At 44.6% G+C, this 71,096-nt stretch overlaps 3 protein-coding genes across 4 annotated transcripts; 2 read left to right on the forward strand and 1 right to left on the reverse strand.

Annotated features, from left to right (window-relative positions):
* Positions 1-451: 451 nt before the first annotated feature.
* On the reverse strand, positions 452-3,627 carry DUSP23 (dual specificity phosphatase 23). The gene is made up of 3 exons (XM_037504472.2): positions 3,509-3,627; positions 2,998-3,266; positions 452-2,246 (listed from the first exon to the last, which is right to left on the reverse strand). The coding sequence occupies exons 2-3, from the start codon at positions 3,262-3,264 to the stop codon at positions 2,061-2,063; spliced, it is 453 nt and encodes a 150-aa protein (XP_037360369.1). The 5' UTR covers positions 3,265-3,266; positions 3,509-3,627; the 3' UTR covers positions 452-2,060.
* A 361-nt stretch (positions 3,628-3,988) lies between these two features.
* LOC119240110 (C-reactive protein-like) lies at positions 3,989-43,866 on the forward strand. Of its 2 annotated transcripts, XM_054693942.1 has the most exons (3): positions 3,989-4,305; positions 42,699-42,803; positions 43,058-43,866. In XM_054693942.1, the coding sequence occupies exons 1-3, from the start codon at positions 4,206-4,208 to the stop codon at positions 43,675-43,677; spliced, it is 825 nt and encodes a 274-aa protein (XP_054549917.1). In that variant the 5' UTR covers positions 3,989-4,205; the 3' UTR covers positions 43,678-43,866. The 2 variants fall into 2 exon arrangements, with proteins under 2 accessions (XP_054549917.1, XP_037360370.2); XM_037504473.2 differs by lacking the exon at positions 3,989-4,305 and having other exon boundaries at positions 42,697-42,803.
* LOC119242301 (C-reactive protein-like) lies at positions 28,723-52,487 on the forward strand. Its single transcript, XM_054693546.1, has 2 exons — positions 28,723-28,732; positions 51,781-52,487. Exon 2 carries the CDS (start codon positions 51,783-51,785, stop codon positions 52,278-52,280), a length of 498 nt encoding a protein of 165 aa, XP_054549521.1. The 5' UTR covers positions 28,723-28,732; positions 51,781-51,782; the 3' UTR covers positions 52,281-52,487.
* The last annotated feature ends 18,609 nt before the right edge of the window (positions 52,488-71,096 follow it).

A 71,096-nucleotide genomic window follows, 5' to 3' on the forward strand; every position in this document is an offset into this window, starting at 1 on the left:
CCACCGCACCACCTCCACTCCCATGGGCGGCCAAAGCCGAGGCTGCACGGAGGTCTGCTGGTCTGATGCAGTGGTTCTCCCAGGGGCTAATTAGAAAAGTCTGGAGACATTTTTGGCATTCACAGGTTTTGGGGGTGTGCCTCTGGTGTCTAGTAGATGGAGGTCAGGGATGCCGCTTAACACCCTATAACAGCCCCACAACAGAGAATGGTATGCCCCAAAGGCCAATCTGATGTGATGCGATGCAAAGGCCCTGGGCGGGTGGAGTGGCTTGTTGCTCACAAGTGTCAACCTATGCAGGGCCAGTGGGAGGGGCCCTGGGGGCCTGGCACCCTTCCCTGGCAGCCACGTACAGAGGGGGGCAGGGAGAAGGCAGAGCATTTGGGGTGGGAGCAAGCCCAAAGGAGTTCAGGAATAACCTTCTGAGGTAGATGGAGGATAAGGGCAGAGTTTTCATCTCAAGTCAACTCTTACTTATTTAAAAACCGATTTCCTTAAGCACATAATTACATGTTTATTTCCCTAAGGAACTCTTGAGGCAGAGGAGACCTGTTTAAATTATGGGATGGAGGCTGCACACAGGGCTTTAATGGGGCTAGAAAAATTTTCTGTCTCCTTGGAAGGAGGGAAGACTCCTCTCCTGCAGGGCAGAGGATGTGTGGGGGGGGGTTGGGGGGAGAGAGGAAGAGAGAAGGGCCGAGATGCAAGGGTTGGTTGTTCCATCTATTGGAGCAGAGGCATGAACCTGGGGTGCAGCTCCCAGACTCCCACCTCTTTCCCCATCCTGGCAGTGGAGGGAAGGGGCCCAGGAGGTAGGCCATGCATTCACAGCTTTCCTGCCCCACGCCTTACCGTGTACACACACACACACACACACACCCATGCACACACATGTTCATACATCCCTTTGGGAGAGGCTCTAGTTCGCATGGAGAAAAAGAATAGGCTTTGCTGTCAGGGAGGGGTAGCGTGTGAGGTGGGGGTAGGAGCTGGCGGAGGTGAGGGTTTCAGCATGCCTTCACTTCCTGCTACCTTTTACTCTTCTGCTGCAGCCTGCAGGCTTGGAATTGTGGGATCCCCTCTTTGGTAGATGCCCTCATCTGGGTGGGCTGAGTGGGGAGTGAAAGGGAGGAACTGATTACTTGGATTGATAAACAGGGGACAGGGTGGCACTGACCTGGGCAGGCGGCAGGGGGAGGGAGAAAGGTGCAGCGAGGAGCAGAGGCTTTGCCTACTGTGGCCTAGGCCACAAAGGTGGGGGCCTACAGGGGACCCTATCTCGTCATCTACACCACAGCTGGAATGCTGGGGCAATGCTCATTACATGGCTGAGCCATGTCTCCTTAGCAGGCTAGCCTTGCATCTAACAAAGCCTGGCACATGGCAGAGTTGGTAAGTATTTTGGGAATTTCCACCTCATCCAGCCTGGCCTGCCAGGGCAGAAGGCAGGGTGGGATTCAAGTTGAGGTCCCCAGCTCTCGGGAGGTGGAGGAAGAGACTACCTTGCTACAACATCAGACTTCTCTGTCCTGAGGGGGCCACAAGGAGGACACCGTGGGGCTAATGGTCTAGATGAAGGGCTATGTCCAGAGGGCTCCTTGCTCCTGAACGTCAGAGCCCCTACATGCAGGGATGTGTGTCCTTCCACTGAGCAGCTCTCCAGAACACACTAATATCATCAGGTACGCACACAGACTCACAACAGCTTCATGAGCCCCAAGATTTGTGCTGGCCCATGCTCCCATCCTACAGGTATGATCTGGGCCTCCTGAGCGTCAGTCAGCTCCTCCAAAGCACAGGGTGCGCCCCCCGCCTCGCCTATGCTCCAGCATAACTGGGAGGCTCCAAGGAGCTGTGTGGGGTGCTTTGTCCACTGTAAAGTGCCCTGCAATGTGCACTGTTCTCATAAGTGATTTATTCGTCGGCAGGACCCCTGGGAGGGCTCCTTTAGTCTCCTGGGTCAGCTGGGAGTGGGAGGGCTTGGCACCTTTAGTCTGCTCTACCTCCGGCCTCATCTAACATGGCCTGAGGAGCGGGGCCCGGGAAGAGGGCTCAGGCCCCTACTTAGTCCGCTGGTAGAACTGGAAGACGGCCTTCTCCTGCTCGTGGGTCTCGATGGAGCCAGGTCGAAGGCGCCGGATTTCGGCAATGGCATCTCCTGCAGCCAGGCCCTGATCCTTCACCAGGTAGCAGGCCAGCATGGTGCCTGTGCGGCCCCGGCCCAGGGCGCAGTGCACTCCCACAGCCTGGAAGAGGGAGAGAGAGCAGTAGAGCCCGTGCCCCTGCCTTGGGCCACCTCCTTCTTCCTACAGCTGCTGCTTCTGGGTCAGGCCCAGGGCTCTGCAGCAAGTCTCAGGTACTCAGACACACGAAAATCAGGGTGTGCCATCTCTGGTGGCGTGGGAGCCACCAATCACCCGAAAGGGGAGAGGGTTCAAGTCCTGGGCTCCTCACTTGAGTTGTCTAGCACAGAAGCAGATGCCATACAGTTCCTGAGTCCCTGAAATGCAGCTAGTCCCAATTCAGTCAGGATGCAAAATACAACCAGGTTTTGAAGATACAGTACAAAAAGAATGAAAATATCTCATTAAAATTTTATTTTATATTGACTGTTGAAGTGCTTGTATTTTTGACTTACTGGGTTAAACTATATCATTGAAAAGAATTTTTCCTGCTTCTTTGATACCTTTTAAGAATGTGGCTGCTGGAAACTTTAAAATTACACATGTGGCTCCAGTAATGCCTATAGTGTGGCTCTGGGGGCTGTCCCCGAATCCTCCCAAGTCTTCCTGCCCTTTCTCCCCTCCACCTGCAGCATCCTTTCTGGCCTCCAGCCCTGCCCTGGTGACACCTGTCATCTCTGGCCCTAACTGCCCCCCACCTCTTTGCTCTCCCTGTCCAGCTGAGTCAGCCGGATCCCAATCCCTGCTCTGGCAGCTGCCCCTCATCACACTCCCACTCATACCCCACCGCCTGCCCCCCAGGCCCGGTGCTGACCTCTCCGCGGGAGCTGGCCTCATCCACGATCTGCACGAAGCGGTCGATCTGCTCTGGGCTCGGCGGGCAGAAGTCAGGGATGCGCAGGTGGTGCAGGGTGAGGTCTGGGCAGCTGTCGCTGTTAGGGGGCTTGCGTTCGGTCAGAGACACCAGGTGCCGCACGCTATGCTCCCGCAGGAACTGGTAGTGCTCGGGGAGCCGCGGAAGCGCCAGCCCCGCCAGCCGGCCTGGGATCACCCACGAGAAGTTGGGGGGCTGCGCGCCCATTGCTAAAGAAGCGCAGCACGGGGGTCACCGGGTCGGCCTGTGCGCTCTGCCCTCCCGGCTCCTAGTCCGCCAGGCCGATCGCCGCTCTAACGCAACCCGGGTCCCAGGATCACGTGTCCCCGCCCCGGTGACCCTCAAACTCCCCAGCACCTGCTACCGGGGGGGCCTTCAGATCCCGCTCCGGGGACCCCCCACGCACCCCGCTCCCGGGACGACGTGGGCCCCGCCCGCCGAGGTGACCTACTATCCACCAAGCTCCTGGGACCACGTGGTCTCCGACCCGGGTGACTGGCCCCGCGGTCCCCAGACCACTTAGTCCCCCAACCCCACCCGGGCGAAGTCCTCTCTGCAGCGGGGATTGGCGGAGCCGCCAGGGGCGGGGCTCTGAATGAGGAAGAGGAGCAACGTTGTCTGGCCCCGCCCGGAGAAGGACACGCGATGATTGGTTGAGCAATCAAAGTGGGCGGGATCACTGCAGCGGTGAGCACGCTGATTGGTGAGTCCCCAAGTGGCCGAGAAGGAAGCCTAGGGCGAGTTAGGGGTGGTTTTCCGGATGCAGCAGCCCGGCTTGGACTCTGCGCCCCCTGGCGTCCGGTGGCAGGTACTGCACCGCTGCCCCTGTGCCCGGATGTGCCTGCAGCGCCCAGGGTTTAGGGGCTCCCTGGGTGTGACCGCTGGGCTCTGCCGGGCGGGGCTTATACTGCTCAGGGTTGTTCTTATCTGTTCTGTGCTGAAATTACTAATGCACACGGGGCTGCCATCAGGCGCCCTGAAGTCCTACCCCGAGAGTAATTACTGTGAAATAGTAACAACATAGAAGGAACACTTACTGAGCATTTACTGTATGCTAGATACTAGTCTTGCACTTTAGGTGCATTAACGCTTTCATTTGCCACAATAGTCTTATCGGGAAGGTAATTGAATTAACTCCCTTTTTACAGATGAGAAAACAGGCTCTGCAGAGGGTCAGGAACTCAACCAGAGATTCTGGTCACCTGAGGACTTTGGACCAAGCAGCTATGCTCCAGAACCTTTATCAAGGTGGGTATTGTTTCTTGAAGCTCAATGGGCTACTGGCTCCTTACAAAACCATCCTCTCCCCACCTCATTATCATCTGGGTTCAACAATGGCAGGATTTAATTTCTCTTCCTGTTTCATGATCTGCAGGTTCTCTAAGTCATCCTCTCCTGGGAGGTTAGTGTTTATCTGTGTGATTCACAGAAGGCCCAACTCTAGCTGTGGTCTGACGGGTCCATAACCTCATTTGAACAATGTGCTTCCAGTGGTGCACACTAATTACAATTATGAACGTAGTTAACCCTTATTGAACTTGCTTTGTACCAGGCCCTGTGCCCAGAGCTTTCTGGAAGAACCACATGTGAAAGGTATTTTTGTATCCCTTTTGTCCATGAGTAATCTGAGGCTTAGAGAAGTTGGTTAACTTGGCCAAGGACATGCAGCTAGAAAGTAGCTGGGCTGGTTGGGTCAAGGGCTCTCTGACTTCAAGCCCAGGGCACTTGGCATGATGTGCTTCCCTCCCTTTGTCCCCACCTACTCCTGGCACACACACTTGATCAGTTAAAGGTCTGGTTCCAGCAAAATGGATGGCAGTTTCTCGTTCCCCAAAGTTAAAAGCCGGATGTGACCCCGTGCAAAATGCACATACCATGTACTTGGACAACCTCCAGTCCCCCAGGTTCCAGGCTCTACCCCTCCTCTTTTCCATGCAGTCCTAGCCCTGATTAAGCCTTTCCTTGATACTCCCCTTCCCACACAGCTCCCCGTCCATCTTTCTAGCCTGTCCCAACTTGTTCCTTCTCTGCCCGGACTCCCTCCTCCCAGAAACCCCTCTCCACACAGATTCTGGCTGCACCAGCTCTGGAGACAGGACTCCTACACTGCTCCTTTGAAGTGGAACTTTTTCCCATCCACTCACTGTGGAAGAGCTTCCCACACTCTGCCCAACGTCTGCCCCTTCCTTGCCTCCTGGAGATTGAACTCAGAGGCTGCCTTCTCCAGAAGGAAGACATTTCTAGGGCACACATAGATTCTCTTCTGTTGCGTTGACAACACTGTACTGCCAAACGAGTTGCGGAGCAGGTTGTACAATGCAGGATGCTGCCAAAAAAGTAAGATCCTGGTCTTTTTTATTGATAGAATAATCATACAGCATCAATTATGTGGGGTAGGAGAAAAAAGAGAAAAAGGGTAGGCGAAAGTGAAAATGTGCTTATGTCATCTAGGACTTCAGGTGGAGGTGAGTCTGCTGACCAGTTTTTTTCTTTTTAATCTGCCTGATGACCCGGTGTTGTAATCAAAACCATACCCCAGACCCTCACCCATGGTTCCAGGCTTATCAACAGGGGCTTCCATTGATCAGTCTCTGGGGATGTCTGTCACACATCAGTCAATAGCCCTTGGGTGTTCCTGGTCATACCTTGTGAGGTATACCCATTACCCCAGGGCAATCAAATGTCCTTCTCTTGTTTAACTTGAAAGGAGGTTTGTAGGGGCTGGTATGCTACATTCTTTTAGGTCATATAACTGATTGAGCGGGTTCTTCTGACCTTGAACTGGAGCGCAGAACTGCATGTCAACAAAATGGTGGCCAAGCAAGCTGTTTAAGTCTAGCAAACCCACAATTTTTTCTCCCCTGAAGCCCCCACCCCCAATAGTGACTCTTCCCCCTCGTGTGGGTCTCTGCAGGGGTAGCAGTGAGCCCATCAACCCACCGGGGCCTCAACATGGAAGGAATTCCCCTTCTCCCTACCAACAGGCCCTGCGTGGAAAGGCCCAGGCCCTGCCTTGGGCTGTGTCCTCTTGTCAAGGGTGCCATTTGTCAAAGGTACCGTTTAACTTTCTGACGGTGAGACAGGGAGTCTCACTGAAAGAAAGAACCCTCTTTCATGGTTTCCCAGCTACGACCGGCAGCTTAATAACTCAGTACCCTTTACCGCCTCCGCCATGCAATCCTAACCACTTTTCCCTTTCTCTGTAAAGTGTTACCTGACCCTTAGGAGGACTTCGGTTCTTTCTGTCCTCTCATCTCCCCTCACATAAACGTGTGCTTCCGGCATTGCAGTAATGTGGTTGGTGGAGTGGCCTGTGTGTGGAGGAGCCGAGGCCGCGTCCATTATATCTGTGAATGAATTCCACGTCTGATGCGGAACCTGATACATGTTAAATGAACCAGTAAATGAAAATCAACTCAATAAGTAGCGTGCGTAGGTCAGACTGTGTGTGTGCTTTCAGAAGCACGAGTCTCTAACACTGTGTGACTGTGTGTTTGTGTGTCTTTTTAATTGCATGAGATCAAGGACAATGTTGAGTTTTCTGTAGCACCTTCCTGATATGAACTTTTTATATGTCCATGCTTTTCAGGAAAGAATGACTGTGTCAGTGTGATCCTGACTAAGGCTAATCATTATTTTTGTAAAAAGGGATGAATAAGCTTTGCTCTTTATAGCGCATACCTTCTGTGGTATGTGTGTATTTGTGTGCTTGTGTATGTGAACATGAACATATGACTGTGTATGACAGCATGCGTATGATGGTGTGCGTATGTTTGCTCATGTATGATCATATGTGTAGGATGTGTGCATAGGAGCATGATGGCTGTGTGTATGAGGGCACGTGCATATGTGTATATATGTGAGCATGTTGGCGGGCATTTTCCTGGAGAGCAGTCTGTTGACATGGATGGTGGGCTGAGTAATATGCTTAATTTCTCTGACTTCAAGGAATTTATAACGTACTTTGGGGGGATTTAGACTCAATGTAATTGTTCTCTAATATATAATAAAGTACTAAATTGCTCATCAAAGTCAATCAGATAATATATATTAAAAAGTTAATTGTGCAGTAAAAATAACAAGCAGAGAAGCAAGTCAGTGGGGGAAAGATATACTTGGGTTGGAAACACCGGAAATTCTTATGAAGAGAAGGGTCTTTTTTTTCATTTTGGCCTCTGTCAAACACTGGAAGTGACTTTCATTGAAAAGCTCCAGAGTGGTTTTACGGTACCCCAGATCCCTTCCCTAGGTGACAAGAATATTCTGACCTTGTTTTCTTTCATGTTGAGGCTCCGCTCTCTGATTGATCTATTGCTTGGCCTGCCTAGAGCTGAAGCCAGGTCAGAGAATCCCTTCCTCCTAGTAGGACCCTGTTCCACCATCGCAAGTGATTACTTGGGTTTGGGTTCTTGTGAGCCTTGGTTTGCAGTCATATTCTCAGTGTCATAAATCTTTTGCTCTTCCTTTATGTCTAAACACATTTCACACCTGGGATCCCATGACTTGGAAATTGGATTTGTAAAGAAATGGTGTGATGGTCAACTTCCAAGATGGTGCCAGGGAGCCCTCTCAGGCCTGTGTGGTCTTTTCCACACCTATAGGACTCATTTTGTGACCAGTAGGGCATTTATGGTACATGGTGCAAGTCATAAAAGACAAGGTTATGATTCTGTCCTGCTCTCTCTTAGGAGAAGCCAGTTGCTCTGTTGTGAGAACTCCAGAGCCTTCTGGAGAGATCTATATAGTAAGGAACTGAGGCTTCACACCTGTGTCAGGTAAGGGAGTGAGCTGGAGGGGAGCTGTGTCCTCAGCTCCCTCAGCTCCCTTAAGACCTTAGATGACCTGTCTGGCATGCACACTATAACCTCTTGGATCCTTACCGTAGACATTGTGAGATGATAAATATAATTATTATAAACCATCACATCTTGAGGTAATTTTTTATATGGCAATAAGTAACAAATGTAGGTGGGACTATTCAGCTACAAGAAAAGAAGAGAAATAATTTCTAATGAACTCAAAAAGTGACATGAAATCAAAACAAGTTTAAATTAAAAAAGAAAAAGTTATAGGCAATTGTAGCAATTGTGTGAGTGTGTTTGTTGAGGGATAGGTCCATGAATGTTCTTCACATTGGGAGAACCATGCTGTGTGGCGAACGTGAGTGTAACAGTCTGGGTGTGTATTGTATGTGTGGTGTCAGAGGCTGTGTGCTTTACATGGTATTCATATAGCTAGGGGTGACATCATGCAGTCAGAATGGCTGGCACATTTACCAGTTGGCACATTTCCTGTGAAGCCAAGGAAAACTGCTTCTGTTGGATATGCGTCAGTGTTCCGCTCAGCGGCTCTGAGGTGGCCTGGGTGTGGCCAGAGCACCTTGGACATTTTAATATAGGTCTTTCCACAAGATGGCACTGATAGCTTTTCCTTGTTCTATTTTTTGTCTTGTTGAAAACTGTGTGATTTGTATACTGTTATAGAACACACCGCGGCTCAGTCTCACAATTCACCAGTTGATTTTTTTTGTACTCCTGATAATTCTGTCACTTTCGTGGCATTTAAATTATGTTTTTTCGTTTCGTTCATGCCAGCAGCCCATTGAGACTTTGTGTTGGGATGTTGGGGGTAGTACCTTCTGCAGGATGCTGTGACTAGGGCTGTTGGAGCTGGGAAGGAGGTGAGGGCCAGGCCTGGGTGTTTGAAAAGTGAAGGCCACAGAGCCAGGTGAGAGCAGACTCAGAGGAGGAGCGCTCAGGTGTGAGCACCTTTGCCTTGAACACCGCTTGGTGAACTCTCGCTTCACCCCTTCAGGTTCTAGCTTTTTTCTCAGATCTGAAAGGAAGAAATTACAGAAAATCTTGGCATTGCGGATTTCATGGCATAAATGTCACAATTGGAAGGGACCACAGAGATCTCCATTTCTAGGTGAGAAACCACTGGTCCCTGAGTTGGTCCAGACTAGAAGCCAATCTGTTCTGTCAGACATCACAGGCCACACAACCAGCTGACCTGGACCAAGTGACTTCAGCTTTCTGTCTCAGTTTCTCATCTACAAAATATAGGTAATACGTTTATAATGATACAGGTTAATAAGGATGATCGATAGGGTTACATAAGCTAGGGAGATATAAAATAACATGCAAAGTGTCTACACATCATCAGTGCCCAAAAGATGGAAGCCCCTGCTTCTATCACTCCATCACAGGATGATTTAGATTTTGATAAGAATAAGTGAGGAAATGCTACTATGTGGAAATAAATATCTACTCTCAGTGTGCGATCACAGGATGCTGTGGGCCAAAGAGTTCTAACATGCCCCCAAAGGACCACCCTCTTTGATGAGAGGCTATCCCCTGTGATTATGTGTGTCACTGGCAAAGGAGATGACATGGCAAGGTGACCTCTCGCAGCTGAGAGCCACCCCTGGCTGGCAGGTACTTAGAAGCAGTACTTAGTCCTGCAACGGCGAAAGTGAGCTGCTGACCCTAGTGGGCTTTAAAGAGGATCCCGAGCCTCAGAGGACAGTCGCAGCCCAGTTGACTTCTAAACTTCAGTCTGATGAGACCCCAAGTGGAGGGCCCAGCTAACCCCAACCAGATAAAAAGGGGTGTTTTTAGCCACCAAGTTTGTGGCAGTTTGGGAGATAGCACTAGAGGGAAAATGAGTACAGATGTCCTGCTTGCTGGCTTTATATTCTTATTGTTGATGTGCTGGTTGCAATACTAGACCTTTGAGGTTTCTAAGCTGCCATGTTGCTTCTTGTCTCTTTCCTCTTAGTTTTAAGTCTTCCAGTCACCACACAGGTTCATTTTTCCTGTGCAGAGACAGAAGGCAGTGGGCTGCTGGCCCCCAGGGTCGTCACCGTCTGATGTCCCCCTCTCCTGGCCTCCCCTCTCCTGGCTGTGCTTCTCAAAGTGTGACCCACAGGTGAGCAGCATCAGCATTGCCAGGGAGCTTGTGAGAAATGCAGAATTCCAGGTTCCACCCAGATGTGGGTTTTCAGGAGGCTCAGTGCACACCTGTGCTCAAGGGGCTTGGTTGTAAGGTCACTTGTCCTATTTTACCTTGTGCTTACAGTCACCTGTAGCACCTAGACATGGCCTGGTCACTGGGGTGGTGCCTTGGGCACCTCCAGGTGTCCCCTGTCTGGTGCTGAGAAATGTTGCTGAGCAGAGCTACGGGCAGAGGTGCCAACCAGCACAGCGAGAGGCCTCAGCAGGGCCTGGTTGGCCTGGGTGAGAGCCCAAAGCCCATTAGAAACACCAAAGGGTCCCTGATTGGAACAATCTATTGCTTTATCTACCAGTTAGGAAGATGTCCAAGAAAAATATGCTTAGATGTACATTATGAATTTCCTGTTTTTGTTCCAAGGAAGGGCTTGTTTCCCAGATTTCCTTTCTGGAAGAATTCTTGAAACATCACTTTCTATTCTCTCCACCTTTAAAGTACATTCCAGCAAGTGGGGGATGAAAGTGCCTGATTTTTCACCCCTCCATTGAAGTGCCTTCAGGTTCCTGAGGTTGGGGAAAGGGAAGGGTACTGGGACCACCTGGCCTAGGTCCCCCAGCCCCAGATCTTTCCCACAGGGTCCTACCTTCCAGAATCTCCTTAGGACCTATCACTGCCATTGTCTGGACTAGCCTCCATGAGTCCAGCCTCCAGGCATTTCCCCTATGTAGCTGCAGTGACTTTCACAGAGGTCAGGTCTCCCTTTTCCAGGTCTTTCATTACTCCTGAGTGACTTCCAGAACAAGCCCCAGTATTTACAGTCCCACCACCTGCGTGGTGCTGGAGAGCAGGGCTGCTCGTGCGCCTCCCTCACTGCTCCTTTATGGGTCCTCTCCTTGCTTTGCCTACAACACGTCCCCTCAAAGTTCAGACTGGTGCCCACCACTGTCTGGGCATCCTTCCCTGCACCCTGGAAATTCATGTTTGTATGCCTCTCCTGAGCTGCTGGAGCATCTACCAAACATTTACTGCACTATATATTGAAAACATTTTAAAGCGTTTTATTGCTCTGTGCTACAAATAAAATCATTATATCTTCACGCAATAAAGAAAAAGAGTATCTCTATCGGGGAGCCATCCTGTGTTTCTCAAGTATGAAGGGAAGCAGACAGGGAATTGAGGTTCTCTTACCTACCCCAGGTGATCTTGGCCTATGATCAGTGACAAGCTCTAGAGACCTGGCCTGGAAGTCACTCCACTGTACAGCTCAAGAACATCGGGAAAATCCCCACCAGTGTCTCAGTCTCCCACACTAAAGTGGGGGAATTTCAAGAGGTTTCCTGGACACTGTTTTGAACCTCTCATCTGTCTGTGTATTTGTTGCATCTGGAAAAGAATGGCCTCTTCTCTCGTTAGCAAATGTTCTCAGCATCTGTGCTGCGGTGCAGAGGCCTTAATAATGAGGGGATTATAAGAGACACTATCTACGGGTAACTGCATTCTGGTATGCTGCCTTTCATAGGTATTTGTGTATGTCTTTGTATAAGTGAATAAGTCACTTATAAAACTCTTTCCTGTGCTCTATCTGTATATCTACATAGTTTCTCCCTTCTGGCTCCTTGAAGGTTTAATGAGCTTGCTTCTCTACTTTTTAGAGCACGGCTTCCCAGCACTGGTTTGATGACACCCTGGAGTGTCTTCATTTATCTCAGGGGGTGCCTTGAAATTCACAAAACAAGATTAATTTAAATTCATTTTCGTTTAAAAAAGTAAACAGACATTATATAGTAATTACAGGTACAAGTGTGTGTGTGCGTTGAAATTAAACTAATAAATGCTTGCCTTAGAGAGAAATCAAGAAGATGGGGGTGGGGTTGGAAGGGACAATAAAGGTGGTGTCACTCCACTCTTTCTAAAATATCCCTCTAATTACTTCCAAGTTGGTATGTCCCTAAATCAATCGTGTTTCTCAAATTGCGAATTGGACTGTGGGAGCTGAAAACTCTTTCCCCTGCCTGCCACAGGGGAATCTAGTAGATCCTTGGGAAACACATGTTGATGGATAGTGTGTTAGGGTGGGACTAGAGGAGGTGGCTGGAAGGATGTTGGGTGCAGGTGAGTTGTACCTCTCTGGGGTTGCAGGTGTGAGGCACCTGCAGAGTGAGTTCCCGGGGCCCAATCCCATACAACTTCTAGGAGAAGGTAGGTGCCTGACAGTGATCCCATGTGACTGGCCAGAGGCTCTGTATCAACTTTTTCTTAATAATTTGGGCACATCAGCAAAGGCTAGATAGGTCAACGAGTGTCAGTGATCCCAGGGATTTTGAATTCTGTGTGAAACTAGATCTTTGAAACAATAGAGCTGGTTCTGAGTTCAAATTCTGACTCTGCTGTTGAATGCTCTGTCAACCTGAGTACATTTTATCCACCACAGCGCCTTCTCTAAAATGGAGAGAATAGTGACAGCCACCTCACAGGGCTGTGAGGATGAAATCAGTGAGCCCATGTGAAGTGCTTTGGACGGTGGTCAGCATGGTAAACCAGCAGGCCATGCTCCTCTCTCTTCCTCCCCCCAGCCTATTAGGACTAGTTGGCAGTAGGCATTTCAATGACACAGTACAGATATCCAGATATCCGCCCACTTTTCTCCGAGCTGGGAGCTTCAGTGGAGCTTTAGCCCAGGTATGTTCGGGACTCCTCACATCATCCCTGGGATGAGATAAGAGCTTGATTTGTGGTGCTAGGATTGAAAACTCAGCCGAAGGGTTAATTGCATAAAAACAAGCAAACAGAACACCTCATGCAAACTGAGCTCTCAATGAACCACACTTTGATAGGATAGTCTGCTTCCTGGGGGAAAACAGTGCAAACATACCCGGATTCTTGGAAACACAATGGGTAGCAAGGGAAGAATGTGTCTTGTAGCACAGCATTTTACTGCCCATCAATCCTTGAAGGTGAGACACCATTAATCAAGAGACAATTTCAAAATGTGTTTCTTATTACCCACCACGATTGATGAAATTCCAACCTCTTCTGAGAAAATAATTGATGGGAAGAGAATCTTTTGAGGCCATTAAAACACATTCCTGACTCTCTTTATTTTAGTGAAAAGCTAAGTATACCTATGTCTTCAGACGAGAAGATAAATCAAGTCTCATGTCTCAAGATAGCAAAATTAAAATACTGGGTTTGAAATGCCAGTAATTCTATTCAATTCTTTTCTCTTGTGCAAATACAGAGGGATATACTTTGTATGATTATTCAGATGTTCAAACAGTTATTTAGAATCAGAACATTTCCATATTCATATAGAACTCATTTCTAGTGTAGTGTACCACTGTAACAGAAACAAGATTGATGAGGTAGCATTATCTATTTGAAATTCATGATACCCTAGTGACCTTTGGCCAGAGAAGAGATTTGGTTCACAAGAATGTGGACAGATGGTGGGGAAAAGTCTTTTTAATGGTTAGCTTTGTTTTAAGGTATTTGCATCCCCAAGGCTATAGTAGCCTGACCTCTCTTGTCTATGCATTTCTAAACTCTGTGCCTCTTCAATTTAATTAAACAAATAGATACCGACTATGCCTAGGTGAAAAGATATTGGTCTGTACACTTGGACGAGTAGACAGAGACAAGCACAGAGCTTGCAGCTTGTGCTGTCATGGCCCGTTAGGGCCACAAGCCTGGAGTAAGGAACCACACCCTTATATTCCGCCAGCACCCACTGGGCTCACCCATGTGACTTGCTTTGGCTGGTGGGGCATATAGACAATGTGTTGGAGGCAGAGGTTTGATAAGCACTTGCACCTAGGAGCTTGTCATCTTGGCACCCTGAGACCCCCTAGGCTCTGAAGAAGCCCAGAATTAAAGACCCTGTGGCAAGAGAGGTCATTTGGGTCCAATCTCCAAGGGCTCCATGAAATTAGGCTACACAAGTGACCCAGCTCAGCCACAGCATCATGACAACTTATAAATTGTTAAGTCACTGAGTCTTGGGTTGGTTTGCTACACAGTAAATGAAAACTGACATAAGAATTGATATGCAGAAGTGATGTGTCCTGTAACAGTAGCCTTAACAATGTGGACTTGGCTTTGGGTTGGGTGGCTGGCAGAGGCTACGGGGCAGAAGGCTGAACACTAGGAGCCTGGAAGACCTAGGGGACCCCTCCTGCAGGCTGGTAAGGATGACCCGATTCGCCTGGTGGTCACACAACAGTCATCTCCAGCAAATTGCAGACAGAAAAAGGACCTAGTGAACTGATTTAGCTTAAGACTTACATTTACAATACCAAAGGGTTCAATTAACATTTTATAAGTTGTATATAACAGGGTAGAGAAGAGAAATGAACTCAAGAAAGAACTGCCTGTTTGCAGGCAGAATTTGCAGTAAATATGAGGGACCAGGTTGGGCTGGGTGGGGAAATCTACCTTTTCACAGCCCATATCTCATGAATGGGCGAAAGAGCCTCAAAGTAAAAGCCCCAATATAGGAATCAAAGAGTGTGGCTTGAAGACTTCTTAAGATCTGGACCCTCTCAGTTAGATGAAAGAGCTTTAAGAATTTTAAGGGCATTTTTTTTCCCATGGCACCTGTACATACTGACCCAAGTAGAGGTCAGTCTCAGAAATAATTGTTGGTAGGACTTCTGTCTAGTGAAATGGACATAACCTGGTATGTGAAAGTCACCCGTTTAGAAGGGACTTGGGCCAGTAGAGACTTACTGGATCCATAGCAGTTCAAAATGAGTTAGAAAGCCAGCCAGAAGATATTGGCTGCAAAGAGGTGATTTCTTACTGAAAAGAGGCCATCCCGAGCACAGAGCCAACCACCTCCAGGTGGGAGAACCAGGCTCTTTTCAAGAACCATTCCTAGCCCAGGACGGGGTACCCTGAATTACGTGCTGGCTGGTTTCAGAATCGCTTGGGTTGCTCTGTGGCTCCCTGCTCTGTGCTCTTTAAGGGGGGTGCCTGCCAGCCTTTCACTCTCACATTTCTGAGCTGTCTTGGGGTTCTGTCAACTCCTAGTCACCTGGAGGGGAACCATGGTTGCTGTTGGGGTTCTCATGTCAGTCGAGAGTCTATCTGAACTCGGCTGGCCCCCATGATCTTTTGTAATGGCAGAAAATGACTGCTGTGGTTCATTGGGAGAAGAACTAATTAACTTGGAAATATAAAGTGGTAGAGGGAGAGGGACAGTTGAAGTTCTTCCTGGGCAGGGAGTGAGAAGAGTTCCTTGGTGGCTCTTCCTTAGGGTCTCTCTGAGAATTCATCTAGTACGAAGGTTCTCAAGATGCACATGATCCCAGAGGCTGAGCGCTCTCTGTAAACCTATTCCTTTTCATCTTTTTCTTCTGATTGGCTGACTTTTAGGCTCATCTTGGGGTAGAAGTATTTGGTTTCTTTTTGCTGATTTTGTTTTTGAATTTCCAGTTGTTGCAGAATTTTTTTTAACATATCAGACACAGTGCTAGGTGCTTTATATTTGGTTTTATATTTAATCTTCACAAGTATCCTGTAGTGGAGATCTTACTTTTGCCCTTTACAAATGATTTTGACTTGGAGAGATTTGAAAGCTAGTCTGCCTGACTTGGAGGATTTTCTTCATTTCCCAGCCTCACAACGGCACTGGGAGGGCAGCTGCAAGGCCTTTAACCCGAGATTGATTGCATCTCAGGGAGAAAGAGTCCCTTCTCTAGATGGAATCCCGGTGATTCCTAAGTGCATTCTGAAGACTTTACACCATCGGAACGACTCATGCTGCACTCTATTTGTAAGTAAATTTATTCTCCTTATTGTCGATTTGCAGGTCCCTTCCCTGGTTGCTTTTTTTAAGGGGCAGCATCACGCTATCAAGTCATAGAGCCAGTATTTTCGCACACTTCTTATTTAAATGTTATGCTCATTTTGTCTTTCATAAATTATAGTTCTGTTTTTTTTTTTTAACTAATATTTTCTGAGGAACAAATTGGATTTAAGTTTGTCATTCCATTGTTAATGATGTGACACAATGAAGGGTTGGAAAAATCTGTCAGGGATAACTTTAAGATGGCTTATAAATGCAATTGATCTTGCTTTGGTCTTTGTGCATAAAATGTAGTGAACTCAGGTGTCAGTCAGAGCTTGTCAGAAACAGCCCACACAAGCAGAAAAGCTGAAGAGAGCTTAAGAAAAAGCTCCATACAGAAGCCGCAACGTCGGGGAAACCCTCAAGGGTTGCTGTCATTCCTTGTGAGTCACTGCCACTCACTGGCTGAATGTCAGAGGCTTGAGGGTTACTGGAATTGGTCAGAGAACACGGCTGACCCTTGGTGGTGGGCAACATGGTGGCTGGGACACAAATGGCCTGACCTGTCCATCCTCAGGTCTCCTGCCAGTGCCTGCCATTGGCTGACCTTTTCTAGAAGGGTGAGGGAGTTGGTGGATGTGGCCTACACAGGCAAGCCTCCTGGTCAGGGCCATGAGTGGGCTGGGACTGGCCACCTAGCAGACACTCTGGGCAGCTGGGATGCAGGTCTGTGACCACTGTCTTGGTTCCACCTGAGCTTCAGGCCTGGGCAGGCCTCCAGAGGGTGGTCTCCTGAATAGATCAGGTAATACGTTCAGTCTTTAAAAAATGTATGGTGCTCTGCCTTCTTTTTAAATGCTTCTTAATGATTTGAAACAATTGTGCATGATCTAGCTGCATGTATCCCTCGAATGAAAAGTGTAAAAATAACCATTCTCTGTGTAGTGATATAATTTTATTGTCACTAACCAGAAATGGCCCTTGGATCTTACTGAGAAACAGAGTGGCTAGAATTCAACTTTTCTAAATCCCAAATCATCCGTTTTGGCAGATAGTATTTTCAGTTTAATTGGCTTCTATCTAATGATTATATATAGCCGGCCAACTCCTTCAGCTACTTAGGGGTACATTTTATAACCATTTTCTCTGGTGGTTTCACTTGAGAGTGATGCTGCTTAAAAGTAGATATTTCTTGGGTGTATCGCTGACACTTGTTTGTTTGTCTTTGGGGCCTGGGAGATTAGTAAAATCCATTTTGAAAAATGTTTTCAGGTACAAAGCTTAGCAGTCGTGCCTGCTTTGTATATACTGGTTGAATGAAAGGGTGAGGGAATTCACTTTGCGGCTTTGGTTTTATCTTTCTTTCCCTTGGCTGTCTTTAGGAAATGAATTTTGGAAACGGTCTTGAGGAAAATGTTGGTCTTGCTGGTAGGTCCCCCACTGAACCCCCCAGGGAAGCAGGATGCCTGTTAGTGGGGTCCTGGCTAGAAGCCTTTTAAGAAGTGACCCTGTGTCCTGCTCTGTTGGTTTCTAGGATGTGTGGACTGTCCTTAATTAGTGACAGGGATTTCATGAGTTCATACTCTTGTCAAGTGTTAAATGTGGACATTTCTCTGCCCAGGGCCTACTGAAAGCTTAATTAGAAAGGTGACCCATTCTGATGGACAGCTAAAAGATATCCTTACATTATTCTGGATCACACTGTCCAGTAGAACTTTCTGTGGTGAAGGAAATGCTCTGTAATTATTGCTGCCCAGTATGATTGTCACTGGTCACTGGGGACTACTGAGCACTGAAAGTTGCCTATTGTGACCGAAGTATGGCATTACAGTCATTAAACTTGGTTTTAATGAATTTAAATTTAAATAGCCACTTCTGCCAGTAGCTATCTCAATGTAGATAGTCTAGATTTTATCCCTGGATCAATTCAGATGATCCCTTTTTTTACTTTCAAAAGAATAGCATTTATTGAATTGCAAATTTTTACTATGTCATATGGTGGTTTTAAAATATATTCTCACATTCTTGGCCATGCTTCTAATCAAAATACAAAGATTGATTAACCTTCCCTTGGATATAGGTTGGCCTCAGTGACCTGCTTTTGGCAAATAGGATGTGGCAGAAGTGATGTCAGGTGGTTGTTGAGGCTGGCTTCTGGAAGATGAGCCAGTTCCCAAGTGCAGATTCCTGCTGCTCCAGCACCATGCGGAATCATCATGTGGAGAATCCACCGTCAGGGATCTAAAGAGGACTGCTGTTATAGGCCCAGCTTAGGCTCCAGAAGATTCCAGACCCAGCCCCCAACTAACTGCAGCTCTGTGAGAGGGATCCAAGTGAAATTTGCATAGATAAGTCCAGTTAGTCCCCAGCAAGATAATAGTAAATGATTGCCGTCATTTTTAGTCACTGTTTCAGGGGTGCACTGCAATGTGTACCTACCTGGAACCTCTTATTTGGAAGGATGCCAGGGGAAAGAGTTCAGCTAAAAACCCAGCATATTCTTTATTGGGTTGTTTTGAGAATAAAAACATTCTGTACTTTCTTGAGTAACTCATACACTTCTATTTAGTACTTTTATACTTTGGTTCTTGGAAACTCAAAGCTGAACTCATGTCCCACCTTTGTAACTAAGTAGAACTGCAGACAATTTATTGGAGTTTATTTTCCTTTGGCATTCTCTTATTATTCCTCTCACCTTTTAAAAAACTTCCTTGCAGAGTATATGTTATTAAACCATTTTAAAAAATGAATGCAAGCCATGTTGGGTCTTTGCTGAACCAGTGTGAGCTGTAGAAGCATCCAGTGGATTGTGATGGGGGGGGGGCACTGGCATTTATCACTCGCAATGAATTTACAGCTGTCCCTTGAACAACGAGGGTTTGAGCTGCGTGGATCCACTTTATGTGGATATTTTTCAATAAATATACAGTTGACCCTTAAATCCTGTGCAGCCAAAAATACTGTTAATGTATTTTTTATTAAATGAGAAAATCTTATGGTTTTCTTAGTAACATTTTCTTTTCTCTAGCTTACTTTACTTTAAGGACACAGTATATAATACGTGTAACGTACTGAAGATGTTCAACGACTATTTCTGTTATAGGTATGGCTTCCACATCAGGCTATAAGTAATAAGTTTTTGGGTAGTCAAAGGTTATACTCAGATATCTGACTGTGTGGGGTCAGCACCCTTGACCCTTCCTTGAATTGCTCAAGGCCAACTGTGCTTTATAGGAAGAAAATAAGGCTCTGAGAAGCAAAGTGACTGCTGAGGGACACAGAGGAAGTGGGAAGCAAATCTCAGCCCAGGTGAAGCTCGGTCCTACTGTCCACACAGCACCATGGTCAGGTAGGATTCTCTGCCAAGGGCCACTCGGGTATGATGACAGCGCCGTGATCGCCAAGACCCTGTTGAAGTGTAGGCTCTTGAGGTGGTGGGCATACTTGTGTGTTTCACGTGGACTGAAACATCCCAGCAGAGCATGGACGACATGTGAACATGTTGGGAGGACGGAATGATGGCTTCCCAGAGCAGGGCTCGGGAGCCTTCATGAGAGCGGGCCGAGCCAGGAAGGACAGCAACGTTCACGTGTGTAACCTTGGGAGAGAGGATGGGGCGAAGGGCAGAGAAGATTAGCAGCCGTGAGCTCAATGCTGGGAATTCTAGGCATTGTGGCATTTGCTGGGGAAGATATTTTGGTCAGCGGGGATTGTGACATGCCCCAGATTAGACTGTGAGTACTTGCTTACTCTTCTGTTAGGGGACCAGGCCTGCCCAAGGGCATGTGACCTACATGTGTGGATGGAGGATCTGGGAGAGAGACATGCTGATTATAGCTTCCACACAGCTGACTGCTCAGATGCCCCAACATTTGTGTCTGTGTTCTGAGATAACTGTTTAAAACCTTTCATCAATAAAGAACTTTTAGACTTTGGTGTGGAAAGGATCTACAGCATTGCACAACTTTCTCAAAAGTGTGTTCTGGACACTTCCTGGGAAGTCACCAGCGGCTCTGCTTTATATTTTATTCAGCTTCCTTGTGATCCCAGGAGCCTGGTGTTTCATGAATGATAAAAACCAGCAAAGCTTATGAGAGGGGAATTTGTGGGGGAAGAGCTGTAGTTCTTGCCAGTGATTGATTGCTACAATGAGTCATAGACAGCGCTGGAAATTCCACAATGGGAAAACCTCAGTCAACTGTTAGAAGTTGCTAATGGGGTGAAAACTTTTCTGGTTCTTTAAAATAAGATCTTGCTGCTTGCCTGTAAGTGAAAGTTTCAACAAACCTTCTTTCTTGGTCAGGAAGATCACAGTCACTGCCTGATTACACAAGGCTCAATGCTACTCTGCCTGATTCCTCTGGGCACACAACCCCCCTCCCACCACCCCCACTTTCCCGCCAAGGCAGTGGTCCAGGTGACTGACCCCGAGTGTCCTGCCTTAGAATCCAGCTTCTGGGGTGCTTTCACAGAGAGCTTCTGATGGTGTCAGCCACCAGTAGTCATAGCTGCTCCAGTGACTGTGCACAATGCCAGTCTCGCGATCCTTTTCCTTTATAGTATCTCATCTAATAAAAACTCAGTGAGCATTTGCAGAGAAGAAAACCGAAGCCCAGATAGTGTAAGCAAATTTTCCTACATCTCAGGTGAACGGATATCAAGGGGAGGCTCTACATCTGGCCTTAGGAGTCTGAGTCCTTCTGTTTTCTTGAGAAGGTCTAAGAATGAGTGGAAGGCAGGGAGAGCAGGGGCGGGAGGCGGTACAGAGGTACCTGGCCAAACTGATCACTTAGGAATATGCTGTCCCCCAACAGGGAAAACATTTTGCCAGCCTTCTTTGCCTGATAATCAGTTAGTGTCAGAGACTCAAGGATCTGGAAGTGACAAAAGTTATTATGTAGTTCCAAGCCCTCATTTTTCAGATGTGGAGCTGAGATCTGGAGACATTACACGTCTTGCAAGGTCTCAGACAGCTAGCTGGTGACAAAACTGGGGTTGTTACCCAGGTCTCTGGATCTTACACAGGAATTTCTTCTGCTACACCCTCTCTTTTTGACCTGGTGGAAATGTTTACAAGGCAAGAGGATTGGTGTAGCTGCAGCAGGTGAGCTGGTGTTAGCAATGGCTGCTAGTCATTGAACACCTGCGTGTGAAGTTTCTGTGCTAGATTCTTCACTTTGTGATCGCCACAAGAACCCTACAGAGTGTGTGTGCGTATATATAAATAAATAAATAAATGCATTGTCATCTCTGTAAGGACAGAGACTGGGGAAAGGAAAGAACTTGTCAAGGCACTGGCTTCATGTTCTCTCCACCATGCAGTGTGGCTTCTGGTAATTTATTTCTTGCTCTAGAAAACTGAAATGTCTGCTTTTTAAAATATGGTCAAGTATCATTTTTAGGAACTCATTAAAATTCAAATTGTCTGTTTATTCCTAGAACTGTATCTGATTAAAGAAGGAGATAGGGCAACAAACCAGTTATCGCTTTTAAACAGTCCTTCGAAGTCTTGATTAATGTTTTTTTTATTGTGAAGGAAAACCAACAATTTGAAAAAAACTGTAATGCAAGTCATATGCTTAAGTAATTTTTTTTAGAAGAGAGGTTCTTTTTTTTTTTTTTTTAATTTTACACCCTTTTCATCTGGAGTGCTAGGGGCAGAGCTTAAAGGTTCTTACATTAATTAGTTCTCCCCTTCAAATCTTCATATTCTAGTACTTCTGGAGCCAAAAGCATAGTCACCATGTGCTCCTCACAGTCACTTCAATACACCTGCTTTCCTCTTAGCACCTTTTTAAACTTGGGAAATGTTAAGGAAGAGGTCTGAGTGCTGTCAGTCCGAAGACCAATGCAGACCACAGTGGGCAGCGTGGACTTGTTGGGAAAGTGCTAGAGGTGGGAGCATGGGACTCCCAGGGAGTGGGAATGAGTCAAAGCAAAATTTCTCAATTTTTATTTTCCCCCCTGACTCCTAAAGGCCATTCTTGCGCAGTGCCTGAAATCCTGATACAAGATAGATAGTTACTTCCTGACTTGGTCTTAACTTCGCCAAGCTCTGCACAGAGGTCACAATATGTCCTTCAGTCTGATTCCAAATGCTGCCCCTGCTCATCTGACTTCACAGGGCCTGGTGCCCTGGGTGGTTCTGGCAGAATGGGGGAAACCTTTACTGAAACAAGCGGTGCTTTAGCTTCCAGACCGTCTGATGGTGCCTCTGATGGTGTCACAACTTGTTACTTCATTTCTCCTCCTTTGCCTTGCATTTCTCTTGGGTGCCTGTGGGTCCTCTGGTTTTTCACCCACAGTCTGAATCTTGACTGACTCTTGGCATCTGAGTCCTGACTGCTCATGTGGCTTCTGAACTCTGTGAGCTTTTCCTGTCCCTAGTGTCTATCTGAAATTCTTACATTTGCTTAATTTTTTCTGCCTGGCTTCCCACCCTGGCTCTGGGAGACCTCTTTAGCCCCAGTCTGGACCCTATAGGGAGATTCCATCTCACTGAGCAGCCAGGCAAAGAAAAGGACTGTGGAAGCAGCCGACAGTCACACACCGTCATCCGGCAGGGGCACACTTCTTAAGTCCTCATGGTCTTTTTGATCATGAAGTTGCCTTTTTTTTTGTCATAAGAGTTTGAAGAATGCCTGAACAGAAGAAATATTTTGTAATCAAGGGGCAATCGTTGTTATTCTTTCCAGTCATTGAGTTAGCTATGCTTCTATAAACTCTAACATAGTGTTCCAGACTTATATGCAGTTCCTGGGGTGTCCTGAAATTGGGGTCAATCCACCTTGGCAGTGAAGATGAGCATATTCCTGGGATGCAGGCTGCTTGATAGATAGTTCATGGATAATGGCTTCTATTGTGTCTTCCTCATTCTAAAAGCAAACAAAAGTCACTTTCCCTACAGAACCTAGCTTTTTGAAATAACTTTACCTGTGTGAAATCCCAACCTATCTCAATAGGATATTAATAAAGGAAGGAGGATTTCCCATCCAAGATAATGACCCCAAATCAAGATTTTTGGTTGGGAAAAGAAATCCCAATAGCTGTGTCCTGGTTCAGCTGTGCACACTGTCTTGCAGGTTTGTTAAGAGTGAACAACCATGGGTAACTTCTTGGACAAATGAACTCAATATCAATATCTCATCATTTATTGGGGAGATATTGAAGCACCTGAAAATTAAGATATGGTGAGCTCTTGAACGTCAGCCCTTTCAGACCATTATACTTAAACATTTAATTGAACTTATTTCTAGAAGTATGACTGATCTTGACAGATAAGACCATGAGTCAATGTCATCTCTTAGGGTTCTTGGTGACTCCAAGGGCATATCTTCAACCACATTTCTAACCAAAACCAAGCAAGTTCAAGCATGGCCCTTAAAAGTACTTGGTTTCCACGTTACATGTCATGCTGTGCTTGTAGCTGCTTTTTGAGCTGCAGAATTTTGTGGGGTGGGGAATGCTGACCTCAGGAAGCATTTGGGACAGTGCTGGGCAATTGCACAATCCACAGTTTGTCCCTTCCCATCATCAACGTGGCATCGGCTAGAGCAACAACAGAGTACTCTTCCCGGTTTGTGTGGAATTTCTCCCTTGTTCTTTGAAATCCTGAGTAAAGATTTCCTCCCATTGTGTAAATCAAGATAAAGTTTGTGTTTGGCATTCTGTTACTGGAAGTCTCTCTTACAGAGCCCACCCATAGGTTCTAGAGTTGCTTGAATGACATTTGGTGCTGGATGATGCAATGAGGACACAAGCCAAGTCTATGTGGCAATAAAACACATCCCCTGGGAACACAGGCCAAGATAAGCAGGGCAAATCAAAGAAGGATGTGTCAACAGCTCAAAGGATCCATCACTTAGACAACCGAGGTCGTAGAGAGCAGAATAGGAACACTGCAAAAACAGCCTCTGATAAACTGGTGCAGTAATTGGAAACGTTCATGGCGATTGAAGGTGCACTGGGGAAGCCTCCAGGGTGAGATAAGGCAAGCAATCACCATGCCAAGGTAATTTGTTAGCAGTGTCGGCTTTGGGCCGACGTGTGTAAACCTGCCTGCTGTGATGTATGAAGCCTGCTAACCTGAGGAAGCTTGGCCACAGAAGGACAAGAGAAAAGGACCCCTGCATGGAACTGGCCAGGGGAACCACCTGTAGCCACGAATGTGACATTGTCCGGATGGAGCAGACCCGGGTCACACACACTCTGTGGATAGCGGGTAGGCGTGGCCTCCAAGTAGTACATAGGTGTCACCATTTTTCTCTGGTCTTGCTCAGTAGCTCTTATAGATCACAGCCCTTAAAAAACTGCAGAATGGATGTAAGTTTTAGTGCATCTCATAAGTCAAAGTGATCTTAGTTGGCTCTCTGACCCACCCCAGCCTTGCTCCACTCTCCCTCTCACTGAACCCACACATTCCATTCTACTTACACACTGTTCATCTCACACCTGACTCGGTGTGCCTCGCTGTCTCACAGGGCTCACCCCAACAACCTATTCTCACCATCGCACCCTTGCACAGCTGCATGTGCTGAGCTCAGCTGAGATCCCGCAGCCTGCCTGGGCTCACATTGATTGTGTTTTGCTGTGAAACAGCTATTGCTTTTTGTCTACTCAATATCCATTTTCCTGTCCTTCCCAGACATAAGCCCTGGCTTTATTCCAGATGGCCTATGTGTATTCTCCCTCACGGTTGGTTCCATTTGGTCCATAAGTAAGACTTCAACAAAACTGGTTGTCTGGGACTTCTGGGAAGCCTCCTTGAAAGGGGACCAAACGGAGTGTCCTCAGTTTTTATATTTTCTCCCTAATTTTAAAGATGGATATGATGTTCAGATCTGCCAGCATATGAGAACAGACGCTGCTCACTAAGGGAGGCTGGATCATAAGCTGAAGGGGCCCTGGGTCCTTGTTAACTTTGTGGACCTCAGGACCACCCTTTCTGCCTCCTAGCAGTCGATTTCCTTTATGTAAGAAGATGAGCCCTTAACTTTGCTTCGACATCTGTGCTGGGGCTCTGTCCCTACAGGATGTGGTTCTCACTGACTGCACATCACCCACCACCCCTCAGCCACTGTGAATTCTGAGTGTCATCATCTGACCACGATGCCGTGGAAGTGGAACGGTATTTTTTTCTTTTTCTTTTTTTTTTAATTTAAATTTTATTTTTTATATTCCCCATACAATTACAACCCCCTTATTTTGACCCCAACCCTTCCTTTCCCCGCCCCCCACACCCCATAGAGTGTCTCTGGTTCATAGTTGTTTGTTGATTTTGATTTTTTCTTTCTTATAGTTATTCATTTTCCTGGCCCCTTATTTAAGTTTTCTAGATTCCTGCCATGAGTGAGACCATCCGGTATTTTTCTTTTTCTTTCTGGCTTATTTTGCTGAGCATGATCCCTTCCAGCGCCATCCATGTTGCTGCAAATTGCATGTGTTTATCTTTTTTGAATGCTGAGTAATATTCCATGGTGTGTATGTACCACATCTTCTTGATCCAGTCATCTATTTTTGGGCATTTGGGCTGTTTCCAAAGCTTAGCTATTGTAAATAGTGCTGCTATAAACATAGGGGTGCAGGTGCTCTTTGGAATTGATGTTTCTGTGTCCTTTGGGTAAATACCTAGGAGTGGAATTGCTGGATCATATGACTTTTTCTTTTTTTAATGTGAGATGCCTCTTTGCATTTTCCTTTTGATGTTTCCAGCTATACAAAGCAGAAGGGACCAGGCTCAGGTTCATAAATCGCATCCTGTAAATGTTAGTGGGGAGAGGTGAGGCAGCATGACACGGCTGTCCAAGGACACCCATGGTCAGGTGGTGTGAGCTTTGGGGACAATGGCTCTTCCTTCTCTGGGTCAGCACCAATCATGTCATAGTGTCCCATCTGTGTCAGGATCCTCAGTGGCAAATGTCTCCAAAGAGTAACTTAGAGGGAAAGTGTACATTAATTTCTCTGCCTTGCCCGGCACCTTTCTCTCTAGGAACCTAATAGAAATAAAACTCAAGCTAGGAGATTGCAGCTTGAAAGCTGGAAGTGGGGAGTCAGACTCATTGCCCCCAGGGGTGATGAGAAGGGCGGTGACCCTGGACTGTCCTCGCCTCTGCCTTCACAGCTGCCTGAGTCTGAGCCATGGCCAAGGTGAAATTCTGCTGCTCCAGTTTCCCCTTATTTGGGGGGAAGAAGCCCCCTCCTCAGACTTTAGCCCAGTGGGCAGGTGCTCTGGGAAGAGCCTGTTCCACTTCCTCCACCCAGAACTCTATGCTGGAAAGACAAGGTGGGGACGACACCACGGAAATCTCCAGGGAGGATGTAAAAATCACCTTTTTCTGTTTTGTCAGAAGTTCAAGCAAAGAACTTCCCAGCAAAAATTAGGGTAAGAATGGGAAGTGATCCTTTTAGACAAGGAGTTCCTGGGTGTGGGGTATCTGTGTTTCCAGGCCTCTGCTCCTCTTAAGGGAAGTAGCAGCAACGCAGAAGGCTGTATCCACGCAGCTCCTTTCACCAGACTCTGCTGGGCAGGGGTGCTGTGGGCAGGGGTGCCTTTGGCAGCCTTGAAATTGTCCTTCAGTTTTAGGGGAGCCACATGTGTGTGTCATGGTCCCCCCATCATTCCCTCCTCACTTTGCTCTCATGGATCCGCTGGGACTGGCATTCACACAGTTCTGCTCTCTGGTAAATAACTTGCCGAGTTTTCAGCGGGGGTTTCCTGTCTTCTTCAGCACAGGAGTCCTGCTTTCTGCCCGTCCTGCTGTTTCAGCCTTTGGATGTTGTTATTTTGTTCATGACGCCCCTTCATGCAGAAGTTACACAGGCAGGTCTTCCTTCTTTCCAGTCTGTCTCACCTGCTTGCCAGCTGGTAGGGGCAAATCCCGTTGCCACCTGTGCTTCCGTTTCCTCATCTGTAAGCCGAGGGCAAAAGCAGGTCCTGGGAAAGAGCAAGGAACTAAGGCACAAGCCCGTGGGGGAGCGGTGGGGGATTAGGCCTGCACCCCCACTCCCGCACTCCTCTTCCTGTCACCCCAGTCACTTGTAACTGTGTGTTGTGAAGCCAGGTTAAGTAATGTGCTGCAAGGCATTTTATGCTCTGAAAAGTGACATGAAGATATTGTGATGGCTGTTGGGAGTTTGCCCCCTAGCAATCCTTGTGAAGGAGAGGTCTCTGCTCTTGGAGACAGTGACTTCCTTCATCATGTTGTTCTCACAGACCCAGGGGAATGACTTCCAGCTTATTTTGAGTCAGCTAATACTTGTGAAGGTTGAATGCATGGTTGATGAAGTTTCTATTGGCCTTGCCTGGGATCCAAGTCATCTCTGATGTAATGGGAGCTGGAGTTAATTTCCTCTGCCGCCAGGGAGCACAGTCAAGGCGTCTCCCCTGTTAGCACACTCCCTGTGCTTGGCTCAGAGCCAAGCTTGGATACTGTGGGGTCCTGCATGAATGCAAACGCCCTAGTGAGGAAGAGTCTAAAGAAAGAACATGTTGAGGAGACAAAGAAGGATGATCTTAGAGGGGGAGCAGAGTTCTCTTGGTGACGATTTGATAAGAACCAGTCTTTTGATGGGAGATCATGGAGACATAAACATGTGAGACTTTGCGTTGTCTTTTAGTGGTGACCTGTCTGTGGTGGTGTAGTCTTTAGTCCCAACATCTGGACTGATATAGGCATGAGGACTGCGGGGTGTCCCCCAGGTCCAGCTGTGGTTCCAGAGTCCTGGTATCTTTGGGGGCATTCTCTCAGGTGCCTCCTAGAGACCAGATCCCCCCCCCCTTCTGTCACAGCACTGTGTCCACACCCAGAGCTGGCTCTTCCCCCTCCTCCTGACTCCAGAGGATATAAATGAGTTCTTGACAGGAGTGAGCTTCTTTAAGAGGACTTGGTCACCAGAAGTATAGCATGGTAGGATTTTTAAAAACCTCAGAGAGTCTTGGAAATCTTGAAGTTCAAAGTTCTTATTTTAGAGATGAGGACACTGAGGTCCAGAGGTTAAGTGTTTTGTTCAGAGCTTGAAGCACAGTAGTGTCTGTGGACGCCAATGTCAGTTTCTTGATTTCTGATGAAATACCTTCCTCTACTGACTTTCTGTAATCAGGAGGAAGACAATCTTTTGATGAATAACTGTAGGAGGGTCAGGAATGACCCAAGAATTACCCGATTTATAACCTCGTAGTAGAGTCACTCTAAGAGAAAATGTCTCTGAGATAGCTTCCAAAAAGGATTGGGGTCACAAAAACAAACTGTATCACCCTATCCACAACTCCCAGTGCTCTTCATTTCTCTTTCTTTTTGTGGTCCCACCTTCTAGAGTCTTACATCTTAATAAAGAGCACAAGGAGGTGCCCAGAGAAGCTTCCATAGTATTTCTACTCCCCCCAACCCCCGCCTCCTTGTCCTTTCCCTCCTTTTCCTCCTTGCTCCTCTTTCTCTTTTAGTTTTTTATTCCCAAACACTGGTACTTATGAGAACTCAGAACAGAAGAAAGTAGGAGGGGCACGTTTCCTTTACCTTGATCTCTGCTGACTGGTTTCCTTTGTGGCCGGGAATGTGAGGCTGTGGGCTTTTTTCCAAGGCCATGTGCTACCAAGAACTAGACATGGAGAACTTAGCAATGGCATTGACCAGTTTTATTCTATTTTTAAATAAAATCTATTTAAAAATGAAAATTAAGTACGTTCCACGTTCTTCCACTGAAGTCGGGAAGAGTGCAGCTTCCCACCCAGGGGTGTGCTGGTGCTGCCTCATGAGAGGGCCTTGTTGACCAGGAATCAATTGTTAAGTCATTGGGAGCTCAAATCAGACAAGGTGGGAATATCAACACCCACCAGAAACTGCTACAAATCACAGCTGTTTTCTTCTTTTTTAAATCAGACAACTAGTGTGCCATCACAACAATGTCTTGCTACAAAAGAAGTGCCACTACCCGGAGGTAATCATTATTCGTGTCTTTGTGGAAATACCCAGGAAGTGATTATTCATATGCAAACACACGTGCATGCATTAAATGACATTCTAAATGTCATTTATTGTGGCAGGAGATGAGGGAGTGGCTAGGTGGCATTTGGGGAATGGTAGGAACAGCCAGTGAGAAGGTGGTGGCCATGAGGGAAAATGAGAAGACCTGTGTGCCTGGAGCAGAGTAAGTCAGGGGGGACCCTGAGATAAGGTATAAGAGGAAGAAAGGGGGAGATCATGAAGGGACAATGTTTCCCAGTTATATAAGAACTTTGACTTCTTTCTGGGTAAGACAGGATCCCATGAAGGTGAGTCTGAACCATTTGTACTATTCGAGAATAAGTTGTCAACATGAAGTCCTGTTACCACCACCCCCCCAATTTCAATATGTAATTTCCACCAACAAGGACTTTCTCCTTTATAACCACAATATAACCATCAAAACCAAGTGTTAACTTGATCTGTTGCTACCATTCTAGCCTCAGACCCTCTTCACATTCCATCAGTTTCCCCAGATGTGTCCTTTTTATAGCAAAAGGATCAATTTTAGATCACACATGGCATTTAGCAGTCAAATCTCTCAAGTTTGGCATTCTTTCAGTGTACTTGACTTTCATGATATTAGCATTTTTGTAGATTACAATTACTCTACAGACTGTCTCCCTTTGGGGTTCCTTAGCTGTTCCCTCGTGATGAGTCATTAGTGTGCATTTTGGGCAGGAACATCATGGAATAGGTACATTTTTTTCCTTCTGGCATCTAGTTGTGGGCACACAACTTGAATTTGTCCCATTACTGGTGGTGCTAAATTTGATTACTTAATGAACGTGATGTTTACCAGGTTTCTCCACTATGAAGTTATTTATACTCTGTCATTAATAGGTATTTTCTGGGGAGGTAGTTTAAGACCATGTAAATGTCTCTTTCTTCATCGAACATTCACTGACTAATTTTACTCTTTTTTTTGAAGTAGTTTCTGTATTTTGTATGTGAATATTACTTATAGCATCAATTCTATTTCTGCCTCCTTTAAAAAAATTTGATCCCTAAGAAACCTTTTCACATCCATAAGCAGAAGAGATTAGAAGTTATATACAAACACTTTTGCTGAATTCTTTGAATCTCTTCCAGGTTTCACGTCCCAAATCACAAATTCTATCACAAAATTTTTATGAAATACTCTGTCAACTGAATAACTTCTCCTTAAATTTGTTGAAAACAAAAAATGAAAAAAAAAAAAAAAAAGAAACCTGACTTGCCGAAGGATTTGCTTCCCAATTTCTTTGAATGATACTGAAAAGACTATCAAGATTTAGCCAATGACCCTTCTAGATGGGCCTAGATGGCCTTCTAGAGCTATCTGTTTAAACAGATGGACTTAGAAAGGTTTAGAAAAGTTTGAATATTGATTTCAACACACCATTGTTAATCTAATATTTCCGCAACATCCATTTGTAATGTACATTTTTTTGGCACGGGGAGTAAAACATCTTAGCTCTGGAGACATAATTTGTGGGATTAACCACTATTAGCCTAATGAGGGTGGGTACTAATCATGCCAATACTGCCAACATTCAATGGCTGCCCTGGTCAAACAGAGCCATATGCTCACCCTGTCTGACGAGCAAAGCCACCATTCATTGTCACATCAATCTGCTATGTCAACTTCTCTTATGTCAGAAAAAGTCTTACTTCATATTCAATCCAAATAAACACGCTATTATGATTCCCATGGCAACCAGCTCACTTCTGAAGTGGCCGTGAGCCCGGGATGTGAGGGTCCCATTTCTTCACACATCATTTTAAAAAGATGCAGGTTTAACTCCCTTGATTTTGTAATTTTTACAATTTAAATGGTAACATTCAATACTCCCTACAAGTCAGAGCTCCACTTTTTTTGCAACCAAAGCTTGTCTATCAATAAAACCATGTTCCCAAGATAAAGCAAGTTTTAATGCAGGCACACAGGAAGGAAAACAACTTCTGTGTAATCACTGTTGTGGTCAGGACTGGTTACATAATGTCAGGATTCAGTGCAAATGGAAATGTGGGGCCCTTTTTTTAAAAATAGAGAATTCAAAATGGCAGACTTAAAGCTCATGTGGGCTCTTTAAGAGGGTCCCTTCTAAGAATAGGCCATGTAACTTAGAGGTCCCATAAGTTTTGGGCAAACATTTGTAGAGCCCCTTATGTCACTTTCCTAGTATAAATCAAATTTAAAAAATGTCATAACCAAAGTACTCATTGCACACATTATTTTCCTCAATAAATGTGGACACAGTTTATGAACTCAGATATCTATGCATTTTCTATCTGTAAGACATAGGAAATAGATCTACCATAATCTCTAGCATAACCTGATAAATAACATTTCCATACCTCAGTTTCCCTATATGTAAACTAGGGGTAATGCACTTACTGGAATTATAAAGATTAATTGAATGATATAGGAATGTACATAGGACAGCATCTGTATAGTATAGCATAGTGCTATTATTTGGTCATTTTATTAATTCAGCAAATTATTGGAATATCATAATAAGGAACGCATTTAATGGCAGTGATAGTTTAGTATGCAACATTTTTTTACTTGTTAATAATGCACTAGGAATTATAACCTTTTCCACACTTATGTGTGATTTTCTGTTTTTTTTTTTCCTAGAAAAATGGTGACATGAGTGAACCATGCTAATTCTTTTGAGGGTCTCCAAGCCAACCCTGATAACTGTATTTAAAAATTAAGCTTGCTGATAATTTTACTAGTGCCCTGTGCTTTCCTCACAAAGAATTAACTGATTTAACTTATGCAGCTGTATAGTCTGTGAGTAAATTATGTGCATTAGGGATTTCCTCATATATTGTTTGACAATGCTTTATGATGAAGGTCCCAAAGCAGAGTTGCCGTTATTAGAAAAAAATTGCACATTATGTAAATAATTCATTATATTTAGTTTTGGTGCTTGGCTTTCAATCCTACCTTGGTAGTCCTTGGAACCTAGGTTGAAAAACTTGCATTATATTCTTATTAGAGCTTGGGTCTTTTATAACTCCCCACCCCCAAACTCTTGCTTTACTGTGAATAAGGAAATCTCTAATGACTGTTTTTTTTTCTTTTTCTTTAAAGATTTATTTATTTATTTATACAAGCACGGGTAAGTCAGAGCGCGGGAGGGTGAGAGAATTCACCAGCGCCACAGCGGGGAACAGAACAGGCAGACTGACAAAATACACTGCTGAGGGGAGCAATGACTGTTTTTTAAAGACTGAGTCCTCATTGGAAGTTTAGCCACAGACTGGCAAATTTTAAAAAATTTAAATGAAATAAAATTATGACTGTTTTTACTAGAAAGTGATAGTGCAATTGAGAAGAAAAACAAAATTTGAAGGAAGGTCAGCTGTACTCCCTTCCTGGGGCTGCTGTCACAAAGTACGATAACCTGGGAGCCTTAAAACTATAGACATGTATCGTCTTGCAGCTCTGAAGGTTGAAGTCTGAAGTCACTGTGTCAGCTGGATTGTGCTCCCTCTGAAATCTACAGCGGGGATCCTTCCTACCAGGAGGGATTTCCCAGCAGCCTTGGTGCTCCTTAGTTGCAGGTGCAGGCTCCAGGCTGCATTTGTTGTCACCCGGTCTTTCGCTGTCCCTGTGTTCACAGCCTTCTTCTTACTGGACACTAGCTGTGTCGGATACGGCTACTCTAAGCCAGTGTTACCTTACTGTAGTTGGTTATGTGTCAATAACCCTTGTCCAAACAAGCTCACACTCTGAGGTACTGGGGTTTAGGACTTCAAGATGTATCTTTTGTGGGGGAGCACAATTCAACCCATCACCTGTGCAGTTCAAATGTTTTTTACACCTGAAGGGAGAAATCAAATACTATCCTAAAATCAACAATGATGTAAAAAAAAAAGGCACTTAAAATAAGATTCTCATGAAACTGAAAATAATAACAATACAGCAAAAAGGTAAAAACCAGAATTAGTGAGCATTCACTGTATGCAATGCAGTGTTTTACATACATTACTGCATCTAAGTATGGTGGTGAAATGGAAGAAAGGAAAAGAAAACATTTTTTATATTAAAAGGTGAAATTTTATGACAGTTATAATAATAAATATTAAATCAGTCAGATATTGGAAAAATTTGCATCACAATATTTTTCATTATAATACAATATATAACCAAGTATTAACTTTATATGTCAATAGCAATGTGTATTTTGTTGACAAATAATACATTTTCTATTTTCAGGGACTACATCTTATTACTTAGACTTGTATTTCCCAAGACAATTAAAAAAACCACAAAGAAAAGAATTATGGGAAGTTCTTGTGATATAGATTACTAATCAGTAATATCCAGATTGGAATGGTGCGGACTAAATATGATTATTAATTTTTGTAATAATATTTTCAAGTCTGATAATATACTACTTATGCTGTATGTCATTACTTAATTGGTAATAACCCCATGTAGTGTGAGGTTAAAATTATGTGAAACAGTATCTTAAGGTGTGGTGTGTGAACATGGGTTTAACTGGGGGTTGGCTTTTGGAGGTGGGTAAATCAGAATTAAGTATTAATATCAAAAATCATTCCATTGACTTTCTTAGACTTTCTCCTTACCTTTGCATAAGAGGAAGGTGTGTATTTCAAAACATGATGTATCTGGAAGATACCACTGGTGTGAGGCTTCCCTTGTTAACATGAGTAGGGGGTAGGAAGGGCACCTACTAGACTCTGCGACATATATAGACACCCAGTACTGGGAAAGTCTTGTGAGGAAGCTGAGAATCTGCACACTGATTCCTTGGAAAATCTGTGTCTCCAAATTTCTTGTGAATGTTCCTGCTTGGCTAAACTTATGTCATATATGGAATCTTCCCAGTATCATCTGAAAAAGGTAGTATCCAGATTAGGAAGCAAGAATATGGAAGCAAATGAACTGTGAATATATGTGGAGGGGTAACAGCGGTAAGCAGAGGGCACTGGGGAGACACCTTGATTCTGCAACTGGTCCCGTGATTTCCCCAAAGGTGTGGGGCTGACTGTTCAAAACTTACACAACTGTGTTACTGGTTGGATGTTAAGAACTGTTCTCATAAAACTATTTGATATTACCATGTATAAATTAAGATGCAATACTCTAAATATAGGATTACTTTTTTAAAAAAACAGATCTCACTTGGTGGAAAGGTATGTAAGTAAAGGCTGAATTATGAAGACAAAGCAACAACATACTGAGATTAGAATGGAGAGCGCGTTGGAGACATCTGAGATGGGCCCATGGCCAGAAAGGCTGAGAGGAGGAACAGTTATCTCTGCTGTCTTCCAGCTGGCCATGTTTGCCTTGTCAGTGGACCCTGGGACAGTTGTGGCTTGGTGGTTAAAAATAGCAACTGGCTGAGAAACAACAATGACGTAACATCTATATCACGCTGATTTCATGCCTTTGGTTATCAGTCATTCCCAGATTAGTTCACTGTAGAGAAACAAGCCCTGTAGTTGGAGACAGTGCACCATGCCCAGCAGAACTGGTGCCAAGATTTCTGTACAAGGGGCTTGGGAATGGCGGTCTGCTTGGAAAGGGTGCTACAGGCCTATATTTAAATTCACTTGGCAAGCAAATATATTTGTCTGTCTATCTATGTATCCATCCATCCATCCATCCATCCACCCACCCCCCCACCCCCCCACCCACCCACGTATCCATTTATTACTTAAATTTAGTCATCTCCTCTGAAGTTGCCCTTTGCTCTGTTAGTTACATAAAAAAATGACCTGGAACATTCAAAGGCTAAGCAAATACTTTCTGAATCATGTGTTTGGCCCCACAGATAAGCTTTGGAAGTATCAACAGTAACTTCATTTCAGAAATCTGCTTGGGTGTCATCAAGATGAAATGTGTCAGGATGGGGAGAAACCCTTTCCAAGTGGGTTTTATGGACCTGAATGATTTAGGAGGCAGCCTTGGCAGCACCTTCTGGGGCCCAGATCCAAACATTCCTACTGTTTATACTGTGGGAACTGTACCTCCAGGTGTGCACCTCAGGGGTATCACACACTGGAGGTCACAAGAATGGATGGCATACAAGAGGAGGCAGAAAGGAGAAGGAAGACACATCAAGTGAGGCCTGGTGATGCTGCCACCAACCTTGCAGATTACTCAGCAGTTCATAGGAGTGAGGACGCCCCAGGGCTACCCCCATGAGCGTGTGCGTGGCAGCTTTCTCTCCTAGACACATAGACCCATCGACTTCAAGTTAACCTCTTGAGATTTCTCCCAAATGCGCTTATAGGTCAGAGACACAGGACAACTGACATTAATTTTGCTTCACTGGTCTCTTGTGAAGCTCAAACCAAGCTTAGCTTCAACAATTCTCATTCTCTCAGACACTGTGGAGTCTGTGTTCTTGCCTTGGGCAGCACCGAGTCCTGGTTTTGGGGAAATGAACATTGTCTGGGGGAGCTGACTGGGGAACCTGGTGTCAGCTTGTTTTGGGTCACATCTGTGATCCTCCTTGAAGACTTTTAGTTTTGTGGAACTCTTTGCAGTCTTCACTGGAAGGGCCCCCTCAGTTCTGCAGGCTCTTGGAGGGGATTCAGGCTACAGATGTTGAAGGAATGAGACCACCCCGGCTGTGCTGTGTGACTCCAGCTGAGATAAGCACAAGTTGAAATTGAGGAGAATGAATTTGGAGACTCATTTCTTTGGATTCTTATCTCACAAGTGTGAGACAATTTAACTTTGGGCTTTGATTAATTTGGACTTTACTTATAAGGGAATTTAATTTGGGGGCTTTAACCTCCCTGGAAATTTAATAATAAAGAGATTTTATATTTAGATTTGGGGCATCTATATGTTGTTTAGCATTTTTTTTACTGAGATATCTTTTTGTTATTATTATTTTTTAAATTTTATATATTTTTTTACATCGTTTTTCATTTTTGCACAACGTATGCATTTTCATCTTGGTTACAGTCCCCATACAATTCCCACCCCTACCCTTGTTTTGATCCTACTCCCTCTTCCCCCACTCCATAGTATGTCTCTGGTCTATAGTTGCTTGTTGATTGACTGTCATTTCATTTCATTGCAGAAAATTTTGATGGAACTATATTTGGATAATGTGATTAGAAATAATTTGGATTGGGAAGTATAGACTTGGTGGCACAATGGTCTTCTAGGAAATTTAATTTATCTGTTGTTCTGACCCATTTCAAAGCGTCTGGAGCACAATAGACATTGACAACTAGCAGTCATGGGAAATTTATAAAGGGCTGCAGGGATAGCACTTCATGTTGGCTACAAGCACGTTGGTTGGGCCCTGTTAGGTAAAGGAGCAAAAAATGGAGGTATTTTTGGGTGAAATATTTACTCTCATTCCTGATTTCCTTCTCTGTGCGAGCACAGCCTTAGAGAAGCATCCAGGTCCTTGCGTCTCCAGGGGAGAGGTGGGCCCTGCTAGGCAGCTGGTGCAGCTCATACCTCCTCCTGACTTGGCTCCTTGGTGCTTTGAAATCAGCTCTCTCTCTCTTTTTTTTTTTAGTTTACATATTTTTTACATCAAATCAGCCCTGAGTGAGCACTTACAGCCTGGGGGCCAGAGAGCCACTTCTGGGGCACTGTCCTCCCTGCTGGAAGGAGAGACCTGTCCTGGTGATAAGTTGGGATAGGGGCCTGGCACATGTCTTTCAGCACTTCTCCCCGTGTGTGTGTGCACGCGCATGTGTGAGAGAGACAGAGAGAGAGTTATATGTGCATGTGAGTGTGTGTGTATGAGTTTGAGTAAGAGTGTATGTGTGTATGTGGGAGTGTATCTGAGTATATGTGACTATTTGGTGGGTATGAGTATGAATGTGTGTGTGAGATTGTGTATGTATAGATGTGAGTGTGTAAGAATGTGAGTGTGTGCAGGTGTGGTGTGTGTGCATGTGAGCATGTGTGCATGTGTGTGTGGTGGGTGTGCATGTGCGTGCACAAGCTGGGTCTGCTCTCAGATCTGCGGGGGCTGACAGCAAGCACTACACAGTGAGGGATCCTCCTGTCCACCATCACTTGGATCAGGAAGCTCTTGCATCCGGGGTCAGTATTAAGCCACTGTCCCCAGCCCAAGCCCTTTCAGTTGTAAGTCAGTGTTTTGACCATGGGCAGTTTGACTTCTTAATTTCTTGCAATTGGCTCAAAACCCAGATGGAAAAGAGAGCAGAACAATTTACAAACTTCCTTATAGTTCAACCCTTACATTTTCTTTCTTGAGTGGTTTGAAAGATGTACACATAATCTTCTAACGGTTACCTTTACTTAGAAACATTCCTGCTTTTTAAATTATGGTGTTTTTTTTTTTTTTTTGAGAAATGATCCTACCAAGAATTGGAAGTTTGCATCATATTTTTTAAACTAAAACTCAATAAATAACAGCTAATCCCCTGTCCCAGATGTTGTCGAGTAATGGAATTATGTTGTCTTTCTTACATATTTTTAATGAGTAAATTTTTCAATACATTTTTTATTTTGCAATCATTTTAGATTTATAGTTAAATTGCAAAAGTGATTCAGAGTGTTCCTGGATGTCCTTCATCTAATTTCCGAAACATTATTCTTAACATCTTTCCTTGCCTGGCAAAAGCTCTAATGCCAGCCTTGGTGCAGGACTGGTAACTGGATTCTCCACATTTACATAAATGCGCTTTTTTTCTGCTCAAGGATTCCATCCAGGAACCCCATAGAATTTAGTGATCATGTCTCTCACGTCTCTGACTTGTGACAGTTTCTCAGACTTCCCTTGTTTTTTACAACCTGGACAGGTTTGGGGAACACTGGGCAGGAATTTTATAGAAAGTCGATTGGAGTTTGATGTTTTTCTCCTTATTTGTCTGGAGTTGTGGCTTTTTAGGATGAATTATTCATCTACAATTACTGTATAGACAAAATAGATATTTATGTACATAACATACTACTGTTTTGAATTTTAAAAGCTGAGTGAGAGATAGCATTGAAAGAGCTTTTATCACCTGCCTTTTTTATTCAACATTGTTTTAAGATTCATCCCTTTTGAAATGCAGGCATTTCTTTTGGCTATCATGTGATATATGCATTCCTGAAAACGCTCATGTTCTGCATAATTGTGTGCTAAAAATAGCAGGACTCATGGGATAATTAGAACCACAGATAATTAGGGGCAGACCACTCCAAACCTATACGCTAGTACACCAGAGCACGAACGTCAACTGCAATCCCAACAAAATGATTAGCATACCAGGGCTTTTCAGATCTTTCAAGAGCCTCACCATTAGCCATGCTTTTGCAGATTCAGCCCAGCGCCCTCCGACCTCCTTGAAGATGTATGTCTTTGAGGGCTATCACTTCCAATAGCTGTTGGATTCATCACAATTTAAAATCTGATCCTTTAATCATCAAAAAAAATTTTTTTTATCAGCACTTAGTGCATCATGACATAGCTTAATGCTGTGGAGTGTAAGCTGTGCTTGAAGCCACCAAACAGCTATTGCTTGCGCTAATGCTTTCAGCCTTTTCATTAAGATCTTTGTCTATTACTAAGGGTTTTCTTTAATCGTGAGAAAGCATGCTCTTTACTGTTTCACTACATTAACCTATTAGGGAAGATGGCATATGAATGACTGTAACTTCTGCATTGTACTGACACAATTCTCTTGTTTGCCAATCACTTACGGTCAAATATGCCTCCGCACACTGTATTGCTGCACAGTAGGATGTAATATATCTTTCATTCTTTCAAGTGGAGGAATTTCATTCCTTCATATGAATATGCATTTCTCACATCTGGATTTCTCCCCTCCTGCTCTCAACTACAAACAGTGCTGCGACAAATTTCCTTGGACATCTTTCTGAGGGAGTTTATTTTTTTAAAATAGTTTTTATATTCCTAGAATGGCTGAATTATAGGATATGAGCATAGTTAATGGGATATATACATAGATTTGGGGAACAATAGTGTTAATCATGATTTTGAGTCACTGGATGGATAAAGGTTAGCTCCCCCATTTATTCATTTTTATGCCCTTTGATAATATTTTATGATTTATTTATTTATTTATTTATTTATTTATTTATTTATTTATTTATTTATTTATTTATACAAGCACTGGGTACAGTCAGAAGCGCGAGAGGGTGAAAGAATTCACCAGAGCCAGAGTGGGGAACAGAATAGGCAGACTGACGAAATACACTGCTGAGGGGAGCAGCGGGTGTGGCAGGTGAGGTCTGCCTGCTATGTGGGAACCTCACCGGTGGCCGGGGATCCAACTGGCACTGCAGAGGCTGCGGGCAGCTTCGCAGCCCAACGCTCAACTACTGCGCCACCAGGGGAGGCCCTAATATTTTATAGTTTTTTAAATTAAAGTGTCAAATATTCCACTAGGCTTACTTTTCAGGCGTGATGCGGGAGTCATGACAGGGATCTTTTACATGCTATGTTTCCTAATTGATTTCTGCTGTGGGAGAGGAACATTTTAAATGTGTTTGATGATTATCTCTATGAACACAAATGCTGAACTCTTATTGATTCTAATAGTTGGTGAATAGATTTTCTAGGATTTTTAGCATGGACAACCACATGTGTAAATCCTTGTACTTCTCTAATCAGACTGCTTTTTTCCTTGTTTGCCACACTGGGGTGGACAGAGCAGTGGGCTGACTGGGGCATCTGGCTGTGCCCCTGACTCCAAAGGGAAGTTTCTCAAATTTCATTTTAAGTATGATATTTGCCATAGGTTTTTAGTACTTTTTGTTCTTAAAAATTTACAAAGGATGGACAAATGATCCATTTTCTAAATTTTTGTGCTGTCTGTTGGAGTGATCACTTGATGTTGCTGGTTAAATCTTTCAGAGTGATATGAATGACATTGATGGTTCTGATTTCAAACTTCCCTACATTTCTGAGGAGAACCCTTGGGAGACAAATATTAATTATCATTCTCTAGCTGCCCGTCTGCTGTTAGTGACCCAAAGTGCTGGCCCAATAAATTCCTATGGGAACCATTCAAGTACCTTATCCATGTAACTGTAAGGTTTGAATAACTCCAGAGTTCTGTTGGGGGCAGAATGGGGTGGTGGGGTGGTGGTAGCGGTGGGGAGGTGATTGAAGGTGAGGAGGGTGGGGTGGGGACAGGGGGTGGTGGTGGCTAGTGTGGGGGTGGGGAGTGAGATGGCAGATCTTGCCATGAGTGTTTTCTTGGCTCAACCTTTCCCCACTCACAGAGGTGTTGAGCTAAAGCTACAGAGTTTAACCCTGAGCTCCAGCCACTCCAGGGGAAAGACTGATGCCCCCCCACATAATGAATTCTATGTTGTCACGCCACACTGCTGTTGTGTCACTGACTCTTACCCCAGCAGGGAGAAGCCTGTACTGCAGAAACCATGTGCAAGGGCTGGGGCCACTTCCAGAGTCTGTTCTCCCTGCCAGAGAGTGAGCGCTGCCTTGGAATGGCTGTGGGTTGGGGCAGGGTAGAGGCCGACTGTTCCTGACAACGAGTGTCTAGTGGATGTGTGAGGCTGTATCTACTTGGTCTTGTTTGCTGAACAAATCTCCTGGGTTGTGATGTTTACACATTTTTTAAATGTAGTTTGATTTGATTTCTGTATCTTTTTATGTAGGATTCTTGTATCAATCTCATCCCTGTCCATAGATAAGATTGATCCTACGTTTTCTTTTCTTGTACTATTCTAGTTTGGGTTGTTGTGCTAACTTGTTAAAATGTCAAATAGCTTTGTTTTATATTATTTTTTCTCTCTTTTTAAATTCTATTCTTTTTCTTGACAGTTTTAAACATTCATTGATTCTTATTCCTTTCTAAGGAGCATCTGCAGCTACCTGGAGGTTTTTCCCATTTTTCTCCTTATCCAGGTTGTCAAACTCCTGGCTATTGCTAGACGCAGATCTATTTAATGCAATCCTCTTGGGACTTTGTGGTGTTTTTGATTTGATCACACTTGTCATTCACTCTGGAAAGTTTTCTGTTATTTCTTTGATTACTTTCCTACTTCCAATCTCCAAGTTTTCTTCTGAAATGTCTTCTTTGACTATCACAGTTTTGAGTCATACAATTTTTGTCTTTTTGAGTCTATGCTTTATGTGCTCTGAATATTTTAGTTATATTTTGCAACAAATAACTTCATTACTCATTAATTCTGTTTCTTGCGGAGGGTGTTCCTGTGCTTGTTGAGGGGGTTCCCCCTTCCCATTGCCTGCGTTCTTCCCGCATACCTGTGAATGCCTTCAGTCATTATAAAAAAGAGTGGGGAGTGCTGCCAGGTAAACCAGCCACCTGTCTGCTGGCCAGGTGAACCAGCGACCTGTCTTCTGGATATGGGAGCTTAGGGCTTCCTTCTGGGTGTGTCCAGCCTCCTGGGGATGCATTCTACTTCTCACTACTCTGTGGTGGGCCATGGCCACTGATCTTAATGCTTGGCTAAGAAGTAAGGGACAGTGGCCATAACTCTATAATCATTCTCCCCACCACTTTTTGTCCTGCCACTTTTCCTTTCACCCTTCACTCTGGAGCACTTCAGAAACACTTCACCTTTTCATGTGGCCCACCACTGCCTACATCTTGGATTATGGCTTCCTCTATCCATGTAATTGGTCTGCTTTCTGCCCCCTCCCCCACCCCGCCATGTTTCATTCTGCTCTTGGAACTTGTTCTTTTTTTTTCTGGTCCTATATCAAGTTATCTTTCAAATAATGTTTCCTGTCATTTGTAGAAACTGAGTTGGGGTAAAGATATTGGTACTCATGTGCAGTCCACTGTGGATTAAATTTAGCCTTCATGCCCTTTTCTGCCTTCCCTTTCTTCATTCTCTCAGTTATTTCTTCATCTTTTCACCCCATAACATTGTTGAGCCCCACTCTGTACTGGGCGCTGCCTTTTAGGAAGGTAATGCCATTACCCATAAATTATAGGGTCTAAATGTTCCCTCTTTCTCTTAGTAGAGATGCAACTACTGGTTTTGCATCAATATACATGCATAATTTTCTTGACCTTGGGATCATTTAGCAAAGGTTAGAGCTGTAGTGTTTGACTGCCAAGTGATCTGTATACTCATGCCCAAGTCATGTTGGCCTCATTCAGTGTCTGATATAAGAGAAGCAGCTAGGTGCTTTGGGCTCCCTAGAGCTCCATATTTGATCAGTTTTCCATTTATATCAAGTGGACCTACTGATGAGCTGTACATGTTTAGAAAACATTCAGTTTGATGGAGGCTAGCGTGGACTAAGGGGAGAACAGGAGATGGGAAAGTAAAAGTTGTCAGTAACTGTTTCCAGAGGTTTGCAGTCAAGGAGAGCAGAAAATAAAATAGACATCAGTTGTTTGCAGAAGAGCCAACATACGGCACATTTGTGAGCAGACATGTTTCCCTGGACCAGAGAATTCTTAGTAGTTATACTCTTATTAACTACGTAAAATTTGCCCTTGTCTCAGTGCAGGGCATGTTTGTCTTATTTCCCAATCTGCAAACAAGTCATTTCTAGACGGGTGAGTGAGGATGTCCTTTCCAGGAATGTCAGCATTTCTCCCCCGACTCTGCGCCTCAGGCTGCAGTAGATGTGCATGTACCTGGATACCAGTGCCCTCTCAGGTGAAGATTTTCTGTTCTTTTCCCCAGACAGAGAGGCTAAGTGGAGTACTGGGGTGTGTCTTCATCTTCTGTCACAAAAAATGGGTGATTTGGCAATAAGTAACCCACATTGATTTCTCTGTTCTGAATGGTTTTGCTACCCATCCTCTCCTGAGACAGTCGCAGGAGGTGGGGTGGAAACCTCATTTGCTAGGAAGCACTGGTTCCCCCCCCCCCGCCCCAGCTGAGGGAATAAATACACTTGGGATGGGGCAGGTCTTGAGCAAGGGATCCAGGACTTCTAGTTTCTCAGCACTCAGGCACAGACGTTTCCTTCCAGGGGGTGAATCCAGACCCAGGAGCTCTGGTAGCAGAGTGATTATGGAGAAGCTGGTGTACTGGTTCCTGGTCTTGATTGGATTTTCCAGTGCTTTTGGCCAGACAGGTAGGCGCTCCACCAGGCTATGCCAGAGGTCTGATCTGGGTAATAGGTGGGCCCAAGATTATGCAAACTGAATTCAGAGGAGCATCCAGATGGATGTGTGTATGTGTGTGTGCGTGTGCACGTGTGTGTGTGCGCGCGTATATGTGTGTGTTTAATGGAGAGGTTAGTCTATTCTCAATCCCAAACTCTAGCTGTGTGCAAGAGATCTTTGGGATCTGAGACATCTCTCATTTCTACTGTTTTCTGTCTTACAGACATGCACACAAAAGCCTTTGTGTTGCCCAAACAGTCAGATAATTCCTTTGTGACCCTGACGACACAGCTAAAGAAGCCACTCAAGGCCTTTACCGTGTGCCTGTATACCTACACCGATATGTCCCGCGACTACAGCCTCTTCTCCTGCGCCACCAGCAGGCAACCCAACGACATCCTCGTGTATTGGTCTAAGAGTAGAGGATATGTGTTTGGAGTAGGTGGGGATGAAGTTTTATTCCCGAGTCCCAAAGTCACTACAGCCCCTGTGCATGTCTGTGCCAGCTGGGACTCGGCCTCGGGAATTGCAGAGTTCTGGGTGGATGGGAAGCCCAATGTGAGGAAGAGTTTGAAGAAGGGGTACTCTGTGGGGACAGATGCCAGCATTGTCCTGGGGCAGGAACAGGATTCCTTCGGTGGGAGCTTTGATAAAGACCAGTCTTTGGTGGGAGATATCGGAGATGTGAACATGTGGGATTCTGTGCTGTCGCCAGAACAGATTAGCACCTTATATGCTGGTGGAACCTTCAGCCCTAACGTCCTGAACTGGCGGGACCTGAAGTATGAAGCACACGGGGAGGTGTTCATCAGGGCCCAGCTGTGGCCTGTGGCCCTGTCCTGAAGCCAGCAGTGCTTCCTGCCAGAGAGAACTTGTAGTTCTGGACCCTCTACCCAGACACAGAGGGGTCCACATTGTGGACCCCGCCTTTTGCTTTTGGCTCCACTCTCCTTTGCATAAGGGACAGGCTTTAAGTGTCTGACTTGGGAGGTTGTGAGCAATAGTGGGAAACCTTGTCCCAAAGATTCAGAGTTGCAGCTGTTTTTCCCTTCATTTTTATTTTTTTAAGTTGAAAAGACTTTAGACATAATCCCTTCCCTTCACCTGGAGGAGAAAATCAGCACCTATAAAGAAATGATTTTTTTTTAAAGGATACAAGACAAGTCTATCTCTGAGCTGTGAAGGGATTATGGTCTGGCTAATTCCTTACACAGGAACCCCCAGGAAGTAGGGTGGACTCGCCCATCCATGGAACTCTTCAGTGTAAGAGCTGAGACACTAACCTGGGTCTTCTGAAATGAAAACCCAGCAACATGCGCAGTTCCCTCATATTCTCAAAGCTCCTGGAGTGGCCATCAGTGGCATCTAATGGAGAAGGCCTGTCTTCCTTCCTGGGCAAAGCAGAGCATCTGCCCAGTTACTGTAATTGTTACAGCAAGGCTGGCATAATCATGTTTTTGCTAGCTCACAGTGACTGCTTTATTTTATGGATGTTTTGGGAAACTGCTCTTAAACTGCATGTGGGTTCCTCGCCACCCCACATTGCCAGCACAGGGCAATTTGTGAAGGTTGGCTGGGGTGATGTGTGTTCCCAGCAGGACCAATTGCAATCTTCCCAAGGATTAACTTATGGACTTCGGGAGAAAGACATCTTTCTGGCAGCATTTCAAGCTGAGAGGACAGGACTCTGGGAGGGTCAGCAGCTTTCTTGCTTACTACATGGAGAAAGATGCTGGGCTGGGACCTGCAGAGACCAGGGAGTGTCGAAACAATGGGACCTTGATCACATTGTTTGAATTTTCAAGTCAGCCTTGCCTTGGACCCAGAGCTACACCTAGACAACCACATTCACGAGCCAATAAAACACTGTTAACTTGAGCAAGTTTGAGCTATTTCTGATGGTTGCATATGAAGTTGTGACTTCTCTAGTGACCTTCTGACACTGAGTCCTGTGGGTTCAGACTGACCTCTGCCCATCCTGAGTTCAATGTCCACCGCATGCTGCTGGCCTCTGGCAAGCACAGCCCCTCTCTGGTGAGAGCCCACCACTCATGTGGAGCCAGTTGTGGTGGTGGTGGTGGGGTCATGCTCTCACTCAATTGTCACCCCAATTTGAAGAAAAAACCTAAGGATTTTGAGATCCAGAGTCCATTTCTATGACTGCACGCCCTGCTCCAAGCTACTCAGTTCCCACGTAGTAGCAAAGTCCCCATCTCCACCCCCACTGCCCTGCCACTGCCTCCAGTGATGGAATCTTGTTTCCTGCAGAGCTGTCCTTCACTGCTGCCCTTCACTTCTAGGTGAGGTCATATGGAATGTGACATGTGGGGCTCTCTGCATAGCAGAGCGTTATCATAGAGAAGGTACATGTGCACAGAGGTCCTAGAATCAGACTGCCAGGGTTAAATCCTGGCTTAGCTACTTCCTAGCTATGCAACACAATCTCTTTGTGTCTTGATTTCCTTATCTGTAAAGAAGGAAAACCATAATTAGCTCAAAGGATTGTTTTAAAAATCAAATAGATCTTGTGTATCAAGCACTCAGTACAGTGCCTGGCAAATCATAGGCTCTCAAAACAGTGATCTGCTGTCATCATTATTATTATTAGGTTATTTTGTAGTGTAGCCATAAACATAGGTTCATTATATACCAACACAGCACAATTTGACAAAATTGGTCTGGGTTGACAGCAGTGAAAGTGTGTGATTTGTTAAAAATTAATTTCATAATATTAGGGGATGAATGGCCCATCTTGGAGATAATTATTTATGAATATTGATTACCTTAATTGACTTTTGATGGCCATCTAAAAGCACAGAAATTAAGGATACATTTTCAGGCAAAAATGAAAGTGCAAATATCCCTGCTGTTCAATTAGGGCAGATCCATACACCCTGACATTCAGCTGAGCAGAAGGAAGCGTTCACATTGTTTTTCTAGTCAAAGAATCCAGTCAGGACATATGTCTTAATTATAGAAGACCATTCCGATTCCTCAGGGAGGTGGGCTGAGCTAATATTTTCCTCAGAATTCAATTACTGTTACCTTACTCTACCGGACAGCCTCTGGTCCTAATAATTTTAGGCAGGAAAATTTTTACAGCAGGTATTTGATTCAATGAACATTAAAATATCTCAATAAAGCATTCCTAAAATGTTTAAATTTAAGCAATTTAGCTTACCGATAGAGACTTCAACATAATCTTGCTGGAAAATATATCCCAAGATAACTGGTTAATTGAACTTTATGAAGTTGTTACATAATTCAATTAAATGCTAGATGACATCTGCCAAAGTGGATGATTTTGGTTTGAGCAGGTTGGTTCTACTTCTTTTTCACAGTAAATGGAAAGAAAGTTCAATTGTCATTGAGGCCACAGCCAGTTGATGTTAATAAAACTCTGTCATCAGCATGGGCTTCCTTTACAGAAGGGGTCATGCATTCATTTTGTCCACAAGTAGAGTCAGGCATTAAGCCTTATGTTAAAAAGACAGAGGTCCAAATGGTATATGTGACCTACACTAAAAACTACAGCATAGGGCCTCCTTGAGAAGAATGAAGTAAACTAGACAAAGAGCTTCTGTCTAGCAGAGAATAAACAATTCCTTCCTTCAAAGAGGCGAAAGAGGGCCTCCTTCGTGGTGCTGGGGTTAAGTCTCAGTGCCATCAAGCTATCACCAGCTACTGCAGCATGAGTTCAATTCCTGGCCAGGGAGCTAACCCACATGGCACAGCAGACCTCTCTGTCTGGCTCTCTGCTCCCCTCCGCAGTGTATTTCAGTAGATCTGCCTGTTCTGCTCCCCATTCTGTCTCTGGTGAATCCTCTCACCCTTCACACCTCTGGCCTGTACCCCAGTTCTTCTATGTAAAAAATAAATTAAAAAATCTTTAAAAAATAGGTGAAGGAGAATGGATTTATATATTTTAACCCATGAAATGAAGCTTACGAGTGACAGGGACAGCATCTGGATCTGAAGAGACACTGTAGTATACTACAGGCCAGTGGAGGGGTGGACTAAACACAGATGTCACAAGTTGTATGTGCAGAATTATTGGGAGATGCTAGAAGCTGATGGGATGTTTTCTTTTGGGGACTGAAATTAGCCATGTTGGTATAAGAGTCAGGGCCAGGCCTGAGCCAGGGATGAGATCTAACATGGGATGCAATGTGGTGATGACTAGATGAAGCATCAAAAATCTTCCTGTGTCCGGTGAGAATGTTGGGTGACTGGTCATGAACAGAAGACTGTATGGTCTCCAGACAGATGGGTGGGTAAGCATCCATTTCTGTGGTCTACTGAGGGCATAGAGGAAAGGACACAGCCACCTCAGAACTGGCCTGGGCTGAGAAGTAGCGTTGGAGTCCCAATTGACAATGAGAACAGGAAGAGAAGCCTGTGATTTTTCCTCCTGCTTTCCACTGCCCCCAAGTTTGATGTGCCCACAGGAAGCAGGAAACAACAAAGAAGCAATGATTCCACCTCATTAAATGGACACCACCATCACAACACCCAAATCAAGTTTCCAAAGTACACATTTCAGACCCTCCAAGTCCCAGGGAAAAAAGAGAAGAGCATCTTTGATTTCTAAGTAGCTTTATGCTCAGAAAACCAAGCTGAGGCCTTGGGTGGCCTTGAGTGGCCTTGCATAAGGCACATTCCTTCCCTGCAGCTATTACTGCCAATTCATCTATGTGCCTGGCATTTCTTCTGTGCCTGGACGTGGGTTAAGCAGCCTTGTTAACCTTCTTCTTCAGAAAAGGTGACTCCAAATGCCCCAAAATAGATGACTGGATCAAGAAGATGTGGTACATATATACCATGGAATATTACTCAGCAATCAAAAAAAGATAAACTCATGCAATTTGCAGCAACATGGATGGCGCTGGAAGGGATCATGCCCAGTGAAATAAGCCAGAAAGAAAAAGAAAAATACTGGATGGTCTCACTCATAGCAAGAATTTAGAAAACCTAAATAAGGGACCAGGAAAAAGACTAATTATAATAAAATAAAAATCAAAATCAACAAGCAACTATAAACCAGAGACACACACAAGGGGGGGGGTGGGAATTGTATGGGGACTATAACCAAGATGAAAATGCATACATTGTGCAAAAATGAAAAATGATGTAAAAAATATATAAAATTAAAAAAAATTAAAAAAAAAAAAGAAAATGTGACTCCAAGCTTAGATTTCCAGAGTCATCTGGCCCAGTGATTCTTACTGCGGCCTTCCTATTATAGTCTTCTTCATCACTTGGATGTTTATTATGAGTGTATTTTCATTAACACTGACCTGCTGGATTAGACTCTGCTTTAGACCACAGGATCTGTAGTGCACAAGCTCTTCAGCTAGTGTGTCTTTGGAACCATCACTTTGGTGTTTCCTGGCAGCTCAAGCTGGGGATCACACCTACTCCACAAAGTTCAAAGGCTGGTGGTCACCTCTGTAGAAGGATCTCAGACATCATGACTCAGTTACCTTTTGGCCTCTTTTAGGTGCATTCTCTTAGGACTCATTGGCTGTGACCTCCTCACCCCATGTCCTTTCACACACGCAGACAGGTGAGCTCAGCACCTGGCACACTACCAGGGTGATAAGCTATCACACAGGCCAGCCCCCAGGTAGTCTAAAAATATCTGCTGTTCACAGAGCACTGAATATTCCAGAAACTGTTGTTGGCCCCTCACCTACATTTACTTGTTTGCCCACAACCCTATGGGTAGGCGCTGCTTTGTAGTCCTCATTTGACAGGTAAGGAAACTGAGGCCCAGACCTGGGCCCACAAATTAGAGCTCATCCTGCACTCTGCTCTCGTTAGGAGGGAGAGCTGGGGCTGGGAGTATGTCTTCTCCTGGAGAGGCAGGCCCAGGAGGTTGCATATCCATTTTTTAACTGCCACAGTTGAGGCAATGGCACCTGCCAACTCTTCATTGTTATTGTGTGTTTAGGAGAATGGCTTTCCCACAAAAACCCTACTCATCTTTAGGATTAACGCAGCATTGGGCAGACTCTGCCTGGCCACAGCTCTTGCCTTGGAATCCTCCCCTCTTCCTCTGTCATGTTGACATTAGGCATTATCACCCTATTCTAGGGGCTTTTGCCACAGGCACGGAAGCGCACAAGGAGCCCTCCCAGTCAGTGGTTCCAACTCTAGATGCTAATGTTATAGTCCATTGGGGAAGCTTTTTAAAATCCCACCAGCCAGGCCACCTGAGATCCAGACATTAGATTCTCTAGCAGTGAGACCCGGCTGGGTGCTGGAAAGCCTTGAGGTGACAGCAAGTGCAGCCAAGTCTTCAGCGGGAACCTGGGACTTTTGTCCATGGCCCAGCGACAGCTTCACAAGGCTCTGTTGTCACTGATGGTGTGTGTGGGCTTTTTCATGTGCCCCTTGCCTCCTCTTTCCCTCATATTGTGTGGTTCTGTCTAAACTGGGGAGATCCCAAAGCTCTGGTTAAGCCCTGGAGGCCAGGCTGGAGCTGCTCTCAGATTAAGTGAGCAGAGACCCTCCCTCCAGCAGTCTTATTTATTCCATAAAGCAGCACTGTGATAACAAACATTCTGTTTGCCTTAGGATGTTTTTCTTCTCCCCTGACTGATACTTTGGATCTCTGCAATTCAAGGTGTTTGTCTGACCTACCGGGGCTTTAAATCAGCGAGAAACCTAAGTGCTGCCATGTCTGAGAAAGCTGAACTCCACTGGTATTTTTATGGGAGCGTCTGAGTGGGAGCAGGAAGGGAGGGGAGGCCTCCCCCACAAATATTTGATGGAAGGCCAAGGTTCCTTGGCTACTCCATTGATTGAACCCCACTTCTGGTAAAGTTCACCCCCACTGTCAGGTGTGAACAGTTATATACTGTGTGACCAGCTCACTGCAAGCAGCGGTGGATGGTGATGTGGTTCCAGGTAGGGCTTCTTCCTTTCCCTCTCTTCCCTTTTCTCTTCTCTGTCCTTTGCTTTAGCTTTATGTCTCTCTACCCCTCTGTCTCTTTCTGTTTTAAGCCTTGTTCAGAATATCCATTTTGGAGATAGGACCTATCCATTTTGGAGATAGGTCCTAGAAATCAATCACACTTCCAAAAATGTCCACCCACTTGCTTTTGACTTATGGGGGAGCCCAGGGTAACAAGAAGGCAATCTGGGTACAGGAAAATACCTCTTTCTTTCTTAGTCCCAATCTTTCCATCTATTATTTTTTTCTGTGCAAAATATGCATGATTTAAAAAAAAAAAAAATTATTTATTTATTTATTTATACAAGCACTGGGTACAATCAGAAGTGCAGGAGGGTGAGAGGATTCACCAGAGTCAGAACCGGGAACAGAACAGGCAGACTGACGAAATACACTGCTGAGGGGAGCAGCGTGCGTGGCAGGAGAAGTCTGTCGTGCCCAAAATATGCATGATTTTTATGTCCAAATTATGCATTTTTTTAATTGGAGGAAATGGTTAGAATTACAAGAAAAAAAACTCTTGAAGCATTTACTTTAATCCAGTCTTCTACTTTAAAAGCAAGATGCAAAAGGTTGGGAGAGGTAATTAAAAAGAAAATGTAACGCTACATCGTTAAAACAAATGAAAAAAGCCAAACTTTTCCAGAAATCTACTTCCATCTGTAACAGTCCCTTTTCTTTGTGCGCAGAATAGGCTACCCACAAGCTAGATGATTCTTTCAGTCAATTGAGAAATACCCTCTATTAGCAATCCCTTGTTGGCTATCAGTGGAAAACTCACAATGAGGCGGTGACGGAGAGATGCACAATTCTTTTTATATGTAATTATAATGTTTTATACGGGATTTATATATTGCAAAACACTTTGTATGTATATGTATCTCAGGATGTCTAACTGATATTGTCCTTTGTTTCAGTTATTCTGGGAGTAAAGCCAAATAGTCACTGTCAGACTGGGTGTTCTATTCATAAAATGAAGCAGTATCTTTGGAAGCTTCAAGCACTAGTGATCTTCATTTCCTCTTTCCTTGCCTCTTAATTACACACACACACACACACACATTATTTTATGAGCAATATAACCACATAATGGAAATATTAATGAATCCCCTATAATTTCCATAACCTCACTACTATGATAAGAACACATTATTTGGGGGTATTCCTTATAGATTTTTTTCTAAACTGTTACTTCTTTTAAAAAATAGTGTATAAACAAACCTATGTTATCTTTTTTCTTACATTTTTTTTATGCATTGTATTTTTATACATTGCAGGATAAAATTCACAACCAATGTTATAACTGACCATTCTATTTAGCACTTAAACATGCTCCAATTTTCAGTTTTTTCACTACCCTAGGTAACGTCATGGTTGTTTTTGTGATAAAGCCTCACCTCCTTGTTTTGCAGCATTTCCCCAGGATATAGTCCCAGGATGTAAGTGTAAAGTCTCCAAGCACTGCCACACAGGGCTGCTGAGGGCCTTCGGGCACCTGGAGTCTCTAATAAATAACCCTTATTGATTTCTCATTCTGTGATTTATCTTGGTTTCTTTGCTCTTAGAGCTTTGATTTATGGTTCTAAGGGGCAATTTTGGAAAATCATTTACCCATCGGCTGAGACACATATATAAGACCAGGGTGGAGCTGACCTGAGGCAGAGGGATCTCAGCTGCCCAGCCAAGCGGGCTCGGTGCCGACCAGCCTCGCCAGGAGGACAGCCTGCTTCTGGGCCTCGAGCGAGGTGGGGGGCGGGGGCATGGAGACCCTGTGGCCATGCTTCCTGGTGGTCATCAGCCTCCCAGGCGCTTTCCTCCAGATAGGTAGGTGAGGTCTGGTGTCAGAGTTCAGGGTGAGCCCAGTGGGGAAAGGGTGTGATGAGGTTTGGGGAGAGGGCCTGTGGTAGCTGATCCAGCTGTGCTATACACAGCTTGTGGCCAAAGAATCTTAACAAGCTGACATTTCCCCTCTGTTTTATACCCTGCAGACATGTATGGGAAGGTCTTTGTGTTGCCCGAAGAGTCAGCTAATTCCTTTGTGACCCTGAAGGCACAGGCAGAGAAGCCCCTCACGGCCTTCACCCTGTGCCCGCGCTTCTGCACCGACCTGCCCAGCACCTACGGCCTCTTCTTCTACACCACCCGCAAGCAGACAGAAGACATTCTCCTGTCCAGGCGAGGGAATGGGGTGTACAGTGTGGGCGTGAGTGGCGCCCAGGTGTCCTTCAGGTCTCCTGTGCACTTCCCTGCCCTGGAGCATGTCTGTGCCAGCTGCCACTCGGCCTCAGGGATCGCGGAGCTCTGGGTGGATGGGAAACCCATGGTGAGGAGGTGTCTGAAGAAGGGCTACTCCATCGGGACCGATGCCAGCATCATCCTGGGACAGAGGCAGCATTCCTTGGGTGGTGCCTTTGATATGCAGCAGTCCTTGGTGGGAGACATGGAGATGTGTACATGTGGGACTCTGTGCTGTCGCAGAAAGACATGAAAGCCGTCTATGCTGGCTGGACCTTCAGACCTAACGTCCTGGACTTGCGGGCGCTGAAGTATGAAACTCACGGGGAGGTGTTCATGGGGACCCCACTGTGGCCTGAGGCCCTGTCCTGACCTTGCAATGCTTTCCTTCTGTAAGACCTTTAGTTCTTGATCCTCTGCCCCATATACACTGAGGCCCTGCCCTGAACACTAAAGTTACTCGTGCAGAATATGTCTGACATTTTCATAGTCTCTGGTTCCGGTGGATTTTGTTTGTTATTTTATTTTTTTTTTGTTTGGCTTTTTTTTTTTTTTTTGGTTGTTATCCCATATACATGGCTCTGGAGTAGCCAGGGTGAAGGGTGGGGGAGGTGAGAGAGCTGTATTTCCCTTCTCCTCATCAGCACAAGGGACAGAGCAGCCACAGGTTCTGGGCCACATATTAGAATCCCAGGCCACATTCCAGGCCACATTCCAGGCCAATTAAATCTGACATTTTGGGGTGGGACCCACATCAATATTTTTTTAAAGCTCCCTAGGTGATTCCAATGGCAGCCAAGGCTGAGAACCACTGCAATTTAGAGTCTGTTTCAAAGCAGGTGAGCTGGTTTCTATTCTCCTGAATGATGGCAGGTGTGTAACTGCAGTCCTGCCAACATTTCATTTCCCTTAATAGGCACACCCGTCCCATTTTAATGTGCTTTATTATATTAGCTCTACAATACAGGAATAGGATTTTCCAGCATTTTGTCCCTATCATCAAGGTGTGTTCACTATAAATTAGAATTATCTTTAATTCTTTCAAGTTGAAGATACCAAAAATTAAAAAAGAAATGTTTTGTTTTCCCTTTTTTCTTAATTTGTTTTCCTTTTTTTCTTCTGAACCACCAGTTTTCTTTCTGAGATTGCTGTTATTTTCTTTCTCACTTATCAGCTGGGGCACTTTTAACTGTGTCCTTTATCCTTATATTTTGAACTTTTTATCTTTTCAAACCTGCCTTTGTATTGCTGGTTTCTTTTTCTGTTTGGCATATTGAGTTCCTTAAGGCTTGTAATGTCACTTAAAGTTTTTGCATTTTGGATTGTCTTAAATTCTTTCTTGAATTTAGTGTGTTTTTTTGCCAATGCTCATCTTTCACCAAGTGTCTGATTCTTCAATTTGCTTGAAGGGCTGGTCCTGCAGGGATTGGAAGGATCAGGGTGAGTGGGTGGGGATGGGGGGAGTGGCAGAGGGCACGCCATGCCGTGCTGGGTGGGGAAACTTCAAAGGAACAGAGGAAACTGGGGAGAAGTGGGGAATCAGGGGAGCCACCCCAGGTGGCACTTCTGAGGAAAAGAGAGTGGAAAGGAAGATTTCTGTGTCATTGAAAAGTCCAAGGCACTTTGGGCCTGGAATTCTGACTCTGAGGACAGATGGTGGCTGAGTGGTGTAGGGTAAATGATGTCAGGCTTTTCTACCCTCCCGCCATCAGGATAGATGATGGATCCCTGCGGTCCTGAATGCATGCCTGATGGCGGGCACCTGGAGTAGGGTGTGGGCATGCGTAGGTGGAATTCACCTGGGCTGAGACGGGGCCTATAAGGGCAGCGTCAAGGGGAGCAGAACCACCAGAGGAGAGTGAAAGAGAGAACAAGAACAGAACCAGCAGAGAAGCAGAGGCCACAAGAGAATGCCGGAGAGCCCAGAAAGAGTGTAGATTCGCTGGGGGCTAGGAGGCTCCAGCCTGTCGTGTACATGGTAAACTCAATTTAAGCCTGAAAAAGCCACCGGGGGCTCCAGGGCTCTCCTCCTTCACCCGCTCTGCTCAGATCACAGAGAACCAGCTCTGTGCCTTCTTGCTGCTACAGTCGGAGCTGGCCAAGAACATGTGTTGTGGGGACCCACAAGAACAAAGGCCTTGGCGGCACTGAGCACACAGCACAGACGTGTCCACGCATTGTGGGGAGGTGAGTCTCCAAGAGGGGGCATTCCACACAGGTCTCCCGTTTCCACTAAGCAGAGCAAACAATCTTTTCAAATGAAAATTAGATTAAGTCTCCTCCTGAGGAGAAGCCTGATTATACATACTTTTTCCTTGCCCTCAAGACCTGTGCTTTCTGATTCCTCTCCTTGGTGGGTCTCTACTTCTCTGAAGGATTCTGCTGTCTGCCTATCTGCCTGCTGTCTGCTTATCTGGGCGTTAAAGTAAGATGCCTGGGATGTGACACCTTTGCTAGTGGTGCTTAGGGTGAGCAGTCAGACCTCAGAAACAGCACGAAGTGCACAGAATCACTGCCATCACCAGGGTCTCCTATGTCAGCAAGTTTAAATGCCCCTGGTTTTCTAATGGTGTGATAGCCATAAAAAGGGGAGGTTCCAGGTTTCCTGCCACACGCAAGGAAGGGTGGAGTAGAGCAGGGATGAGAAGCTGATGATGAGAAGTTTGCAGTGGAGAGACAAGACGAAGAAGATTGGAGGAGGCACATCGAGCAGAGTGACATGGGAAGCTGAGCTTTCTTCTTGGCCTTGGACTTGTACCAGGCACTTGGGGGACCTGGAAGGAGACGCTTAGAAGAGACAGAGACGTGGGTGAGAGATCTGTAGGGAGGCTGGCAATGGCAGCCTTTATCTGACTAATATTTTGATTTTGTTCTTTTCCTTCCAAACTTGCCTGGCCCCTTCCTGCCCCTTTGCTATGGATCCCCACCAGTAGGACTTAGACTTATGACAATATTTTGGGCCTCAGCTGCCATGCTTTGGGCCAAACTTTTTTGGGAATTTACCAAAATTTGAGGGGATGGGTAACTTGGGTGTTTCATTGGAAACTATTTTAACTATCTTCTTTCTCTTCTCTCTATTTCACACTAATTCTCTATTGTACACTAATTGTATTAAAGTTCTTTTTATTGAAATGTTCAACATCACTTGCCATCAGGGAAATGCAAATCAAAACTACCATGAGATACCATCTTACACCAGTGAGAATGGCACATATTAAAAAAACTAGCAACAACAAATGCTGGCGAGGGTGTGGAGAAAAAGGAACTCTTCTGCACTGTTGGTGGGAGTGCAAACTGGTCCAACCACTGTGGAGAGCTGTGTGGAGATTTCTGGACCTACTAAACATAGAGCTTCCATATGATCCAGCAATTCCACTCCTAGGTATTTACCCAAAGGACACAGAAACATCAATTCCAAAGAACACCTGCACCCCTATGTTTATAGCAGCACTGTTTACAATAGCTAAGCTTTGGAAACAACCCAAATGCCCAAAAATAGATGACTGGATCAAGAAGATGTGGTACATATATACCATGGAATATTACTCAGCATTCAAAAAAGATAAACACATGCAATTTGCAGCAACATGGATGGCACTGGAAGGGATCATGCTCAGCGAAATAAGCCAAAAAGTAAAAGAAAAATACCGGATGGTCTCACTCATAGCAGGAATCTAGAAAACTTAAATAAGGGACCAGGAAAATGAATAACTATAAGAAAGTGAAAATCAAAATCAACAAAAAACTATGAACCAGAGACACTTTTAGGGGGGCGGGGGCGGGAGGGGAGGGATTGGGGTCAGAATGGGGGGGCTGCAATTGTATGGGGAATATAACAATAAAATTTATAAAAAAAAAAAAAAATAAAGTTCTTTTTATTGAAGGTCTTACTAGAGAATGTTTTATCTTGATGTGGAGGATGGCAGAACCCATTTAGAGCAGGCAGATTTGGGGATCCAGGATGCCCCTCATTCTGCCCTGTAACTGTTTTTTCCACAGGCCTCAGCCTTTGTTCTCCTCTGTACCCAAAATGCTCTCCAGATCCTCCAGGGACTGGCCCCAAAGTGTTCTGTCTCAGATAGAGATCTCCTCAGAAAGGATCTTTCCTGGTTGTTTCATCATCTGCTATTTATTTCTTAGTAGCTATCACTGTCTAAAAAATTGTTTTATTGTCATTCCTTTATTGTGTGCCTCCCCAGCTAGGCTGTGACTTCCGTGAGAGCAGAGACATTATTCTCAATTGTGTTGAAGCTCCAGAATGGTGTGGGCTCATAGTATGTTCTCAATAAATATTTGATGAATTAATTAATTCCAGGGAAGACTGCAGAGCAAAGAAATGCTTTGGATGCTGCTGAGGATGGAGAAATCCCTGCAGAGCAGGAGGTTGTGAAACCCTATTGTTGTCATAGATTAACTATAACTCTGGCTGCTTTCACTCCTCAGAGAAGGGAGGGAAGGACCACAGGCTGAGCTCACATTTGACTCAGCATCATGCTTTTGGGAACAGAGCAGGTAGGGAAATGGGAATTTTAAAAATTATTAAAAAAAGCTGGACATAAATCAGAGGCCAGAGGAGATTTGAAATAACATGCAGTCTTTCTTATAATCCAAGAAATGCAATTTAAAGATAGCACATCTCATTAATGATTTTTTATATGTAGTTTTCCCTGATCAGATGACCCCTCTAACATTTGTGAAATTACATGCTTATACATTTACATTATTTTTTTAGGTGGAAAATGTGCTATTTATTCACTAATTTTGATGATTATAAATGTTTTCACTAAGGAAAAGATTAGAACAGCCCATTTTTATGGCTGGGGAATGTATTTTCCATAGTCCTCTTCAACAGAACAAAAACATTCACCTGAATGTTGGAATTCAGTTCTGTGTATAAAGTCCCTTGTGAAAATAAAGGAGAATAAAAACAAATGGGAAGAAGGTTGGAAAAATTTTAAAAAGATTAAGAAAAAGAAGGGGGAAAGGAAGTGATGACGACTCACTGCCTCTCCCCAGCTTTCCCTTGGTCCTATCTTCAGGCTCCTGCTCCCCTCCTCCACTTAAAGAGCTTCCAGCTTTTCTGCCGCTTGATGGAATTATTGTTTTGCCTGATCCTGATCTTTCCTTCTCTTTCTCTTTGATCATGCTCCTGCATTCTTCAACCTTTGCTTTGAATTCTGTACAGTTGCAGCAGTTACTAGGTGGATGGCCAGCAGCTCGACTTGGGGCACTCAGGGGCAAAGTCGGCAGGGCTGTGCCAGACCCAGGATGGCCCCTGCCCACAGGTGACCTGTGCGCCATCATCTGTGTGATGTAGTGATTGGCATGGAGCTTGGGCAGATTGACTCTCCTTATGCTTCAGGAAATTGACTAGCTAGTGTCTTGCTTCTTCCATTCTGGAAGCTCCTTCTCTGAAGCAAATCGGAACAGCTTTGCTTGCATTTAAAAAATTCCTCTTCAGGGGCTTCCCTGGTGGCCTAGGGGTTAAGTCTCAGTGCTATCACTGCTATGGCTTGAGTTTGATCCCCGGTCAGGGAGCTAACCCACATGGTGCAGCAGACCTCTCCTGTCTCACCTGCTGCGAGAGTAGAGGAAAGTCAAAAACCCCTTCTTGGCATCATCCTCTCTGCCTTGTCCATCTCTGTTGCCTCTCTGTCATCTTCTGTCCCTCTCCCGCTCACATTCCTGGTCAGTCAGCAAACTGCATCGGGGACTTGCCCCATCTCAGGGAGATGGCTGCGTCCTTACCGGCTATGGATTGTATTCACAATCCCTTTGAAACATTAGGCACACACTACCAATATTTCCATTTTTATTTACTTGTGAATTATATATGTAGACTGCAACTATATCTTGTACATCTCAGGGCATTCATAGAAATTAGGAATGGATGCAGTAAACATGAATATAAGCTGCTTCCATATTTAATTCTTGCCTGAATTTTGTGGGTATGTGAATCTTATCTGTGGCCTTGCTCAGAGAGGGGACCATGCTTGGTTTAATGCTTTGCTGTTGCAATCTTGGAATTCTCAGATATTTGGAGCGAGGGGCCCTGCATTTTCATTTTGCATGGGGCGCCACAAATTGGGTAGGTAAGTTGAAAGTGGCATCTTGCCCTTCCCTGTGTGTGCTTACTTCGTTTGCAGATGCCTGGTTTAGAGGATCTGTCAGCGCAGTCTCCCGAGCATGTTCATGGCCTTTATGAGTCCCTACCTATTGATTTCTCCTCTCTTTCCTTTTACTTTTTATACTTTAAGCCCCAGAAACATGAAGCCTTTTGTTACTCTAAAGCATGTACAGCCTCAAGTCTCTACCTTCCTTTGAGTGTTTCTTCTGCTTGAATGTGTGCCCTGCTGCATCCATGTGGGAATACCCTTACATCCTGAAAACTGGCTCCGAAGTCACCACTGCACCAGGATTCCTGGCTAGACTGGAATTTGAGAGCAGAGAGCACAGGGTCTAATTAAATTAATGATGAAGTGCGGTTATTTCTGTAAAATGCAAAACTCATGCTCAATGTATAGTAGGTGCTCCCTAAGTGTTTGCTGAATTAAACAGAGTACGAGCTTTAGTCAGAGCTTTTGTTTCAAGGGAGAGACCTGACTTAAAGCACCATAAGACAACGGGGGAATCTACTGGCCATGGAACTAAATTGCCAATAGAAATGTAAAGAGGCAGGGCTGGGTGCCTGGAAGGCTGCCAGGATGTTCTCTCTGGTTTCCCTCTGCACTCCGGCTCTACACACTCTCACCTGGTTTTCCATGGGGTTGGTGATCTTCTGGGCTCACACTTCATATCTTTGTTCTAGAAAGTTCAAGTGACACAGGGAATGGTTCAGATTGGGCTAGGTGGCATCACCGACCCAGGTCCTAGTGTCTGGACCTTCCTAGGTGTGCAGGTGTGATTGAGGGAGGGGTGGCAGGGGCAGATGAAATTTCACAACTCTGGGAATAGCTAGATTTTGACAGACCCGCCTCTATTTTATCAAGATGTAGTTGCCATATAACTGTAAGCTTTGGGTGTACAATATATTGACTTGGTACACTTACATACTGCAAAATGATTACCATTATAGCATTAGGTGGTTTTTTTAATTGCTTTCTCTCTGTTACTCACAATTCCCATAATTTGCTTCAAGTTCTTGCCATCATTTCTTTCAATCAAATATTTGTCTATAGCTGTTTAGTTTGTATAGTTTCAATAACAGATTTACATTTCTGAATTTTCCTATTTTACTGTCATATTCATGTCAGTAAATTCTTTAAATTATGAACATTTAAAAATTGTTTTTTTTTTTTTACAATTGATATCTTTAATTAACATGATGCAGAAATTTTCAACTAAATACTGTTAGGTCAAATCCAGCAATACATTAAGAGACTCACACATCATGACTAAGTGGTATGTGATCTGTGGATGCAAGGATGGTTCAACAAATGCAAATGATTCAGTGTAATTCACCATATCAACAAATAGAAATATAAATATCACATAATCATATCAATAGAGGCTGGAAAAAGTAGTTACAATTTAACTGGATTAGTTTGATAACTGATCATAGAAGCTATACAATAAAGAAGATATTTTTGTATAAGTTGATCATTTGGAGCCACTTACTGTACTTTTCTTGCCCAGGGCTCAATTCTCAAGGACTTATTCTTTTTTTTTCCTTTTTTAAAAAATTGTATTTTGAAGTGAGAACGTGGATCAGTTATTTAGTTGTTTAGAGAAGACAAGTTGCGATGTAAACTTGAAATCACTGAAAACAGGTGGGACCTCCAGGGAGATTCAGAAAAGCACACCTGATAGGAGGTAACAGGTAAAAGCTATACAAGCTGTGATTTTGAGGGCTCGGCCATAGAGGGAGGCAGTGATGCAGGGGTGTGGTCGACAGTGTAGTCCCCCATGGGCTAAGCAGAGAAGATGACAAAAGTGCCTCAGGTCATAACCGATGGCTCAGTAGCAAACAGCAGCATTCAAATGAACAGGTTGCGGCTGTTCTTGGAAGGCTCTTCGGATATAGGAGTTATTATGTTTAAGTGTGTATGAGCATGGAACATTTTTTAAAACATTTTCTTCTTATATGAGAAAATCTTTAAACGTAGCTACCACAACTTGAGTTGGAAGAAAAGAAGTCAGAGGCCATTGGAGTCGGGTAAGCAGACCTGGGGACCAGAGAAGAGTTGCATCTAGGAGACAAATTCAAGTTCTGCTTTATTAGGTTTTTCTGTCCTTGAGAACTTAGCATTGTTTTCCTGAATCTAACAGTCTGGCCAAGTTGTGCTATGGAAAGTGGAGGGAAAGGTTTGTGTCCGTATTAGGGTTCAGTCAAGAGAGGAGTTTCTGAGGCTGTGATGACACAGTGTTTCTCAGGAATATGGACTTTGGGGAATCAGTTGGAGTTACAAATTCAGCCATCCTTTCATATAAAGGGATTTTTTGTTTTTTTGGAAGTCTTTTGCTCTAAGGGATTTGAAGGGGCGAGGGAACATTCCAGACTGCAGAACAAGTTGATGTGTCATGGCAAAAGTGTAGAAAGAAACAAAAAACAGAAGATTGCTTTGGGGAGGTGTTGGGCAATTATTTACTCCTCAGTGAACTCTTTCTTCCCCTTTGCTCAGGCAAAAACCACTCATGTGGTGACTCTTGAGATAGAGGGCTGATAACATTGGTGCTTAATGAAATGATACTTATTGGCTAAATGAATGAACGAATCAATGAATGAATAAAGGACACAGCCTCAGTTCTTGAGGCTCACAAGTGAGGAAAACAGACAAAAACTGCTACATTCTAATGAGATGTGTTGTAACAGGTCAGTGAATGATGAAATACAGGCATAAAAACTAAATGATTTATTTTTTTCCCTTTAGACTAGGAAGGAAAGGCTGCAGATTGGATAAGGGTGAAGGAGATATTCGAGGAAGGTATGATTTTGAGTGGAACTTAAGGACAAATATATTTTTCCTGGTTTGGAAATATTTGAGAAAAAAATTGTAATGAGCACGACATGGCATCTGAAAACAAATGAGTCAATATTTTGTGATCAGGTTATAATGAAAGTCCTGAGGCTCTGACACGTAATTTTTAGCTTACTTCACTTTGTCCACTTGGGCACAGAAGACAATTCTCAGACAGGCTGAAACAGTAGTTTCAGACTTTTCTGTAGGAAGGTTAGAAGATAGAAAACCGTAAATCTTAACTAAAGCTTCATGTAATTCTTAGGGGATCCTGGCTGGCAGAGGAGGCATCTTACTTTTGTGTCTGTGGCTTAGAAAGAGGCAGTATAGGTAAGTGGTGGAGATTGGGGAAATAAAAATGAGTGGTGCACCATCAAATTAGTGAGTGTTATCACTTTCTTATACGGCAGGGACCGTAAAGTGAGATTAGGACATGTCTGAAATTGAACAGAACTAGGAGAACTTAATTTGTCCAAGGACTTTTAGTCCTAAATAGAAGAGATGTTATATACTTGGGACATTTGGGGAAAACTGGAGATGGGAGGATAGATTTATTTTTTTCCCGGTTTGTCCCCATGGATCCTGAGTGTTTTGAAGATAGGAGGTAACAGGTAAAAGCTATACAAGCTGTGATTTTGAGGGCTCGGCCATAGAGGGAGGCAGTGATACAGGGATGGTACTTCACTGGACTGGGGAGCCATCAGTTCCCCCTGCTTCATGGGGAAAGGTGGCAGAGCTTTGTCTGCTTGAGAACCAAGAGGGAGCACCCAGCCTTGGTGCCTGTGAGCACCTTCAAAAGCCCTGGGGACAGCACCCTTGGAGTTGACATGGGCTCTTGTGGAGGGCAGTGATGTCAGCAATGTGGAAAGAAGTTTGATGAGCTTCATAAAAGTGGATGACAGTCAAGTCCAAGGAGAAACTTAACTCATATGGGTCCCACCAGGGAGGTACCCCCTCAGGGAAACAGAGGTTAGGGGAAGAGTCGTGACAGCTTTCAACTAATGGGATTCAAATCACTTTCCAGGTGGGTAAGACCTGGAAAATCAAATGTTACAGAAAATCAATAGAGACTGAGTTCTACCAGGCTTGGCTTGAAGAGGTGTGCTTGATAATCAAGCCATCAAAACAAAAAGGATATATCAGCGCCTCCCTGGTGGCACAAGGGGTTAAGTCACAGCACTATGAAGCTAACAGCAGCCGCTGCAGCACAAGTTCGATCCCCAACCAGGGAGCTGCCCACATGGTACAGCAGACCTCTCCTGTCTTGCCCGCTGCTCCCCTCAGCAGTGTATTTCAGTCAATCTTCTGTTTTGCTCCCCACTCTGTCTGTGGTGAATCCTCTCACACCCACACCCCTGGCTTGTACCCCAGCTCTTGTATGCAAAAATAAATAAATCTTTTTTTTTTTAAAGGGTATATCAAATTGTATGGGATTTTGGAATGTCAGGGGGCTGAGAAAAGAAGACCTAGCTGCAAGCAGCACAGACACTGCACTCACACTTTCCTCAGTGAGGTGGGGCAAAAGCAAAATCACCACATGCTCAGAGGCACAACCAGCACTGTGTGCCTGTTACGGGTGTGGATTCAGTCTCTCCATCAACTCATTCTCTATTTTCTAAAGATTTTTTGATAAAGATCTTTCAGGCCTTCATATATTGAAAGAACTTAACTGGATGGATCCAGATTTTTAGGTTAAAATAATGGCATCCGGAGAGAATAAAATTGGGTGATTAGCACCATTGATAGGTCTCTGCCTATGTGAGGTTTATTTCCCTCTGGGTGTTTCTTACTTTTCCACTGTTAGTTTGAATGAGCTTATTATTTCATCCATCACATGTATGTGCCATCAATCACTAAGCCATCCATTTATGTGTGGATATAAATCTTACCCAGGAAACTCAGGTGAGCAAGAAACATTTCATCTCTATTTACTTCAAATCAAATGGAGTAAGTCTCTGGGCCTTTGTCCCACAGTCACTCAACACTCGTTACCAGGGTTTCCTCTCTGATGACCCAGGTCATGTAATGGTTCCTGGAGTCTCATGTGTCGGGGCCCAGACCTGGGGCCCAGACCTGAACATCTGGGTTCTTGTCTGAAGCAGGTACTGAATGTTAGCTCGAGTGAAGGTTTCAAATTTCCTATTGTGATGTCTGAACCTTTCCCCCTGCTTGCTACTGTGGCTTGTTTGCATTGGTGGTCTCTCCTTGCTAGAGATAACGAGAGACCTCCTCCTCTGAACCCTATATAACATTGTACACATTCCTGAATAAATGAGACTGGCGATGATCCTGGCTTTGTCTCCACTCCTCGCGTACCCCTGTCCCATACCAAGCCCCTGCTTCCTCCCCCGGGTACCGCGTTGATCTGCCCGGCTGGCCCGGACACTCATGGTAGTGCTCACCTATCAGAGGCCACCAGGAGCTGCTGAGGGACCCACCACCCAAACCCTGCTGGACCCTGACATTGGCAACTCTGCTGCTTCCAAATTGATGACATGTTGGGCCCCCTAAAAACCTACACTCTGCAGCCATGCTTGCAGAGTCTGCTCCCTTTCCAGGGTTTGCAGAGAGGAGCCAGGGGCCCTGGGGCCACTAGCCCTACCAGCCTCTGCCCCTCTTCTCCCAGCCTAGGCTCATCTTCATTCTCTTAGAATGAGAGGCCTGTACATGGCCTCAGGATGTGAGGCTTGTCCACGGCCTCTTCCCTCCACTCCTACCTAGCAAGGCCTCTGCAAGAGGTCAGGGTTTTGGCGAACTGACTCAGAGGGAGACTATCTGATAGCTTTGGTTGCAGTTGTTACAAATCTTTTCTGGACACAAGGAAGCTCAAAGCTACTTGTTTGGACCAGGATATATTGTAATTTATTCAGTAAAAGCTCTCACAAATTACTGCTTCAGGGAGTATTCCTTCCCTGCTTATGAAAAAAAAAAAAATGCCATCAACCCCTAACTGTGTGACTCTGGATCATGCACTGGGAACAGAACAATGAACTCTGCCTCCAGAGACGGGTCAGTGGAAATATCCCTGTGTCACTAGCCCATGACAGCATGCCATGACAGCATGGCATAGGGAGAGTCACCTAATCTAGAGTAAGCAGGTGCAGAAATTGTTCCTGGGGAATGCCATATGTCAGTTGAGAGCAGGAATGTACGAGAATTAAGGTGAGGATGTGAGTCAGAATGAACATGTGAAACAATGGGCTAAGGAAGATACTGACATGCTTTCAGAACTGAAATCCCAGGCCTGTATGCTAAGGTTCAAGGTAGGGGTGGAGAGGAATGAAACTGGAGGATTAAACAATAAGGAGCTTCAGTGCACTCAAAGGTCCTGAGAATTGAGGAGCTGACTCACTTCATGCCAAGGCCAATCTCATTTTTCCTCACCAGCCATCACAGGGATGCAGAGCCAAAGGACGGGATCCTCTAACAGCAATGGAGCCCCGTGCTGGGAAGAACACCTCTCCTCACCCAGGACAGCTTAAGAGTGAGATGAGTGAACCACCAGGAGTTTTTTTTAGCCACATTTCAAAGGGTAAGTTATTTGTCTCTGAGTCTGATAAATCCTCTGTGTCAATGTTACCTTTCTGTACTATTTCTCTTTTTCGTTTTCTTTTTTTTTTTTTTTTAAAGATTTATTTATTTATTTATACAACACTGGGTACAGCCAGAAGCACAGGAGGGTGAGAGGATTCGCCAGAGCGGGGACAGAATAGGCAGATTGATGAAATACACTGCTGAGGGGAGCAGTGGGTGCAGCAGGAGAGGTCTGCGTGCCACGTGGGACCCTCGCTGGGGCCCGGGGATCGAACCGGTGCTTCAGAGGCTGCGGGCAGCTTCAGAGCCCAGCGTTCAACCGCTGTGCCACCAGGGGAAGCCCACCTTTCTGTACTATTTCAAAGGGACTTTAATCAGCCCAGATTGGGAGGTCAGCCCAGACCAATGCTATCCAGCAGAACTCTCTGGAATGATGGCAACTTCTAGTCTGTGTCCTCCAGGGTGGAGCCACCAGCCAGCATGGCCACTGAGCACTTGACATATGGTGGCCACTCAACTGAGGAATTATGTCTTAAATCTAATTTTAACTCACTGAGTTTTCAATAACCACACATGGGCAGTGGTGGCTCTGTTGATCAGTTCAGATCCAGACTCCTTCTTCGAGATAAAGGAAAATAAATGTAGAGTGTCGGTGAAGTTTTTCTCCATCATAAAAGTGTTATAATCAGGAAAATAACTAGAAGTCTCCACTGGAATACAATGAGAAGAAAACCTGAGACGATTTAAAAATTGTCTTTCATGAGCTGGGGATTTCGTCTTCTCTGGTTTCTACTGGAGAACAAATAAGCTATCAAATGTAGTTTGGGGCAAGTCTTTAGAAGTATGTGCTTTATGGGTTTATTTCTTACTGTGTGTTTCAATGTTTTTCTTAGGGCTAATTTTCTCCTCTCTGTCTGGAGCAGAAGGGAGTTTATCCACACTGGTTAATTAACCTGGAAGGAAGTATGTCCAGGGTCTCAGGGCCTCTGCAGCACATTCTCCTGGAATGCAGAAAGAGACTCTTGTTCTAGCCTTCAGTCATCCCAGGGCTGAGCAAGTTTAAAACTGTGTCCAGAATGGACTTCATTTTAAGGATCTCAGATGCTACAGAGATCTTATTCTTAGAGAAAGAGAAAAGAGCCTTGGGGGGATGTTTGAGATGAAGCTAAAGGTCCAGGGTGTTTATCAACAGATGCCTGCAGTTTCTCTGATGAGCATTAGATGGACTTTGAGAGGTGGAGAATGTGTCACAGCAAAAATAAGGCACATTCTTATTTCCTGAGTGGATGAGACCTAGACCAGGTCCTGGGATGGGAGGTGGGGCCCAGGATGAGTCCACAGAGGGGCCTTGCAGGAGCTGGAAGAGCTCCAGGGGCAGCACCCTGCTAGGTTTTTGAGTAGAAAGTGTGGAGTCACGTGTGACATCACAAGCACTGGTGTCTGCATGACAGGGTGACCTTCAGCCAGGAGCTGAGCTAGGTCTAGCTGTACGAAATCACAAAAGAGTTAGCGAAGAAATGGAGAGTGCAACTAGGAACAGGAAAGCTGAAGTAATGAGACCAACAGTGTGGAGGATGCCCCAGGCCATTCCCGTTCTGTCTGCCATAGAAACGACCGCCTGGCACTCAGAGGAGGCAGAAGAAAGGACGAAGCTCCCAGAGGTGTCAGGACAAGGTGCGAGGGACAATGGCCAGGCGTGCGCGCTGACATTTGTCGTCCAGGGGAGATAAGCAGCGACTACAAGAAATACTGTGTTGGGAGCCCCTTCCTGAGAGAGCCCTGAGACGCTTTCTATAGTCTCTCATGCCCAACGCAGAAAGACTGTGAGTTACAGATAAGTAAAAGGAATGATGTGTCTACGAGGGAATATTAAGAATGAGAGCGATAAAACCACGAATACTTCTATGGATTTTTCAGGAAATCCTTCATTCTTTCATCCCCTGAAAGAATTTTTTCATCCTTATAAGAATGCCTCTCTTGTACCCCACCCACGGAGAAAGATGTGAGGAGTCAGTCTGTGCTCTTCCGTGGCTCTAAATCTGGCAGGAGAGGAGCCGTGTGATACAGAGTTAGACTCCAGGAGGTGAGTGTGACATAGGTGTGTGAGGAAGACTGGTGGGAGTGATTTATTCTTCCTAGATAATAGAAAGAAGTTAAATAAGATTTTTTCAAGATTTATTTATGCATACATGAGCTGGGGTACAGGCCAGAAATGCAGGGGTGGGGGTGAGAGGATTCACCAGAGACAGAGTGGGGAACAGAACAGGCAGTCAGACTGAGATACACTGCTGAGGGGAGCAGCGAGTGAGACAGCAGAGGTCTGCTGCGCCATGTGGGTTTCTCTCCCGCCGGCCGGGGATCAAACTCGTTCTGGAGAGGCTGCGGATTGCTTCATAGTGCAGTGCTTAACCCCTTGTGCCACCAGGGAGGCCCATAAATAAGCTTTTGTCTGGTGCAGAACTCAGCAAAGGAAGTTCTAGGTGGACACAGGACAGCGAAGACATAGCCCTGGAGCAGCTTGATGGTAGTGGAGTGCTTCGAAGTGGGTGAATAACCTTCCTCCCACCCTGCCCAGCCCCAGGCCTCTAGGTAAGTTCCCAGTGGGCCCCTGGGAGGCTAGAAGAGGGCTGATCCACATGGGTGATGAAGGAGAGGCCCTGAACCCGTAGCTCTGTGGTGTGTGTGTGTGTTTGCTGCGGTAACTATACATAACATTGATCACTTAGCTAGCTCTTAAGCAAGCAGTTCAGTGTCATTAAGTACATTCTCAATATTATACGACCATAACCATTAGCCACTTCCAGAACTTTTTAATCATTCCAAATAGGAACTCTGTCCCCATTTAACAATAACTGCCAGCCACTCTTCCTTCCCCTCGGCTCTGCTAACTTCTCTTCTACTTTCTTTCTGCTTCTGTGACTTTCTTATTCTAGATACCTTATACAAATGGAATCACACAGTATTTGTCCTTTTGTGTTTGACTTATGCTGATTAATATAATGTCAAGGTTCATCCATGTGGTAGGAGGTGTCAGAATTTTCTTCTCTGTTAAGGCTCAGTAATATTCCATTGCACTATTAAACCACATATGTTATCCATTTATCTGTTGATGGACATTTGGGCCCTTTTCATATAGGTTAGATTTTAATAATTGCTATAGGTTGGTGATGTTTGGAACATCTCTTCATCAAAGTCAATTGATAAAGAAATAAAAAATTACATAAACAGCAATGCAGAAAGAGACTGGTAATATCAGGTTAAACTGTGTGGGGCAAAAATGTAGAAGGAGAAGATCTAGGTCTTATGGTCAGAGGCTATTATTAGTTACATAGTGAGAGGAAATTGTAGAATTTCAGTAGAATCTACCTCAGAAATATCTGAAACTTCCAGGTATGCAGTCCTTAATATGTTGGCTTTATCATTCTGAATGGTTCCTTTTGGGCCCTTTATTAAAATTATTCAAAAAGGGACTTCTAAGTGTACACACATGCTAATTAGAGTGAAAATCTTGGTTATTTAAAAGAGCAATACCAGAAAAGATGCACTATGTAGGGAATTTCTTCTCATGATACTTATTCTTCTGCATTTGTCGTTGTTTGAGATTCTCTGCAATCCCTCCATACATACCCGCTGCACGGGGCTAATCCACTCAATGAGGCTGTTCATTCGTTCACCAACATGCATCATGTACCAGTGACCCAACGTGATTGGACACTGCAGAGTCTGTGCTTTCATGCAGTTATATATAGTTTTATGGGTGTATATAAAAAATAAACAGTGATGAGGAAGAGTAGGGTGCCATGGAAGAGATGAGTCCTCTGTCCTCTTTCTCTTATGTCAGGAAGTTCCTGGAGGACGTTAAATTCCACTTGAGACCTAAAAATGCATAGAAGTTAGCCATATTTATGACTGTATGTGTGCATTTGCATGCATATGTGATGTGAGCACATAGGATGCACATGTGTGGGTATACATGGACATATGTGTGCATGTGAGTATGTGTCTGCTCATGTGCATGTTTGGGTGTGTGTGTGTGTGTGTGTGTGTGTAAGTGTGCTTGTGTGTGGTACATGTGCATGCCTGTGTGTATGTGTCTGTGGCTGTGTGGAGTGAGCAGGATCCCAGGCAGAGGAAAGAGAATGTGTGAAGTCTAGAGAGGTGATGCAGGCACACCTGAGACACCGATGTTCAATGTTGCCAGAGCCAGAGATGAGGCTGGAGAGTGAAAATCTTGGTTATTTAAGAGTAATACTCTTAAATAATAGGACCCCAGTGATACCCTGGGGTCCTATCCTCAAGGGCTTTGTGGACAGATTAAGGAGCTGAGACTGAGGTCAAAGAGAAGCAGTGGAAGTATGTTAAGCACTAGGGTGATTTTCGTTAAGGAAACATCTCTCTGGAGCACTGAGGGGAGGCAGGAAGGAGGAAAGAGCAGAAGAGAAAATATCCCAGGGGTTTGTCTTGACTGAGTGCAGGTGGTGATGCCAGGTTCAGGCTGTGATCAGGGTTGCTGCGGGGAGGGGGGTGGAGAGAGAAGGGGGAGGAAAGAAGGAAGGGTCTGAAACCAATTAGGAGTCTGAAAGGACAGAAGAAGGGCAAGTGACAGGAGACTCCCTTGGTTTCCAGTTTGGGGCCACTGTGGATGAGATATTTAGCGTTCCCATCTTTTCATTGATTACATATCAAATATATTTGACTATAATATTGTCTCAATATTTTGCATTATTTCCTTAAGGAGAGTCTGTAGCTCTCCTATTTTGGATGAGGTCCTCATTCCTCCTGCCTCCAGCCACCCCTCTAGAATCCTAAACCAGACTTCAGAAGTGGCTTGACAATATTGCTTATACATTGGTGGAGTTTCCTGTACTGCTGTGGGCATCAGCCTAAAATAGAGCAGGTGCCAAGAAGACAGGGTCTGATGATGACACCTGTGGTTTTAGGGACCATGGTCCTTACCAGGGAAACCACTACCCTGGCCTGATTAAACCTGCAGCAGATGAATGTGGAGAAAAATTGGTGTGTTGTCTAGGCACTGATTCTCCCTGAGCCTCCACTGACCCAGAGCCCAGACCCCTGGCTGAGAGCTGGAACCTCTGGAATGAACCCTCGTTGCTCAGGCCCCAGTGTCTTCCTGTCCCCTGCGCCCCACCTTTCTGTACAGCAGGGCTCCTCATTGATCTTCTTCCTCAGGACCCTGTTCCATGTGAGTGCACGACATATTTCCCAAAGTAGCAACTATTAAGCTGGACAGTTGTGAGGAATTTTAGAAACAATCTTGACCAATCGTTTTCAGCCTTATCAGATCCAATGTCATTTTCATATAATAATTATGTCTAACACCCCCTTATTATCCTGAAATGAAATTCATATGTAATACAACCTATCATTTGCATAAATTAGACATGTCTATACAATGCTTGTACTATAATCTGAAGACGATATGAAGTTTATGATAAGATACTAGTATTTCCATATGAAAATGCTTGGGCTTGACTACAGCAGAAGATTCAATGAAGCAATCTGATGCTGGTCTCTATAAGTGGAACCACTGAACGAACAGCCACAAATATGCTAACGCAGACATGACAACAGCCCTGTGATTTTCTGAAGTGGTGAAAAATTCTTGTAAAAATTTTGAAGCAAACAAAGTACCATCTTTCCTTGATTAACATAGTAGCTGCATTCTTGGAAAATCCAACTTAGGTTAAAATCCTATCAAATATTTTAGGTGTTTATATGCTAAGTTGATGGAATACTAGGCTAGGTAATTATGAAGTTTTTTTTTTTTTTTTTAAATCTGCATTCAAAATCAAGGGAGACTTTGCTGTGTTGATCTGCTTCAAGGAGATGTTGACCTCCTGGCCTCTGCTGCCAAAAGGTTCTCTAATCCTTGAACAAGTAAGGATCCCCCACAAATGTTCACAGTGGTCCCCATGAGATGGTGTCACTTCCTTTCAATCCTCAGATGTCGGGCAACTTTCTCTCTTAGCATATAACTCACCAAGGTTCAGGTAAGAGGACTGATTTCTTTCAAAGTCATATGGGACTCGGATTTAGATGTAGAGTGAAATTCACATCTCATATCTTAATCAGTTTCTCTCCCCCATTTTAACCCACAAACATTTTGGGAATTGAAGGAACAGCTTTATTTATGAGTTGCTAGGAAATTTAATATGTTTTTCAAATTGCCCATTCTTTTACTAAGAATCTTGAAGAAAATGGTTGTTTGAAAGGTTATTAGTTCTGTTTAAATATCTCATGAGATAATCATTGGCCTTGTTCATATTTCCCACATCTATCTGAAACTCGAATGTCCAAGACCTCAGACATGAAGTAATACTTCCTTGAAAATTTTATAATGTATTTACATTTTACATTTTACGAATAAATGTCTGCTTGGAATTAAAGATGAAATAGTACAGAAATATTAAAAAAAAACAACAACAGTGGTCTCTTGCCTTCCTGTAATCCCACTCCACAGAGGCAGTGACTTTGAACTTTAATAATTACTTATGTTTTCATGACAGTAGCTTCCATTTCTCCAAGAAAAAGTCTTGCATTGCTATTTTTCTTTTTTA

This window comes from Talpa occidentalis, unplaced genomic scaffold, assembly GCF_014898055.3.
Source record: "Talpa occidentalis isolate TD23 unplaced genomic scaffold, MPIMG_talOcc4v2.1 talOcc4.12, whole genome shotgun sequence".
Lineage (NCBI taxonomy): Eukaryota > Metazoa > Chordata > Mammalia > Eulipotyphla > Talpidae > Talpa > Talpa occidentalis.

Coding starts and splice junctions, on each gene's coding strand:
- DUSP23 (XM_037504472.2), bottom strand. CDS start 3,264: ATGGGCGCGCAGCCCCCCAACTTCTCGTGGGTGATCCCAGGCCGGCTG. Junction 2,247..2,997: donor AGGCCAGCTCCCGCGGAGAG/GTCAGCACCGGG, acceptor TCCCTCTTCCAG/GCTGTGGGAGTGCACTGCGC.
- LOC119240110 (XM_054693942.1), top strand. CDS start 4,206: ATGAGAAAACAGGCTCTGCAGAGGGTCAGGAACTCAACCAGAGATTCT. Junction 4,306..42,698: donor GCTCCAGAACCTTTATCAAG/GTGGGTATTGTT, acceptor GTTTCCTTCCAG/GGGGTGAATCCAGACCCAGG. Junction 42,804..43,057: donor CAGTGCTTTTGGCCAGACAG/GTAGGCGCTCCA, acceptor TCTGTCTTACAG/ACATGCACACAAAAGCCTTT.
- LOC119242301 (XM_054693546.1), top strand. CDS start 51,783: ATGTATGGGAAGGTCTTTGTGTTGCCCGAAGAGTCAGCTAATTCCTTT.